Source organism: Leucoraja erinacea, chromosome 3 (assembly GCF_028641065.1).
Source record: "Leucoraja erinacea ecotype New England chromosome 3, Leri_hhj_1, whole genome shotgun sequence".
NCBI classification, from domain to species: domain Eukaryota; kingdom Metazoa; phylum Chordata; class Chondrichthyes; order Rajiformes; family Rajidae; genus Leucoraja; species Leucoraja erinaceus.
This window is the reverse complement of record NC_073379.1, coordinates 39,713,058-39,785,146: the sequence shown is the minus strand read 5'-3', so window position 1 is coordinate 39,785,146 and position 72,089 is coordinate 39,713,058. Positions and strand designations below refer to the sequence as shown.

General features: G+C 44.7%; 1 protein-coding gene across 1 annotated transcript; it reads left to right on the top strand.

Annotated features, from left to right (window-relative positions):
- Positions 1–29,804: 29,804 nt before the first annotated feature.
- si:dkey-238d18.4 (TBC1 domain family member 17) lies at positions 29,805–70,299 on the top strand. Its single transcript, XM_055632481.1, has 10 exons — positions 29,805–30,090; positions 39,369–39,554; positions 42,438–42,562; positions 47,867–47,970; positions 48,133–48,200; positions 51,325–51,471; positions 59,990–60,080; positions 64,205–64,353; positions 68,278–68,419; positions 69,278–70,299. Exons 1-10 carry the CDS (start codon positions 29,820–29,822, stop codon positions 69,435–69,437), a joined length of 1,443 nt encoding a protein of 480 aa, XP_055488456.1. The 5' UTR covers positions 29,805–29,819; the 3' UTR covers positions 69,438–70,299.
- Positions 70,300–72,089: the final 1,790 nt, after the last annotated feature.

The window sequence follows — 72,089 nt, the reverse complement described above, 5'->3', positions numbered from 1 at the left end:
ACAAACCAGAGGTTGTGATTTGATCTCATCTGGGCGTAGAGTCCAGTGCACATCAGAGTGACTAGAGGAGCATATCCCTTTTTTTTAATCTTCTGAAAATGGCAAGAACCATTTTTTATTTGATTTGAGTGCAGCAAAGATGACCTCTCTTGGTCAAATGTGCTAAAATTCTGATTGCAACCCATGGAGACTAATGAACACTTTTGCCATTTCATTTAAACTGTCCAAAAGTATCAGATCAACCTGATAATCAGTGAACAATTTCCCTGAGACAGAAAAGTACCAGTTATCAACAAGCACCAGCCTCACTGATTGATGTATGTTTGTTACACTGAAACAAAATTGCTCAGTATATCTAATATGCAATCTGAGAAATTTGCAGAGAAGCAGCCAATAAACAACACAGCAAAGATCAGTTCATACAGCAGTCAAATCCAAATAATGAATTTGTTTGGAAGCATTGCCTTGACTCTACAAGAATGAAGAACATTTTTAGAAAAACAAACTTACCAGGGCTTCTTACATTTCCTTCTGTGTTTTGCCAGTAATTCTTGATTGTCATGAAGCGAGACCTTTGAACTGAGATCACTGAATATTCATTGGTGTCCTGGCATCCTCAGCATTGCTTCATGCTTAAGATCAGTAGCAAGCATGTGCGTGTGTGTATGTGCGTGTGTGTATGCGTGTGTGTGTTGTTATGGGGTGCAGGGGAAGGTGGCATGAGAAAGCATGAAATGAGGAAGACTTTGCTAGCAGCACAACATAAAATGGCTGACTTTGACCGTGTTTCTGACAGTGCCTTCCCGCCGTGTTTGGACTGTGCATGTGATGGCACACCGCTGTTAGCCCTTAAGCTGGCTCCAGAGGTTTACCAGTTCCCTGCCGCAAGAATATCGTTTGTCCTAAAATGCAGTCGCTATCTTTTCCTGGAGGTCTACCAGGATTTGATTTTAACGTTAACATTTAACATTACCCAGGTGTGCTTATCCAACCTAACTGTGACATTACACTCCAGCTAGAAGATACATAAAAGCAAGGATGGTTTCTTCGATTATTGTGCCTTATGATTTAATTTGTTACCATCATTTACTATTAATGGACCATGTGTGAATTGTTCATAAAACATTTTGCTCTCTTGTGGGAATATTTCTTGATCCCCTGCATGTTCCTTGGGCTTATGAAGAGGGCTATCTTTGGGGCCACTGGTGTTAAATAAGAAATAAATGTACAGCAGGCTGGTGGGTGGTGAGTTAATGACTAACCTGAAACAACTTTAATCAGCATGATGATGGGCTTGTGTAGGCAGGCTGAGCAAGTGTCAGGAAGAAGCTTTGCAGGTGTTGCCTGCCGATATCACACTGCGTCTCTGGATTCTGTCGCTGGCAACATGCAATACTCCCTGCAATTCCCTCTCCTTTCACACATCCTGTTGACTGTTCCTAAATACCTTGATACACCTCTCGGTAATGGATGATGGTGTAAATTAAACTGACAGCCTAAACCAGACAAATTTCCCTTTCTTGATATTTTGCTCACGAGCTGTATGAAATGAGAAAACCCCTCCAATACTACACCGTCTGTACACTTCATAGGGGACAAAAGAAATAGTGCACGGTTGTTTGGAGGGAGTGCTGCAAAGGTGTACCTCTAAAATCTCAGTTGAGACCATTGCTCTTTTGAACATTGACCATTGCTTGAGGACCTAGGTTACTCAGCCAATTGTAAAAATATACCAACATTTGCAAACAGTAAGTGTGATGGTTGCAGACTCAAGGAGAACATAAATGGAGCATTGAAAATGGGGAGACCTATGGCAAATGCTATTTAATGCAGAAAACAGTATGAAGTGATGCAGATTGTTGAGAAGAACATGGAGATGCAACAAGAATGAAATGTAGAGTCTCTAAACGAGGTGCTGAAATAACGGTGTGCGTGGGTGTATGGAAATCTCTGAAGGTGGCAGAACAAGTTAAGAAACTTTTGGAATCTAAATGCTACCAGCAGAAGGATAGAGTGCCGAAACCAAGGATACATTACCATTCCTTTAAACATCACTTACTCCTGAATAATAATATTGGATCAAATCTGAACTCCACATTCTATGATGGAGAGAAGATGGTCATCACCACAATGGTACTGGGCATGAGGGACTGGTCATTGAAAATTATCATCGGGCATTGAATGATCAACCATTGAAAATAACTTATCTTTTCTAATCCCTTGCAAAGTTGAACTCCACCAAGTTAATTGGACCAATCTGAGGGTCAAATTTATATCACATCATTACTGTGAATGGCTGCTTGATTTCAGCAACTGTCACCTATGCCCACCTATCAATCCCGCACATCAACATGCTGTACTCCAGTATTTTGTGTCTACCTTCAATGTAAACCAGCATTTGCAGTTCCTTCCTCCATCTATCACTTGCCAGGCTTTGACTCAATCCCACTTTTTTCCAACTTTCTCTCCCCTTCTACAATCAGTCTGAAGAAAGGACCCAACCCCAAAATGGCATCTATCCATTCCCTCCACGGATTTGTCTGATCCACTGAGTTTCTCCAGCGCTTTGTGTTTTGTTCATGTAAAGGCCTATGTTGATTCCATAGAGCTCCTATTGCAGTTGAATTGTTAAACCATGACCCAGTCAGCTGAGTTTAAAGATCCCACACCTGCGTGATGGAAAGCAGAGTGTTCTCTCCAGTTTCCTAGCCAATTGGGGCAGTGCAGTGATGCAGCGGTAGAGTTGCTGCCTTACAGCTTTAGAGACCCAGGTTCAATCCTGACCATGGGTGTTGTTTGTACGGAGTTTGTATGTTCTCCCCATGACTGCATGGACTTTCTCCAGGTGTTCTAGTTTCTTCTCACGCTCCAAAGACGTACAGGTTTGAAGGTTAATTGGCTTCAATAAAAATTGGAAATTGTCCCTAGTGTATCGGTCAGTATGGACCCGGTGGGCCGAAGGGCCTGTTTCCGTGCTGTATCTCTAAACTAAACAAAAACTAAAAGGACAGTCTGAAGAAGGGTCTTGACCTGAGAAGGCCCATTCCTTCTCTCCAGAGATGCTGCCTGTCCCGCTGAGTTACTCCAGCATTTTGACCAGCATCTGCAGTTCTTTCTTACACATAAAACTAAAAGGAGATTGAGTTTGCATTCCTTTCACCAGATTTCTCAATGTCTCAGCTAAAAGTGGCCGAGTAAAGGAGGATTAACTGGTTGTATCTCCACGAGATAGATTCAATTGTACTTTTTGAAAAGAAACCAGATAATATTTGAAAATGAAAAATTTGCAGGAGTCTGGAGAATAATCAGGAAAAGTACTTTTAAAGGGCCAGCACAGGCATGATGGGCCAAATGGCTTATTTGCAGGTGTAACTCAACCACTTGCTTTGTATCCATTGTGTTTGTATTGGTTCTTTGGTAGTGATATTTGAGTAACTTTCAGCCCTTTCCTCATATCACCGAGATTCTTTTCGAACAAAATTTAACAATGTGCAAAGGGAGAATTGCTGCCTTACAATACTAGTGACCCAGGTTCAATCCTGAATACGGGTGCTGTCTGTACGGAGCTTATACGTTGTCTCTGTGACTCTGTGGGTTTTCTCTGGGTGCTCCAATTTCCTTGCACATCCCAAAAATGTGCAGGTCTGTACATTAATTATCTTCTGTAAATTGTCCATAGTGGGTAGGATAGATTAAAGCTTCTCACGATTTTCATAAAATCATAGACTAGTTCAGCATTAGACCATTCTGCCCAACTCATCTACACCAACCAGTGGGCATCCTTCTATACTAATCCCATCTCCAAACACTTAGTCCATAGCATTCTTTGCCTATGCAATTCAAGTGCTGGTCCATAGCCCTCTATTCCCAAACAATTTGGGACAAACAATTGGGAGCAAGAAATGTGTTTGGTTGGCACTCCCTCCACCACATTAGATATTCAATACAAAATACATTGCAGCAACTCATGTAAACTTCCTCCGTGGCACCTGCCAAATCTCTCATCTCTTTCACCCGGTAAAACAAGAGGAGAAGGTTCATGCAATCACTGCCAGTTGAAGATGCCTCTCTATATCACCCTGAATTGGAAATATATTCTCACTGGGTCTAATTCCTAAAATGGTTAATGTGACTGCACTGTGGGCGTATATTCACCACGTGGACTGCTGCAATTCATGAGAAGACTCACCACCACTTTCTGACAACTTTCCAGCGAAGCACCGAGCGATGTTATACTACAACAGAGTGCTATGTAAATCCAAGTTGTTGTCGTTGCCAGAGTTCAGTTCCCCCCAAATTTAATTTGTGATCTATAAAAATGTTCAAAATGACAGAAATGGCATATCTGCACTGTCTACTGAAAATGTACAATAAGTTGCTGAGCTTATTGATTTTAATACATCACTTCACATGAGACATGTCTATTCAACTATCACAGAAAATAGAAATGATTGCGATTCAGATGATGGCCATAATTAAGAGGTTCTACTGCTGCATGAACAATTTTTGAATGTGCCTGAGCTCCAGCTGTTTAAAATTGGTTTTATGGACCATAATTACCTTACTTTATCATATTATAGTGGGGGGGAACAAGGGGCACGCGGTTACCATTTCCACACTGCTGTGGACTTAGCCACGAACTGTAGTAATACTCCCATTTAAAAGCCACCCAGAAAGTATATCACCACCATTTCATTTATCACCTCTATTAAAACCGTTCCTGCATGACAAGGTTTGGATAAATGTTAGCATTGTGAATGTTGTTATATCAGGCTTGTTCTACCAGTTCCCATAACAACTTTAATAGGTACAACCTGTGTTGTTCAACCCTGGCAATACGACATGGGTTAACTAAAAAGCAAAAGTTTGGATGAACTCAGCAGGTCAAGCAGCATCTGTGGAGGGAAACAGACAGACAGGGATGACAGTGGAACAACAATGGCATGAATTTCTGGGAACAATACAGAAGGTGCAGGATCAGTTCATTCCAAAGAGGAAAAAAGATTCCAAGGAGAGTAAGGGGCGACCGTGGCTGACAAGGGACATCAGGGACAGTATAAAAATAAAAGAGAAGAAGTACAACATAGCAAAGATGAGCGGGAAGCCAGTGGATTTGGTAACGTTTAAAAAGCAACACAAGATAACTAAAAAGGCAATAATGGGAGAAAAGGTAATAATAGGAGATGAGGTACGAAGGTAAGCTAGCCAATATAAAGGAGCATAGTAAAAGCTTCTTTAGGTATGTGAAGAGGAAAAAATTAGTTAAGACTAAAGTTGGACCTTTGAAGACTGAAAAGGGTGAATTTATTATGGGGAACAAGGAAATGGAAGATGAGTTGACCAGGTACTTTGGATCCGTCTTCATTAAGGAGGACACAAACAATTTTCCTGATATATTAGTGGCCAGAGGATCTGGGGTGACGGAGGAACGGAAGGAAATCCACATTAAGCAGGAAATGGTGTTGGATAGACTGATGGGACTGAAGGCTGATAAATCCCCAGGTCCTGATGGTCTTCTTCCCAGGGTACTTAAGGGTGGCTCTAGAAATCGTGGATGCATTGGTGATAATTTTCCAATGTTCTATAGATTCAGGGTCAGTTCCTGTGGATTGGACGGTAGCTAATGTTATCCCACTTTTTAAGAAAGACGGGAGTGAGAAAACAGGGAATTATACACCAGTTAACCTGACATCGATGGTGGGGAAGATGATGGAGTCAATCATAAAAGATGAAATAGTGACACATTCGGATAGCAGTAACAGGATCGGTCTGAGTCAGCATAGATTTAAGAAGGGGAAATCATGTTTGACAAATCATCTGGAATTTTTTGAGGATGGAACTAGGAAAATGGACAAGGGAGAGCCAATGGATGTAGTGTACCTGGACTTTCAGAAAGCATTTGATAAGGTCCCACAAAGGAGATTAGTGGGCAAAATTAGGGCACATAGTATTGGGGGTAGAGTGCTGACATGAATAGAAAATTGGTTGGCAGACAGGAAACAAAGTGTAGGGATTAACGGGTCCCTGTCAGAATGGCAGGCAATGACTAGTGGGGTACCGCAAGGCTCGGTGCTGGGACCACAGCTATTTACAATACATATTAATGATTTAGATGAAGGGATTACAAGTAACATTAGCTGATTTGCAGATGACAAAGTTGGGTGGCAGTGTGAACTGTGTGGAGGATGCTATGAGAATGCAGGGTGATTTGAACAGGTTGGGTGAGTGGGCATATGCATGGCAGATGCAGTTTAATGTGGATAAATGTGAGGTTATCCACTTTGGTAGCAAAAACAGGAAGACGGATTATTATCTAAATGGTGTCAAGTTGAGAAAAGGGGAAGTACAACGGGATCTGGGGGTCCTTGTTCATCAATCAATGAAAGTAAGCATGCAGGTACAGCAGGCATTGAAGAAAGCGAATGGCATGTTGGCCATAACAAAAGGAGTTGAGTATAGGAGCAGAGAGGTTCTTCTGCAGTTGTACAGGGCCGTAGTAAGACTACACCTGGAGTATTGTGTGCAGTTTTGGTCTACAAATTTGAGGAAAGACATCCTTGCTATCGAGGGAGTGCAGCGTAGGTTCACAAGGTTAAATCCCGGATTGGCGGGACTGTCATATGCTGAGCGAATGGAGCGCCTGGGCTTGTATACTCTGGAATTTAGAAGGATGAGAGGGGTTCTTATTAAAACATATAAGATTATTAAGGGTTTGGATTCGCTAGAGGCAGGAACCATGTTCCCAATGTTGGGGGAGTCCAGAACCAGGGGCCACAGTTTAAGAATAACGGGTAAGCCATTTAGAACGGAGACGAGGAAACACTTTTTCACACAGAGAGTTGTTTTTGGTGGAATTCTCTGCCTCAGAGGGCAGTGGAGGCCAGTTTGCTGGATACTTTCAAGAGAGCTAGATAGGGCTCTTAAAGATAGCGGAGTCAGGGGATATGGGGAGAAGGTGCGAACGGGGTACTGAATGTGGATGATCAGCCATGATCACATTGAATGGCGGTGCTGCCTCGAAGGGCTGAATGGCCTACTCCTGCACCTATTGTCTATTGACAACATTTTGAGTGAGAACCCATCTTCAGACGGGTGGAGTCGAGGGGAGATATCTGGTAGGGAAAGGGTCGGGGTAAGAGCTGGCATGTGATAGGTGGAACCAGGTATGGAGGGGCTAATTGGCAGGAGTCAGATGGGAGAGAGAAGAGTAGAGATGATACCCAAGGCTGGGGGTGATAAATGGAGAAGGCAAAGGGGAACAAATGGTTGAATCTGATAAGCAAGGTAGGGAGTACAATGTAGAACCAGTGGGAGATGTAAGGGAGCAGAGGATTTTTTTGCTCAAGATTACAGCATCTGCAGTCTCTTGTGTTGCCATGTCAGTTAACTTATCTGACCCCCACATACTATGCCTGCAGTTGCATTTGGAAAATCCTAAGAGTGGGTGCTAGGCCCTATAATGAAAGAACCTGATAAGATCTGGTCATTAGACGCTGGTGACATTGGTCAGAGGGGAGATGTGCTTCGCTAAGCCACTTGTTCCCCCCACTATAATGTGATAAGGATGACCAAAGTCACTGGAAATGCGTTGCTGCAGACTAGATTTGGAGGAAGACAAAGAAAGTATGGTTGGAATGAATACATTAAGCAGTGGTCTGAAGCCACAGTATCCAAGCTACTCCACGTCCCAGGGCCAAACCTATATACAGAGGTATATGATGAGGCACCCTGATGATTGAATTGTATTGGTGCCAGCCTTTTAAAAATGTTAGAAAACCATTCCATAAAGTTTGAAGTATACTGCAAATAGTAAATTATAAATTGTAGTTTTGCCTAGAGGTGATGCTCTGTTAGATTAGTATATGGGCACAACCTGTATCCAGCGAATGTGTGCCTTTTGTTCTGTTCCACCATAAAAGGGAGTGATGGGCATGTGAAATGGAACAAAATAATGGGGAATAGGACTGTTAGGAATACACTGAGAGCTACTATTGATTTGATGGGCCAAATGGTAAATTTTCAATGTCATAGTGAAATATAAAATAGGATCATGACTGCTTTGTATTCTAACTCCCTTCACTAATTTGGCTCTGTAGTTCTGAATATCTCTTGTTTAACAAAAATCTATTAGACTTTAGACTTCACAAATACAGTGTGGAAACAGGCCCTTTGGCCCACCAAGTCTGCGCCGACCAGCGATCACCCCACATACTAACACTATTTTACACACTAGGAACAATGTACAATTTTAGCTAGGCCAGATAACTTTCAAACCTGTACGTCATTGGGGAGGGGGGTCCTGTACGGGTATGGCTGCCCAGCCTACAGCTGTCCGTTTTTTCATCTTTTTTTTAAATTTTAGTTAGTTGAGTTTTTGTTTTCAGAGTTCTAGCCTTTTTTATGTGGGGGGTGAGGGGGGAAAGGGGGAAACTGCTTTTCAGGGTCCCTAACTGGTCGGAGAGGCGGCTTTTCTTCGGGCTGCACCTTCGAACCATCCTCGCGACCTACCAGCGGGCCTGGAGCAGCATTACCTGAGGGGACCGCCCAGAACCTCGGCTTCGGCGGCGGCACAGTGCTGGAGCACTATCGCGGAGCGGAGCGGGCGATGCCTTGCCCAGGTCGCCGCGCTGGAGCTACGGAATGTTGAGACCGCAGGTGAACATCGCGGAGCTGCGGGACTGTGGAGCGGCCAGCCGCGGGCGGCGGCGCTGAACTTTGCATCGGGTGCTTGGGATCTCTCGCCGAGATCACCAGTGGAGCTCCAGCCGCGGTCTCCAGTCAGGAAGCGGCCGTTCCAGGCATCCCAAGCCGCTGAGGGTTCTCCCGACGCCGGAGCACCATCACCCGGCGAAGAAGGGCCTGTAACATCGGCCCCGTAGCAGCGACGGCGGAGGCCTCAATAGGCCCGACTATGGGTGGACATGCGGATGGGGACTGGACGTTGTGCCTTCCCTCACAGTGGGAACCATTGTGGGGGGATGTTTTTATGTTTTATTGTTAAATTCTTTAATGGTGTGTCTTATCTTTATCTGTGTGCTGCATGGCAAGTCAAATTTCACTACACCAATTGGTGTATGTGATAATAAATGTCCTTTGTCCTTTGTCATTGGAGTGTGGGAGGAAACTGGAGCACCCGGAGAAAACCCATGCGGTCACAGGGAGAATGTACAAACTCTGTACAGACTGCCCAATCTATTATTGTAGGGGTTTTTTAAACAGTTGTCCGCCTATTAAAATGTAAGTATTTCTTTCTTTACATAATTTACAGAAAATTTACAGAGGAGAAATTAAGATGACAATTTCTTTTAGACAGTGATTTATTCTGATGGGAATATTCTGCCTAAAAGACCAATGGAAGAAGACAAAAGTGTTGTTTTCAGGTGAGAGACAGATATTTACCAGACATAGGAAAATATTGCACGGCTCAGGAGAAAGACCAAAAGCAGTGAGAGAGAGCCAGGAGAGACTCAGTGGGCCATATAGACCTTCGTGCACAAAATTATTTGAATCCACACAGCCAGACTCCTCGTTTATTTTATCCTAATCGGTTTGAATCCATTCTTTCTTTTATGAGATCAAATCATGGATTTTATTTTGGCAAAAAAAGATATTTAGCTTCTTCCTAATTACACAATCATCATGCACAATATATGTTGTAATTACATTCAGAACATTTTCATTGCATGATTCCAGTTAAGAGGAGAGTTTAATCAGAATCTGAATTTAGATTGGTTTTCTTACAGTAGCAGTGTTAATCTTAATCATTATAATCGAGCTGACATTCAGACTGACTATCGAACAATTCTGTTGCACTTTAGAAATAAATATTTTACATTTCACGGACTCATTTCACAATCTTGTGAAACCTCAAACAAGTGCTTTGAAATGCAATCACTGTCAATGTGCAGGGAAGGCCGCTGCCGTTTGTGATCTTTACAAGAAGCAACCTATGCAAGAATATATAATCTGTTTTTGTGGCAGTGTTTGAGGGATAGAATCACACAATGAGGCAGACCAAAAGGCCATCCCATCTGTTGTTCCTTTTTTTAGCTCCATCTTCCTGCAGCTGAGTTTTAGAGATCCAGTATAAAAACAGACCCTTCAGCCCATCGAGTCCTTGTCAATCAACAATCATCCAGTACACTTGTTCTATCCTACACACTAGGGACAATTTACAGAAGCCAATTGACCTTCAAACTACACATCTTTGGAATGTGGGAGGAAACCAGAGCACCCAGAGAAAATCACATAGTCACAGGGAGAACGTACAAACTCCGTACAGACAGCACCCTTAGTCGGGATCGAACCCAGGACTCTAGCTTTGCAAGCTCTGTAAGCAAACAACTCTACCACTGCGGTACCATATCAGAATCTGGCACAACTTTACAATTCAATTCAATTCAATTCAACTTTATTGTCATTGCACAAATACGAGTATAGGTACAACAAAATGCAGTTTAGCGTCTGGTCATAGTGCAAGATAGTAGAAGTAAAAATAAAAATACAAAATAAGCATACAATAAAAATAATAAATATTGGTTAACAATGTGTGGATTGTGGATGAATTAAAACTGGTACATAGACAAATAACTGCATACAAATGGGAGAGTCTAAAGATAGCTAGCGACGAGACTCTGAGTTCAGCGGTGTAATGGTGTTGTTGAAAAAGCTGTTCCTCAGCCTGCTTGTGCGAGACCTGAGGCTCCTGTACCGCCTCCCCGATGGGAGGAGGGCAAACAGTCCATGGTTAGGGTGAGAGGGGTCCTTGATGATTTTCCCGGCCCGTCTCAGGCACCCTTTTCGGTGGAGGGCATCCATGGCAGGGAGCGGGGCAACGATGATGTGCTGAGCGGTTTTCACCACCCGTTGCAGTGCCTTCCTGTCAGCTGCGGTGCAGCTGCTGTACCATACCGTGAAGCAGGTGGTCAGGATGCTTTCGATGGTACAGCGGTAGATGTTGGACAGGATCTGGGGGGACAGGTGAGCTTTCTTGAGCCTCCTCAGAAAGTAAAGGCGCTGCTGCGCCTTTTTGATCAATTTGGTGGTATTGAGGGACCAGGACAGATCCTCTGAGATGTGTACCCCGAGGAATTTGTAGTTGGAGACGCGCTCCACCTCAGTCCCGTTTATGTGGATGGGGGTATGTCTGCCACCTCTGGTCTTCCTGAAGTCAACAATGATTTCCTTCGTCTTCTTGGAGTTGAGGACGAGGTTATTGTTGGCACACCAGGCTGCCAGGTTCTGGACCTCCTCCCTATAGGCTGATTCGTTGTTGTCACTGATCAGTCCTACCACCGTGGTGTCATCGGCAAATTTTATGATGGCGTTGGAGCCATACTTAGGGATGCAGTCATGGGTGAAGAGGGAGTAGAGGAGAGGGCTGAGCACACAGCCCTGTGGCACGCCGGTGTTCAGTGTTAGAGTGGAGGAGGTGAGGTTGTTGATCCTAACAGACTGTGGTCTGCACTTGAGGTGACATCAGGTATGGTCCAATATTGATTTGAGCCATTTGAGTAGGGAATCAGTCAAAACATTTATGATTTAAATGGAAATAAATTAATATACTCATTGAACTTATGGCAGCGTTAGCTGGGGTCTCATGAGTTGTGCTTTTTCCCTAAGTGAGAAGGTGGTGCCAGTGCAGAATCTAGGCCAACATTTCAGTGCTGAATGTACATTCTCCCCGTGACCTCATGGGTTTCCTCCGAGATTCTCGGTTCCCTCCCTCACTCAATGGCATACAGGTTTGTAGGTTAATTGGCTTGGTATGTGTAAATTGCCCCTAGTGTGTGTAGGGTGTTAATGTGCAGCGATTGCTGGTCGGTGAGGACTCGGTGGGCCGAAGGGCCTGTTTCCACGCTGTATCTCTAAACTAAACTAAACAAAATTCCATTCCTATCAAGTGTCATGCAATTTAACTGCAGTAAAAGTGCAGGTACCTGCACATAGTTCCCCAAAGGTGGTGTCAGATGTCGATGGGGTGATCAAGAAGGCTTTCAGTACATTGGCCTTCATCAGTCAGGGTACTGAGTATAGAAGCCTGTGGATAGGTAGTTTTCGTGTGGTGTGTTCCTTCTGGTCTTTGCATACTACTTTGTTGTGCTCCTATTTCACAAACGCTAGGTTCTCAATATCATCGCAAATATTATCTCCACTTTGAAAAGTCATGGCTCAGCAATTGACAAAAATCAATTGAGATGCTGCATTTTCCCAGGAGGTTTTGAGACTTTCTTGAATCTTTTCCGCTGCATACCTGGTAATCTCTTCCTATGTTAGGGCTCAGAATACAATATTTCAGCGATCTGGTGCCATGGCTTCAACAAGAGAGCTGAATGAGTGTCATTATTGCCCCAATAGTGTGGATGGGAGAGGGCAATGATGCTGGCTCACTTAGATGTCGAGTAAACTTGAAGGATGTTCCAGAGACAACATTGATGGAAACTTTCAAGTGCTAGCTGGCTACAGAAGGATAAAGAAGGGCAGGGATCATTACTACCCAGTTAATGATGTGCTTTCTGCAAGGCCTGAGATCTGAGGTCTTGATCTTCACACCACTCAATAGATTAAAGGTTGTACTGAACCAATGGTAAACTTGGAGATATGGGTAATCGTGGTTCTAAAGCGAAGATTAATTCCTCTCTTGCAGGTGGTTTGTGAAATGCTGGCTTCCGTCCGCAATGTGCTCCAACAAAGTAGGGATATGGAGCAACTTTTTTTGACACAAATCTTCACTGAGATTGATCAGTATAGGCCCATTCGTTAGGATCATGGCTTCAATGCTAATGTGAAGCATGACAAATGGTGATGGTCTTCTGTGGGCAGTCAAATTTGAGGAGGGTGTTCCACGATTCCTCATGATTGATGGAGTCAAAGATTTTAACGAGGTTACAGAAGGCAATGCATAGCGGTTGTGCATCTCCTTGCAGTTTTCTTGCAGTTGTTACATGGCAAAGATCATGTCCAGTCTGGATCTCTGGATGGACAACATTTACCGAGAAATTCAAAGAGGAGTCCTTTGGTTTCCGGGAGGAGTGTTTTGAAGCAGACCTTGGCAATAAGGTTCACTGTGGCAGACAGCAGTGAAATCCCTTCTGGCACCACTTATTTGCCTTCTTTAAGGCAATGATGATTAAGGTATTTTTGAAGTTCCCGGATGTGGAGAATGGGATTGTAGATTTAGTAATGAGTTTTAAAGATCAGCGGGAATACTGTCAAGGAATATTTTCTATTCCTTAGTTGAGATATGGGCTTTTTCATATCTTTTCAGTCAAGTTGCTATGGGATGGAGTCAAAGGCACTCATTTCATGGACAGGGTCCCAATTGAAGAGATTTTCAAACGGTTCCTTCAAATGGACACTGACTGCCTCTCTGTCCCTTACAAGTTCACCCCATTCTTGGCACCTAGTTAGATGATCATGGCATTGCTGAAGAACCAGACATGTCATAGAACATAGAAAATAAGTGCTGGAGGAGGCCATTTGGCCCTTTGAGCCAGCGCCACCATTCATTGTGATCATGGCTGATCATCCAAAATCAGTAACCCGTGCCTGCCTTCTCCCCATACCCTTTGATTCTGCTAGCCCCTAGAGCTCTATCTAACATTCTTAAATTCATCCAGTGAATTGGCCTCAACTGCCTTATGTGGCAGAGAATTCCACACATTCACAACTCTCTTAGTGAAAATGTTTTTCCTCATCTCAGTTTTAAATGGCCTCCCCTTTATTCTTAGACTGTGGCCCCTGGTTCTGGACTCCCACAACATTGGGGCCATGTTTCCTGCATCTAGCTTGTCCAGTCCTTTTATCATTTTATATGTTTCTATAAGATCCCCTCTCATCATTCTAAATTCCAGTGAATACAAGCCGAGTATGACAGTCCCGCCATCCTGGGGATTAATGTGAACCTATGCTGCACTGCCTTACTAGCAAGGATATCCTTCCTCAAATGTGGAGACCAAAATTGCACATAATAATCCAGATGTGGTCTCACCAGGGCCCTGTATAACTGCAGAAGAACCTCTTTACTCCTATACTCAAATGCTCTTGTTATGAAGACCAACATGCCATTAGCTTTCTTCAGTGCCTGCTGTGTCTTCATGTTTACTTTCTGTGACTGGTGTAAAAGGACTCCCAGGAGTTGTTGCACCCATCTGACCCATTTCCTAATCTGACACCATTAAGATAATTATCTGCCTCCTTGTTCCTGCCACCAAAGTGCATAACTTCACATTTATCTACATTATACTGCATTATACACACTAGGTGGGCGCTGAATTGAAGGCGCCTCTGCCTACAGCCTGTCCATTTTTTCTATCTTTTTTAAATTTTAGTTTGACTGAATAGTTTTGTTTGGGGATTCTTTAGTTTTTCTATGTGTGGGAGGAGGAGGGTTAAGTGGGAAACCGCTTCCCAGTCGCTTCCTGGTGAGGATGCGACTATTTCTCTGAGTCGCATCCTCGACCCCCCCACCTGGCGGCCTACCAGTTAGATCGGAGCGGCCTTTCCTACCAGAGACCGGGGACCGGACCAGAACTTCGGCAGCAGCGGCGCGGCGCTGGATTCACCGTGGAGCGTGCAATGCCTTCCTGGATCGCCATTTGAAGCTCCGGAGCATTAGGCTCGCTGCTCCAACATTGCAGAGCTGTGGTTCACGGAGCTCCCAGCGCGTGCGGCGCTGACCGACATCGTGGAGTCCCAGGGGCCCTTTGCCAAGGGCCGCCAGTGTGAATCTCCGTCCAGCACGGCCTGGGGACTTCGGGAGCTGCAGACTCCGGTGGGAAGTGGCCAATTTGGAGGTCCAAGCCATGAGGTTGGCCTCCCATTCCGACGTCGGTGTGCCAACATCCCAGCAAGCGGGCCTGAGCGGCGGGCTGCCCGTAGCAGTGACTGCAAAGGGCTTGGGAGGACCCGACCATGGGTGAACATCAGAGGAAGATGACGGACTTTGGTGCCTTCCCTCACAGTGGGAAACATTTGATTCTGCTGTGTGGGGATGTTTTACGTTGAACTCTATCGTGTGTTGTGTTCTTTATTGTATGGCTGTATGGTGATCACATATCACTGTGCCAACTGGTACATGTGACAAATAAATGTATCTTGTACCTGCCATGCATCCGCCCACTCACTCACTCAACCTGTCCAAGTCACCCTGCAACCTCCTAGCATCCTCTTCACAGTTCACACTACCACCCAACTTTGTGTCATCTGCAAATTTGCTAGTGTTACTTTTAATTCCATCATCTAAATCATTTATATTGTAAATAGTTGTGGCCCCAGTGCCGAGCCTTGCAGCACTCCACTTGCCACTGCTAGCTATTCTGACAGGGACCCGTTTATTCCTACTCTTTGTTTCTTCTCTGCCTACCAATTCTCTATCCATGTCAATACCCTACCATCAATACCATGTGCTCTAATTTTGTCCACTAATCTCCTGTGTGGGATCTTATCACAGGCTTTCTGAAAGTTCAGATACACCACATCCACTGGCTCTATTTCATCCATTTTATTTGTTACATCCTCAAAAAATTACAGAAGATTAGTCAAGCAGAATTCCCCTTCATAAATCCATGCTGACTTGGACCAATCCTTTTACTGCTATCCAAATGCTCCATGATTACTTCTTTAATAATTGACTCCAGCATCTTCCCCACCACCGATGTCAGGTTAACTGGTCTATAATTATCCGTTTTCCCTCTCACACCTGTCTCTAAAAGTGGGATAACATTAGCTACCTTCCAATCCACAGGAACTGATCCTGAAACTATAGAACACTGGAAAATGATCATCTACGCGACCACGATTTCGAGAGCCGCCTCCTCGAGTACCCTGGGATGTGGACCATCAGGCCCTGGAGATTTATCAGCCTTCAGTCCCATCAGTCTACCCAATACTATTTCTCACCTATTGCAAATTTCTTTCAATTCTTCTGTCTCCTGCAATCCTCTGTCCTCTAGTATGTTTGTGAGATTGTTTGTATCTTCCTTAGTGAAGACAGAACCAAAGTTGGGATCAGACTTGGGAGTGTTCTAGGATTCTGTAAAGGTTAATTTGCAGGTTGTGTCGGCAGTAAGGAAGGCAAATGCAATTCATTTTGAGGGTCTAGAATATAAAAGCAAGGATAAAATGCTGAGGCTTTATAAGGCTCTGGTGAGGCCACATTTGGAATATTGTGTGCAGTTTGGGACCCTATATCTGAGGATGTGCTGCTGCTGGAGAGGGTCCAGATGAGGTTTATAAAAAACAAGATGAGAGTTTTAGTAATAGTATAGATGATCCCAGGGCTGATTGGGTTGGCGTATGTGTAGCATTGGTTGGCTCTGGGCCTGTACTTGCTGGGGTTTCGAAGGATGAGGGGGAATCTCACTGAAACCTACTGAATAATGTAAGGCACAGATATAATGGACATGGAAAGGATGTTTCCAGTAATGTGAGAGTCTGGAACCAGAGGGCACATCCTCAGAAAAAAAGGATGTACCGTTAAAATGATGATGAGGAGGATTATTTTAGCCATCAGGTGGTGAATTTGTGGAATTCATTGCTACCGATGGCTGTGGCGTGCAAGTCATTGGGTATTTTTAAAAGCGGAAAATTATAGTTCTTTATTGGTATGAACATCAAAAGTTACAGGGAGAAGAAAATAGATCAGCCATGATTGAATGGCAGAGTAGACTGGATGGACTGAATGACCTTTATATCTTACAGACATTGCTTGGACTAGTTCTTACTGGAGTTTCTGACTCCTACCGGTGAATTTCTTGTTGTGGAATGGATGCATGTCTTATTTCAACATTTTATTCAATCACATGTTCAACCTCTGTTTTTAAATCAAGACCATCGATTGATGAGTATTTGCTATCATTCCCATTCTTTCCTGGTCTAGTTTTTCTGAAGTGTGATACTTTTCATTGAGTAGACCAGTCCATAGTTTGCTTCATATGCTTGGTATGGATCATCTGTATGTGGCTGAGATTGGTCTTTGGTTCTCTACATTTTCTATCCTTTCCATGACAGATTTTGCTCCTTGACCAACATTTTTTAAATGGAATTTAGAATTCATGTCATAGAAACATAGAAAATAGGTGCAGGAGTAGGCGATTCGGCCCTCCGAGCCAGCACCACTATTCAATATGATCATGGCTGATCATCCAGAATCAATCCAGAATCAGTACCCCGTTCCTGCTTTCTCCCCCTGTCACTAGAAAAACGATGAAGGCCAATCAAATAATTGGTTTCATTGCCACTTTTTTTGTTCTGGACCAAGAAACTTCATGCTCATGTCTTCCTGAAAATTTGGTATCAATGGGACTTTGCAAAGTCTCTTTAATATATTTGATAAGCCATTGATTGAAACTTGCAACTCTTTGTTTGTCATTCCTCTTTGCATACACATTACCTTTCAAAACCACTCTAAAAAAGTTTTCAACTTTTTGCTCCCACTCCAATCAGTCTGAAAAGCTAAATAGTTTCTTTAGCAGCAAGTTTATTAAAGCAATTTGGAAACCCATTTTGATTAATGTTGTTGCTGGTGAACTTAAGTGATGGAGCAGCACTCAACCTCAGAGCTCTGTTTCTATTTCAATGTTGTTTCAGCAGCTTTCCCACTTTCAGATTCAACGTCCACGACGCCTTGAGTTCCTGAACCACCAAACGAGGTAAGAATTAACATACTAATACCTGTAGCATCAAGAGAAATTTCTTTGGGATTATGCCATGTCTGTACAGATGGTTCTTGTCAATGTTCTGCAATGCCTTTTCCTTCTATTAGCTGGATTGCATCCCTAACAATGTGTGTTATCAATTTTCTCTGCCTCTCCAAGCACTTTTTCCCATTGAATCCTTTCTGTCATTCTGCAGTTTCAAAGTCTGCCTAACCAACCTTCTGAGATTCAATCCAAATATGAAGAACATATTTCTGAATATGTCTGAAGAAGGGTCTCGACATAAAACATCACCCCTTCCTTCTCTTCAGGGATACTGCCTGTCCCGCTGAGTTACTGCAGCTGTTTGTGTCTATCTTATGAAGAACACACAGTTCTTTATCATATAAATACTCACTGGATTCTTCAGTGCCTCTGAGTTCAAGAAGTAGTGAAAAGACTTAATTACTAGGTTTCTTTCTTTTAGAAATTTTGGAAAAAGCAGGAAATACAGAGTCAGGCTGGCAGCATATGTGGAGAGAAAAACAGACTCAAGGTTATTGCTATTTCTCTCTCTCAACAGATGCTGTATTACCTGTTCAGTATTCTCATTGTTTTCTATCTTAGTTCCACATATCTAACATCTGCAGTTGTTTGCTTTTCAATTGGTCCTTTGGTGCCTTTCTCTGTGTCTATGTTGTCAGCCTTTCTTAAGCTCATGCCCTCTCCTAATGTCAGGTCCTGATTTCTTTTTTTTAAGTTCTCTCCATTTCAATGTACTCTGGTTCACTTAGACACCAGTCTCACTTTCCTCTACTTCACAGTGCCAAATCACTGATGGAGTCAGTTTATCTGGAGAAAAAGGAGACCTGTCTGTATACTTCTCATTTTCTGCCCCTCAACCATGAAGTTTTAAAAAAAGGAGGCGAGCTCCAAATGGTCTAACACAGTCCCCAGCCAATATTGCCAGTTTCCATGGGTGGCCGACCCCAATTATATCCAGCTTGGGCAGCTTACAACCCAGCGGTATGACTTTGATTTCTCTAACTTCAAGTAACCCTTGCATCCCCTCTCTCTCTCTGTCCCTCCCCCACCCCAATCAACAAACTAGTTTAACTGTGTCCTGTTGAATTCCACTGTCTGTATAACTCTTTATCACCTATCGCACAGCCAACAATGGACCATTGTGGGCTCTACATTTCCTTGATTATCGTTGCTTTTTGGATATCCATTCATTTGTCCTAAGTACTTTCTATCTCTCTCATTCCCCTTTCCCCTGATTTGGTCTGAGGAAGGGTCTCGACCCGAAACATTACCTATTTCTTTTCTCGAGAGATGCTGCCTGACCTGCTGAGTTACTCCAGATGTTTTGTGTCTTTCTTCGTTTTAAACCCACATCTGCAGTTCCTCCCTACCAATTATATACACAACTTGATCTCCTTGTCATTCTGACTAACAGTGCAATTCGGTTCTTACAATGTTAGCACATCTCCAGACTATGTGTGTAATAGGACACAGATTTTATTGAAGTGCACCAACTCAATCCTTTGGGCTCTACTACAGTGTCAATGTTCCTCACATTGATTATCCAGATGGAAGTTTAACTTCACTCTATTCCTAAAACCATCATCTGTGGTACAAATATCATTTAACATGCATTAGTTTTTTTGTTATTTAAGACAGCTGGATGCACACATTAGGCATATTTTCTTACTTCCAAAAAAGTTATAACCTACAATTCTCCATGCCTTCATGCTCTGTTTCTTTCTGCAAGCCCATGCAAGGTGTCCTGTTTTCATGCATTTTCAAGCAAAGGGATATTTTAGATGAGCAAAGGAAGATGCTTGGCTTCCCTAGCATCAATAGCTCTCGACTTTTGTGATCTCATGGCCTGCGGTTTTCCATCTTTTATACAACACTATTCAGACGGGTTTCGGCTGTAATGCCCTATCTCTTAGATCCAAATTGAAAAGGCACACCTGGTGTCACCATCACATACCTTGACACTGCCACATTTCTACATTGTGAGCTAACCAAAACTCAAAATGTTCAGTGTTATTTACAATACAGTTGCAATTCTAACTAACCTTTTCATAGTCACATAACGTGGAACAGGCCCTTCAGCCCAACTAGCTCACGTCAAACAACATGCCCCAACTACACTACTTCCACCTGCCTGCGTTTGGCCAAATAGTCCTCTAAACCTATCCAATCATTGTACCTGTCCAAATGTCTCTTAAATGTTATGATAGTAACTGCCTTAACTACCACCTCTGACAGCTCAGTCCATATACACACGACCCTTTGTGAAAAAATATTACCCTTCGGATTCTCCAGGTTTGCGGATGACACGAAGCTGGGGGGCAGTGTTAGCTGTGAGGAGGATGCTAGGAGGCTGCAAGGTGACTTGGATAGGTTGGGTGAGTGGGCAAATGCATGGCAGATTCAGTATAATGTGGATAAATGTGAGGTTATCCACTTTGGTGGCAAAAACAGAAAAGTAGACTATTATCTGAATGGTGGCCATTTGGATAAGGGGAGATGCAACAAGACCTGGGTGTCATGGTACACCAGTCATTGAAAGCAGGAATGCAGGTGCAGCAGGCAGTGAAGAAAGCAAATGGTATGTTAGCATTCATAGCAAAGGGATTTGAGTATAAGAGCAGCGAGGTTCTACTGCAGTTGTACAGGGTCTTGGTGAGACCACACCTGGAGTATTGCGTACAGATTTGGTCTCCTTATCTGAAGAAAGACATTCTTGCCAAAGAGGGAGTACAGAGAAGGTTCACCAGACTGATTCCTGGGATGGCAGTATTTTCATATGAAGAAAGACTGGATAGACTTGGCTTGTACACGCTAGAATTTAGAAGATTGAGGGGGGGATCTTATAGAAACTTACAAAATTCTTAAGGGGCTGGACAGGCTAGATGCAGGAAGATTATTCCCGATGTTGGGGAAGTCCAGAACTAGGGGTCACAGTTTAAGGATAAGAGGGAAGTCTTTTACGATCGAGATGAGAAAATCATTTTTTACACAGAGAGTGGTGAATCTGTGGAATTCTCTGCCACAGAAGGTAGTTGAGGCCATTTCATTGGCTATATTTAAAAGGGAGTTAGATGTGGCCTTTGTGGCTAAAGGGATCAGGGGGTATGGAGAGGGCAGGTACAGGATACCGAATTGGATGATCAGCCATGATCATATTGAATGGCGGTGCAGGCTTGAAGGGCCGAATGGCCTACTCCTGTACCTATTTTCTATGTTTCTATGTTCCTATTATATCTTTCCCTCCTCATGTTAAACCGGTGTCCTCTGGTTCTCAATTCCCCCTACTCTGGGCAAAAGGCTGTGTACTTACCCGATCTATTCCTCGTGTGATTTTGTACACCTTTATGAGCTCACCCCGCAACCTCCTGTGCTCCAAGGAATAAAGTCCTGGCCCGTTCAGCCTCTCCCTGTAGCTCAGGCTCTCGAGTCCTGGCAACATCCTTGTAAATCTTCTCTGCACCATTTCCAGCTTGACAACATCTTTCCTATAACATGGTGACCAAAACAGTAGGTTTGGAGTACTAACGACCTGCATTCACTCATTAGCTAAGGAACACTAACTAATCTCAGTGTTCAGTCCAGGAATAGTCCAAAATTGCTTGGTCTCATCAGGTCTCAAACAGTGGCAAGCCTAACTCACCTTTTCATAGAGTCAACAAATCCTATTCTTAGGAAATCCTATTATTAGGAAATCCTATTCGACAAATCCTTCTGGTATCTGATTATGTGCACCAAAATTGAAACTTTGAAATACTTCAAATGCTACTGGGTTAAAGTGTGACTATAATTTTTCAACCACTTCATTAGAGAGGACATTGATTCCACTATGTCATGTCAAAAGGCCAGCTCGTGTCATGTAGGTGTCCAAGCCCAGTTTTGGTAACAACTTTCTTCTGTTTATGGATCACTGCCTTTTGTTCTTTGGAATAATCACTTGTTAAATCTACTTGTTAAATCCAAATACTGACTCTCACATGAGGAGTCTCATTCTCATTGCCAATATTGCATCTAATTGAGAATTACCATAACTCACTTAATATTCCTGGACTGAACACTGAGATTTGTGTGTGTTAGTTAATGAGGCATCAAGACAATCCAACACTTTACTTTGGCAGTCTGAACCGAACTGAAGCTGTAGCAAGGAGCGAAAACATATATTCAAAATATGGTAATTGAAATAGTATATTCAAAAAGCATTCCACGTTTAGCAAACCAGCACTTTAATGGAGCATTTGCACCTGGTAGGAATCAGACCTAACATTACAGAATACACTGTCGCATTCTGTTATGATATTTTATGTTTAGTTTGGGACAATGAATAATCAGTATATTCTCGAGGTCAATACTATGGCAGTTACAAACCAGGGTCCAAGAGTGACCAATCAAGGTCTACGATCTCCCACCAATGCAATCGATTTGTGTAACAAGAACTTGGGGCACCTCATGATTCAAAAGATACTTGTTCATCCTCCTTTCCCATCTATGCATTGATTCTCTTATTACTTGTTAGTATGTAAAGGCAATTGGCTTTTCTTGACCTTTGTCCAAGATTCAAGATTCAATTTAATTGTCATTTGGACCCCTTGAGGTCCAAACGAAATGCCGTTTCTGCAGCCATACATTACAAACAAATAGACTCAAGACACAACATAATTTACATAAACATCCATCACATCGCTGTGATGGAAGGCCAAAAAAACTTATCTCTCCACTGCACTCTCCCCCCCCCCCCCCCCCCCCATGTCAGAGTCAAAGTCAAAGCCCCCGGCTGGCGATGGCGATTGTCCCGCGGCCATTAAAGCCACGCCGGGTGGTGCGAGGTCGCACACCGGGTCTTGATGTTGGAGCCCCCGGCGTGCGCTCGCAGAGTCCCGCGGCCATTCCAAGCCGCGCAGGGCGGTGATGTCAGGCCCCGCTCCAGGAGCTCTTCGACCCCGCAACTCGGGCGGGAGAAGTCGCCGTTGCGAGAGCCCTGAAAAGCGGTCTCCCTCCAGGGACCCGTGGGCTCCCGGTGCCGCCGTCCGCCAGACCCGCAGTTGCAGCCTCCGAATGTCCGGAGGTCGGGCCAGCAGCAGCAGCAGCGCTCCACCACCGCTCCACCCGCTCTGGACTCGGCCAGCTCCGCGACGGTGAGGTGAGTCGTCGGCACCAGAGTCCCCGGTCTTCTCCTGTTGGAGGCCGCTCCTCGTTGCAGCCCCAACGACAACGGAGTCCCGACAAGAAAAGGTCGGGTCTCCCGTGCAGGGAGCGATTTAAAAGTTAGCCCCTCCCTCCCATCCCACCCCCACCCCTCCACACACACACCCCAACAAAAAATAACAAAAACTACATAGAAACATAGACAAAAAATAATAAAAACGCGGACGGGCTGCAGAGGCCGCTGCTGACGAGAGTCGCGCCGCCTACCGGTCCATCATGTGGCTCAACTCTATAACTGCAATCTTTAGAGTGCAAGTGCTGGTGTCATGTAATACGGGGGATTCACCACCAACACCTTTGTTAAAAAATTAGTTGAATGCCTTCTGTTTTATCTCATTTACCTCACTGTACATCTTTCTTCTGCAGTCAACGCAGCACTGTCAGTGCCATTGTGAAGTCCAGGAGAAGCCCGACAAAATGTTGGACATTGTGGCAACATCTAGTGGTCACCCTCGTCAGGAGAGCTGGGACTATCACGTGACAGAGTTTTGGCATGAGTTGGTGATGAATCAGTCGTCAGTCAACTGGTGTGCCCTATAACAATGGCAGGAACTTTACTCAAGTCTTTAGCAAAACGTGCGTGTGTGCAAAACTGTATTTGTTAATAAAGCCACTGTTTTGTTCAAAATATTTGGATCTCTACAGTGGTGACCCCGCCAATCCAAAACGGTTTTTATTCGATTTTTATCATGGACGCAGCCGACAACCCAACCCAGCAGAATGCAATTTCCATTAAACTGCCCGTTTTCTGGACATCACAGCCCCACGTGCATTCGAGCAGGCTGAAGCCCAGTTCCACATTCGGCACATTACGGCCGACACGACTAAATATTACTACGTGGTTGGTGCGCTGGACCAGGACACTGCCGGTCGCCTCATCCATTACCTTCGCCAGCTGCCGGCAAGTACGATGGCCTCAAAGCACTCCTCTTGCGCACCTTCGGGCTCAGCAGCTGCAGCCGGGCCGCTAGGCTCCTACACATGGATGGTCTCGGCGATTGCAAGCCATCCGTGCTGACGAGTGAGATGCTTACCTTGATAGAGGGCCATCAGCCCTGCCTCCTGTTCGAGCAGGCTTTCCTGGAGCAGATGCCCGATGAGATCCGCCTGCTACTCGCGGGTGACAATTTCGCTGACCCCCAGCAGCTGGCTGATCGTGCGGATGAGCTGTGGCAGCAGGGTGGAGCCTCTATCGGTCGGGTGTCAGCGGTGCCTTGGTGGGTCCAGCGGCCGGTTCCAGCCTAAACCGAGGACACAGCAGTGAAGCCGGCCACGAGCGACGATGGTAAAGGTACGTGGTGTTACTACCACCAGCGCTGGGGTTCGAGGCCTATCGATGCCGACCACCCTGCACGCATCCGGGAAACGCCTCGGCTGGCCCCCAGTTGTTGCTGCCGCAGCCAGCCAGAAGCATCGCCTCTACATCTCGGACCATCATTCGGGGCGACGTTTTCTCATCGACATGGGAGCGGGGGTCAGCATTTTTCCCCCATCGGGAGTCGACACTAGTTCTGGTAAGCGGGGGCCTTCTCTGACCGCTGTCAACGGCAGCTCCATCAGGACGTACGGTGTGTCCCTCTCATTTTTGACTCCTGTCATTTCACCTAGACTTTCACCATTGCCGACGTCTCCCAGCCGCTACAGGGTGCCGATTTCCTCCGGGCACACTCCCTGCTGGTCGATGTGAAGGGACAGTGTCTCGTCCCCAGTTTCAATCGGCCAGCCCCAAACATGAAGTGATGTACCATATTCCCACCACTGGACCGTCACTCCACGCACGTGCACGCTGGCTCCCCCCCCCATAAGCTCCAACTTACCACTTGACGAGTTCCGCCAGATGGAGGAAATGGGTATTGTGCGTCGCTCCGATAGCCCGTGGGCATCTCCACGTCACATGGTCCACAAAGTGTCTAGGGACTGGAGGCCCTGTGGCGACTACCGCCATCTCAATAATGCCACGTCGGCCGACCGGTACCCTGTTCCTCACATCCAGCACTTCACGGCCTATCTGGACGGCGCCAAGTTTTTTTTCTAAGATCGACCTGTTTCGTGGCTACCACCAAATTCCGGCCCATCCGGACGACGTACCCAAGACAGCTATCATCATCCGCTTTGGGCTGTTCGAGTTCCGCCTGATGCCTTTTGGCCTCAAGAACGAGCGTGTGTGCAAAACTGTATTTGTTAATAAAGACACTGTTTTGTACACGATCTCTACAACTGTGCTAAAGAGTGGTCAATGGTCACTGGCATTCTAAGATTTTATCACCTTGATAATACTCTAAACTTTCCCTTGACGGGTCAATGGTATTCACCTTTGATATCAATTAAGGGTCAGAAAGGCACAGTTACTCTTTAGACTTTAGAGATGCAGCGTGGAACCAGACCTTTCAGCCCACCGAGTCCAAGTCGACCAGCAATCACTATCATTAGTACACAATTTACACATATTCTGAAGCTAGTTAACCTACAAACCTGTACGTCTTTGGAGTGTGGGAGGAAACCGGAGCGCTCAAAGAAAACCCATGCAGTCACGGGGTGAACGTACAAACTTCATACCAACAGCACCCAAAGTCTGGATCGTACCCGGGTTCTGACACTGTAAGGATACAAAGGATACAAAGGACATTTATTATCACATACACCAATTGGTGTAGTGAAATTTGACTTGCCATTGCAGCACACAAATAAAGATAAGACACAACATTAAAGAATTTAACAATAAATATAAAAACATCCCCCCACAATGGTTCCCACTGTGAGGGAAGACACAAAGTCCAGTCCCCATCCCTTTGTCCACCCATAGTCGGGCCTATTGAGGCCTCCGCAGTCACCGCAGGCGGGCCGATGTTTCAAACCATTCTCGCCGGGTGAAGGTGCTCCGGCGTCGGGAGAACCCTCTCAGCAGCTTGGGATGCCCGGAACGGCCGCTTCCTTGCTGGAGACCGCAGCTTCCAAAGCCGACAGGCCGCGCTGGACTGAGCTCCACCATTGTCGATCTCGTTATGTATAACTTCCCCATGCATATTGATTGTTATTGATTGCTTGTTTACTTGCTTCATCTTAAATGATGCACTTATCCAGCACAGGTCCGAACATTCAGCATGCAGATCCTGTGGTATGGGCAAAGGGTTCTAGTCACCATCCATTGGTCAGTTAAGTTTAGCCTGAAATAGTGGAAAGTATTGGCTGCTTTGAGCACCGCTACAATGACCATCACCTATGCATATTCAACCATCATATCAGGTTACAGTGCTGAGTTCATTCAAACATTCTCTACTTGAGCCCTGAGCATGCCCTGTACAAGTCTGAAGAAGGGTTTCGGCCCGAAACGTTGCCCATTTCCTTCGCTCCATAGATGCTGCCTCACCTGGTGAGTTTCTCCAGCATTTTTAATACCTTCGATTTTCCAGCATCTGCAGTTCTTTCTTAAATAAATGCATGGTACCAGTCTAGGTATGCAGTGATTGGTAAGCAGTGATGGTACGGTACTTTATTTGTCACATGTACCGAGGTACAGTGAAATTCATTTTTTTATACGGTTCAGTACAAGTACATAAGCACTTGGATACATATTAGATAAGCATCTCAGATACAGTTCAGATATATAGCAGTAGTACACTAATACAGTATACAGCATCACCAGTTTGGCTCCATTTTCAAGTCGCATTTGTTGTAAGTGCAGGGATCTTGGTCTGACTATGAAGGTTCGTTGTCCTGGTGGTGTTGCAGGGTAGACCTGACCAAGCTTAGTTGTTGATGTCCTGCCCCGCTGCTGTAGGCCGCGGGCGGTCCACATGCTCAACCTCTTGGAGCGGCGCCTGGACCAGCCGAGCCGCAGGCTGCTGCAGGGCATCCAACCGTCGAGGCCATGCGTTCCCTCCCGCAGCCGGTCTAATTACCGGCCTTCCAGGTGGGTTCCCGTGGGTCTTCGATCCGAGGTGTGTGAGCTGGGCCTTGCGAACGGGTTTCGGTCCGCGGAATGTCCGTCCATGGTGGGAGAGTCCCCAGTCTCCGGCAGGCGAGCCAGGTTTACAGGGCGGGTTCTGGTCTGTGGGTCTTCGGCAGGTGAGTCGGGCCCACCGGGCGGGCAAGTCCTCAGTCACCAGGGGGAAAGCTGGACCCGCCGCGGGTCCCCAGTCTATGGGCCGCGGCTCTCCGGGATACTTCCGCCTCCATGCGGTTCCAACCCCAACCTGCAAGGAGTGGTGGACACAGTCCATCCATCACACCTTGTCATTTCCTTCCATCCATTCCATCTTCATAGTGTGCAACATCAGGTTGGTCTGTATTGCCAAGGATACCTGCCACTTTGGCCATATCCTGTTCTCTCTTCCACCTTCTGGAAGATACTTGAAAGCTTGGATATCCAGAGTTATGGACAGCTTCTTCCCCACTGCTCGTCGACTTCTGAACCAATCATCTCTTTCACACATTGATCTGACCATGAAGGTCCGTTGCCCTGGTGGTGTTGCAGGGTAGACCTGACCAAGCTTAGTTGTTGATGTCCTGCTCCGCTGCTGTAGGCCGCGGGCGGTCCACATGCTCGACCTCTTGGAGCGGCGCCTGGACCAGCTGAGCCCCAGGCTGCTGCAGGGCATCCAACCGTCGAGGCCATGCGTTCCCTCCCGCAGCCGGTCTGATTACAGGCCTTCCAGGTGGTTCCCGTGGGTCTTCGATCCGAGGTGTGTGAGCTGGGCCTTGCGATCGGGTTTCGGTCCACGGGATGTCGCGGTGGGTGGATGGTCAGTGGGGCGGTGGACCCAGTGAGGCGACGATGTTCGGTGGACCCAGTGAGGCGGCGGGGTGAATAGGCCCCAGTGAGGCAGCGGGGTTCGGCGGGACCCAGTGCGGCGGCGAGGGTCGTCAGGCCCAGCGAGGCGGTGATGTTCGATGGACCCAGTGCGGCGGCGATATTTGATGGCCCCGGTGCGGCGGCGAGGTTCAGCGCGCCCAGTGAGGCGGTGTGGTAAGTAGGCTCCTGTGCAGCGGCGAGGTTCGGCATGCCCAGTGAGGCGGCGTGTTAAGTAGGCTCCTGTGCAGTGGCGAGGTTCGTCGGGGAAAAAGCCTCCGGAATCACACGCACAGCGCCACTGATGGTAGGTTTTGTAACAACGCCACTATGTCAAAAGTTTTATACACCTTGGTGGAGCGGGCCGAGGCCCCCCTAGATCTCGAGGCCCTAAGATTGTTTGTGAAGCTTATATGTAAATCCGGCCCTGGGTATACGGTAGAGCACACTTCCTCATTGCATCATGGCCTAATTCTGCAGCTCAAATGCCTAGGAATGAAGGAGACCAGTCCCTCACAAGTACTAACTTTCTCATCATCAAAGGGATCGATGTGCTCAAAATGGCAGCCAATATCATCAAAGATGCACCACCCTGGCCATGTTCTCATTTCTCTTACCATCAGGAAGAAGGTACTGGAGCCTGAAAACCGTGACCACCGTTAAGAACAGCTTCCTTGCCATAACCACCAGGCTCCTGAACACTACCTTTAAGGGGCATGAAAGGAAAGATACAGAGATGATTTTTCCCGTCTGTCTGACTGTAACATGGACTCAATCTCAAAATAAAAAAATAGTAATTCAAAATAGAAATGAGAGGAAATCTCAACATCCAAAGGGAAGTGAATATTTGGAATTATCTAATAAAGCTGTGGAATTACTAAGAAATTGCTGAGAGGCTGAGAAAATGGCTGGGTATATTAAATACTCAGATGAATAAAGATTTCAATATCAAGGGTCATGGAGAAGAGCCATTAAGTTCTACTGAACAGAATATCTCTTCCCTGCACATGTCCATACCCATCTACAATAATTCTATTTGTCCACATTAGTAAAGTAACCATCTATGCCATGACCATTTAAATGCGCATTTGAATAGTTTTTAACTGTATGAATTGTACCTAATCCCACTACTTTCTCTGGCAATGTGCTCCAAATATCAACCACTCACCTAAAAAACATACAACTCAATTTCCTTTTAAACCCCTTCCTCTCCCCTTAAACCTGTGCACTCTTACTTTTCATTCAAGATTTTGTCTATTTATTCCATCTACAACGCATATAATTTTATGTACTTGGATCTGGTCAGCCCACAGCTCGTTCAATTCAGGCGAAACAAACCCAGACTCTCCAATCTCTCCCCATAACTAAAGCCCTCAAATACACACCTCACCCAGGTCTGGTCCAGTGTATTATAATTTGCACAAGTAACAAAATCAAGAGATATGGGGCGAAAACAGGAACAGAGTACTGACTTAGGATGATCAGCCATGATCATACTGAATGGCGGTGCTGGCTCAAAGGGCCGAGAGAGAAAGAGAGAGGAAGAGGGGGAGAGAGAGAGAGAGAGGAAGAAGGGGGAGAGAGGAAGAGGGGGAGAGAGGAAGAGGGGAACTAGGCCAAGAACCAGGCTTTTCAGGCCGGAAATTCAAGACACGGAGCATCGAGCCCAGAGGGAGTAGAGAGAGGAGGAAAGGGGGAGAGAGAGGGGGAGGGGGGGAAGGGGGGGGAGAGAGAGAGAGAGAGAAGAGGGGGAGAGAGAGGAAGAGGGAGAGAGAGAAAGGGGGGGGAGAGAGAGGGGGCGAGAGGAGGGGAGGGGGAGGGGGGGGGAGAGAGGAGAGGGGGAGAGAGGGAGAGGGAGAGAGAGGGAGAGGAGGGAGAGAGGAGAGAGAGGAAGGGAGGAGAGAGGAAGGGGGGGAGAGAGGAAGAGGGGAGAGAGGGAGAGGGGGAGAGAGGAAGAGAAGACGAGGGACAGTGAGCGGTAGAGGGAGGGAGAGAGAGAAAGAGGGAGAGAGAAAGAGCAGCAGCCGGATAGAGTGCACGGAGTAGGAGAGGAAGCAGCGACCAGAGGGGAGGGAGGTACTCAGTGCCGGATTAGCGAGCGGGCTCCAAGCCGGATCTCGGCGGGGAGACTCAGGCCCTGGGATGAGCTGATGGATCGGGGCGGGGGCGGGAGTGACAGTGGGAGCGGGGCGGAGGCTGCAGGCGGCCGGGGGCCCGGGGAGGAGGGCGGCGAGGCGGAGGGCCGGCCGGGGGCCGCTGGCGAGGAGCGGGGAGGCGGCAGCGGCCCGGGGGAGGGGGCAGGGCCGTCAGTGTCGCCGCCACCGCCACCGCGGCTCAACGCCCACACCTTCCAGCAGCTGTTGGACGCGGACGGGAGGCTGGTGGGGGAATCGCAGCTCCGCAAACTCGTCTTCAGGGGCGGTGAGTCCTCTCCGGGGGGGTAGGGGTGGGGGAGAGAGATGGGTGGGGGGTGGGAGAGACTGGGTGGGGCTGGTCTGGGGGTAGGTGGTGGAGCGAGGGGTGGACGGTGTCTTGGGGACTGAGGGGTGGGAGTGGGCATCTGGGTGGGAGGAGAGGGTTTGAGGGGGACAGGTGGAGTTGGTGGTGGGGGACAGTGCGATGGGGAATAAGGTCATGAGGAATAATAGTAGAATTAGGCCATTCGGCCCATCAGGTCTACGCCATTCAATCATGGCTAAACTATTGATCCCTCTCAACCCCATTCTTCTCCTGCCTTCTCCCCATAGCCTCTGACACCTGTACTAATCAAGCATCTATCTATCTCTGCCTTAAAAATATCTGCTGACGGCCTTCTGTGGCAATTCCTTCTCATTACCTTCCAAAAAGAACGTCCTTTAATTCTGAGGCAATGGCCTCTAGTCCCAGACTCACCCACTACAATAGGTGGGTGTGGGGTTGAGGAGGACAGTGGGAGGGATCTGGGTAGGAGGTTCTAGGCGAGGGGGGGCAAGGTGGGATGTGGACAGGGAAGGGGATTAAATAAGGGGGGGAATGGTGGGAGGGGGACTAGGTGGGGAGCGCTGGATGGGAGGGGGAAACTGGGTGGGAGGAAGGTGAGAAGGGGGCGATGGCACTGGGAGGGGGATGGTCAGGTGGAAGGAGGGGAGGGGAGTTGGCAGGGAATGAGGGGAAAGTGGAGAAGGGAGTGAGTGATGGGGAAGTGAAGCGTGAGTAGATGGAATGAGGGGGGAGACATGGGTGGGGAGAGAGGGGGGGAGGATGGGGAGGAAGAAGTGGGAGGCTTGACAGGGTGGAAGGGGAAGTGGTGAGTGAGGAGGGTGGCAGGGGAGGGGGTGGAGTTGAGTCAAATAGAGGGGGTGGAATGGAGTGGTGGAGTAGAAAAAAATGAAGAGTGGAAGGAGAGGAGGAAGGGGAGATAAGGGACTGGAGAGGAAGTTGAGGAGGGGAAGCAGAGGATGAAGGGGTCAAAGAAAGAGGGTGCTACAAGTGTGTATTGGTTGCTGTAAATTGCCCATGGTATACAAATAGTATATTGTTGGGTGGGCTGTGACCTTGTTGAGCAATGCAGGATGGAATAGATTAACCATGGGTGGGCACTAAGCACCGAGGAGGGGCAGGTGGGAGGGAGTGAACAGACAACTGGATTGCAGACCTCCAAGGAGTGGTGAGTGAGTGGGGGACGAGGGGGAGAAGAAGGTGGGGAGGTGAGATTACATAGCACAGTGGAGTCCCACAGCAAAGCAGTGTCCACCCCACTTTCGAGAAGGTGACCAGTAATACTTTACAGAAGAGAGTATGAGATTCCCTTTTCTAGGGATTGAAGATCACTGTCCTCCAGTCAAGAGAGTGAAAGTGACAGAGTAATGCACGCCAGTGGAGATGTACCCCTCCCCTACCAACACCAAATTCCCTCCCCTTCCTAAGATGGTTAAAGCACAGAGCAAGAGAAAATAGAAATATAAAATCTTTCACAGTTAGGTGTAATAAATGATGAGTTAATAGAGCAATATTATTTGTTCTCAAGGGATGGCAGGTGTTAAAACAGCCAGGGTGCTTATAATTATGCATGACATTGCAGTATGTGCTGCTGTGATTCTGATAGGAAAGGTGCAAACTGATAGAGATCTCCTTTTAGTAGCTACATGTAAAGGTTAAGCTGCCTTCATTTTACGTGATTGAATTGTTGCACTTTCCAATTTTCTCATGTGAACCTGCCTGTGGTGTGTTTAAGTGTTGAACTGCTGGTGGTTAGAATATGTAAAAAATGCATTCACTGGGTGTACAGCGTAATGAGCTTTTATAAGCCAATAGTTTACATCTCTTCACAAAATTAGTTCATATGCCTAATTAGATAATTTTGCAGCTTATGATCAAAAACATGATCAACGAGCTAGGCTTGAAGAGGTGTCTTAAAAGTAGGAAAGATAGCTTTGAGGGGGAGATCTACCACTTAGATCCAGTGAAGACCCAGTGGGCAAAGGTGCAATCTTAGTCTATTGCAGTATGTTGAGGTCATGAAAGGATTTGAAAGTCAGTCATCTAGCTTGAGAAGGTGGCAAGGTAGGACATGTGAGGCATAGTACTGGATATCTTTGTGTTTATGTGGAGTGGTACAAGGAAAGCTTGCTGGTAGTGCACCACAAAACTAAGTCTGTTAGAGACAAAAACATTCACGGGTTCAGCATCACATGAACTAAAGCAAGAACTGAAGCCTCCATTGTTACAGAGCTGGAGTTCGGTAGCCTTACAAATATACGTCTCTCTCATACATTCTGGTTGTAAAAGAAAGTCCCTTTGTGAAAGATGTGACGGAATAATTAGTTGTTTTTCTTTAATTAAGAGCTACGTGTGCACTGCCATATGCTACTTGTGATGGCACGTGCTTAAGTGCTGTGAGATTATGGAGAAATATTACAGCTATGGTATAAAATACAAAAATAACGTTGCATTTATAAAGTGCTTTCAATAACCATGCTTAAAGAAGTTTACAGCAGGGCTCTCACTTAACTTTCTTCCTCTGTTGTCAGCCGGGCAACCTTGGCAACTTTTTAGGTTGCCAAATGACAGTTTAGGTGGTCATTTAAGACAGCTTGCATGACGCGTGCGATAATGTGCTCGGACGAAGTGCGTAGTTACCAGTCGGAATTATGGTCAATGAAGCATTCACATATTATTTCTGCTTCAAATATAGTCACAAACTAAACATATTCACCAATCAAGACATGATATATACCACAATGACATGTAGCAACATTACAATACAGTATCTCATCTCTTTTTACTCGTTGCAATGAATGCAATTTCTATTATCTCTTTGCACTTCCAAAGAAAAATGTGGTTGGATTATTTAGCGTATGATCAACCTCGGTGAGACCAAGCGCAGGCTTGGCGATCGCTTCGCACAACACCACTCAGTTCGTAATAACCAACCTGATAGCCCGGTGGCTCAGCACTTCAACTACCCCTCCCATTCCGAATCTGACCTTTCTGTCCTGGGCCAGAGTGAGGCCCATTGCAAATTGGAGGAACAGCACCTCATATTTTGCTTGGGTAGTTTACACCCCAGCGGTATGAACATTGGCCTCTCCAATTTTAGGTAGACCTTGCTTTCCCCCTCCTTCCCTTCCCATTCCCAGCTTTCCCACAGCCTACTGTCTCCGCCTCTTCCTTTCTTTTTCCCGCCCCCCACCCCTCCCGACATCAGTCTGAAGAAGGGTCTCGACCCGAAACGTAGCCTATTCCTTCGCTCCATAGATGCTGCCTCATCCGCTGATTTTCTCCAGCTTTGTCTACCAATGGGATCCCACCACTGGTCATATCTTCCCATCTCCTCCCCTGTCGGCTTTCTGCAGAGACCGCTCCCTCCGTAACTCCCTGGTCAATTCGTCCCTTCCCACCCAAACCACCCCCTCTCCAGGCACTTTCCGTTGCAACTGCAGAAAATGCTACACTTGTCGCTTTACCTCCCCCCTTGACTCCATTCAAGGACCTAAGCTGTCTTTCTAGGTGCGGCAGAGGTTCACCTGCACCTCCTCCAACCTTATCTATTGCATCCGCTGCTCTAGGTGTCATATTTTGCTTGGGTAGTTTACACCCCAGCGGTATGAACATTGGCCTCTCCAATTTTAGGTAGACCTTGCTTTCCCCCTCCTTCCCTTCCCATTCCCAGCTTTCCCACAGCCTACTGTCTCCGCCTCTTCCTTTCTTTTTCCCGCCCCCCACCCCTCCCGACATCAGTCTGAAGAAGGGTCTCGACCCGAAACGTAGCCTATTCCTTCGCTCCATAGATGCTACCTCACCTGCTGAGGTTCTCCAGCATTTTTGTCTACCCATTCACACAAGTTCTGTTATCCCACTTTCCTCACGCACTCCCTACTCATTAGGGGCAATTTCACTTACAAAGCCAATGCGGCTTTGGGCTGTGGGAGGAAACCCACACGCTTGCAGGGAGAATGTGCAAATTCAACACAGACAGTGCCCGAGAACAGGATCGAACACGAATCTCTGGCATGTGAGGCAGCAAGTCCACCAGCTGTGCAACTATATTTTATTTTCCAACACACAAAAAAATTATACGTTGATAACTTTGGTTACTAAAAAAAAAGAAACTATCCATTTTCAGTCTTAAATCTCTAAGTGAAGCTATGTCCCGCTTTACAGTTACTGCATGTTTTAATTCAGTTCAAGACTATGGGGCAGTACATTGGCCATAAAGTTGCTGCCTAAAATTGCCAGAGACCTGGAATTGATCCTGAATATGGGTGCTGTCTGTATGGAGTTTTGTTTTCTCGTTTATAACATTGTTTACAGAGTACTATGTTTACAAATTCTGTTGCGCTGCTGCCAGTAAGGATTTCATTGTTCTAACTGGGACGTGAGAGAATAAAACACTCTTGACTCTTGACTTACGTCGCTAATGTGTGGGACAGAACTAGTGTACGGGTGATCGGTGGTCGGCGTGGACTCGGTGGGCCGAAGGGCCTGTTTCCACGCTGTATCTTTAAATTAAACTAAAAACACTAAAACCAGAGGAAATCTAAAGAACGGCCTCTACTCGAAACCCAATTTCTACCCAATTTCTTCTATCCAGAGATGCTGGCTGCTCCATGGAGTTCCTCTGCACAATTAAAGCATGGAATAGTCTTCACCCTACCAAAGGTACCCAACCAGATGCAACTAAATTTAAGGTAGCTATTTTTTTCCCAAGAACCCTTTTTTGCTTAAGTCCAAGTCAAGAGTCAAGAGAGTTTTATTGTTATGTATCCCAGATAGGGCAATGAAATTCTTGCTTGCTGCAGCACAACAGAATATGTAAACATAATACAGAACAGGAGATAAAAGTTCAGTGTGTCTGTATAACATAGACCATATATATATATACACAATAAATAAACAGTTAAAATCCAATAGGCTGTTATTTTTCGTAGATTACCACGATATTGATTTTTTTTTAGGTCCTTTAAACTCGGCAGAGGTTTTGAATTAAGTCGTGAAAGTGGGACAGGCCCTTTACCTGCATTTTTCTACAGCTTAACACTATATTCTGCACTGTTTCCTTTCCCTTTTTGCTCTGCCTGTTGTATTTGCCTACGGCTTGGCATCCCAACCATTTTTTTACTCGTGGACATTTTTTATCGGGCTCAAAAAAACGTTCCGACTTACCTGATGCCACGAGTACCTAAGGCTAGCATAACGAGCCGCTACGATATATCTACGAACTCCTACGACTTCCTACGGACTCGTTACGAACATTCTGCGAGCTTGAATCAAGGGGAAAACTCTGGAAAATTTGTGAATAACTCGTGAAAGTGGGACAGGCCCTTAAAAAAGCGTACAAGGCTGCAATGAGAGAGATTGTGACTACGTCCTTAGCTTATTACTATCCATTCAATAGTATAATAACGGGGGGGGGCGAGACTGTTCCTGAAACTGGTGGTGCGTGCTTTCAAGCTTTTGCATCTTCTGCCTGATGATAGAGGGCTGAAGAGGAAATGACAAGTGTAAGTGGTCCTTGAATATTTTGGTTGCTTTCCTGAGATAGCATGTGGTCTAGATGGGGGGTTTCTGGAGGAGTGGAGTGGTGGGGGGGGGGGAGGAGGGGTGGTTTGCATAATAGACTGGACTTCATCCACAATTCTCTGCAATTTCTTGTGGTCCTGGCAGAGCAGTAACCAAACTAAGGTGGTGGTGCAGCCCAACAGGATGCTTTCTATGGTCCATCTGTAGAAATTGGACCATATTTCACAATTTCAAGATGAAAAATATGCGAAAGCTCCGTACCAATGGGAGGGGGGACACACCACCCCCCTCTCCCCCCCCCCCTCCCTCCTCCCCCCTCCCCCCCCCCCCATCCACCCCTCCCCCCCCCCCCCCCCCCTCCCCCCCCCCCCCCCCCCCCCCGGTCGCTAGGTCCCTCTGGCTTGGTCTCACAATTTCTCACTCCCAACTCTCACCAAATGTTGGCAGCCCTGTAAATTTAAATTGCAGGCCGATTCTTGCATATAAATCTTGTATCCTGTTGGGGGCAAAGGTTAGTTAAAACAATGGGTAAATGCCTTTGTGGATCGGTACGCTTTGTTTTAGGAGTTAATTCGGCCTTCCAAGTTGGGGTGGGTGGTGTGGTGGTGCAGGCTGGGTGGTAGTGAATAGGGAGACCATTCACTCACTTTGTCTTTAAGCAGCAGGCTAACCTACCAGATTTTCAGCCCACGGAGTCCCTGTGAGATCTGAGCTCAAAATAAAATTGCCACCTGTTCTGCCCAGAAGAATGCCAAGACAAATAATATTAACTCTGGCTTATTATTATGTGTAGTAATATTTAATTGTCTTTCAACAAAGCCAAGTGTTCACAGTCTGTTTCCTCAATTCTATAGTGCAAACACATTTTCCACATTGATGCTATTCAGGTGTGACATCTTAGGTAAAAGCAAAACTACTTTTTGAACTAATAGGCATTAAAGATTTCTGATGGAGAGAGTTTAACTTATTTTTAAATATTTGCATGAAGTACACTACACCAATTCAGCTTTGCATTTTTATTGTATTTATAATGCATGTCTACATTTTTTTAAGTTAATTTTTAAACTTATCAGCTGCTTTCTGCATATAAATCCTCTGTTCTGTTTTGGGTAAAGTTAGTTAAGTCAATTTGATTAAAAAAAAAAACATCTATTGATGCTCCTGAACACATCATCAGTGATGTAACCTGGGATCAGTGGGTGTTTCTGGTCTTTCAACATCAGACACCCTCGCCCAGGCGACCCAGCCGTGGTTGATCAAACCACGACGTGTTCAGGTGGCATTCGCTCCTCCCCATGGACCTCCTCTCCTGACCCAGAGCCATCTCAAGGCCTTCTCCGCTGCCTCTGCGGTTTTCTTGATGGCTCTTCTCCTCGCCACTCCGTTGATGCCCAGTGCACTCAAGGCTTTGTAGAGCGATTGCTCTGCAAAACCTTTGCAGCTAACCTCGATGGGCATACACCTTGCCTTCCAGCCCTGCTTACGGCAGTCTATGACCAGCTCTTCATACTTGGTGATCTTTCTCTCGTGGGCCTCCTCCAGACGGTCCTCCCACGGCACTGTCAGTTCCAACAAGACGATGTTTTTGGTTGCCTCTGAGACCAGGAGGATGTCTGGCCTCAGGGTGGTCATGGCAACGTGCTGTGGGAACTTCAGCTGTTTCACCAGGTCTACAGAAAGCTGCCTGGCGGATTCCTGACGGATTCCTGGCTGCTGTGGTTCTTGGCAGCTGCACTCCAGCCTTCACGAAGGTGATCATCTGGGTGGTGGGGCGTGCTCGTCTGCAGCTGCTGAATCCTATATGTGTAGTAATTCTAGCCTGTAAAGTATAATCCCGAGCTGATTTTTCTATTTCAAAGGAAACATTAGGTGGGTACTATCTGCAGTGCAGATGGACTCTGTTGCCTATCAGAATACTGAAACAATTAATTGTATGGCACATTTTACAAATTAATATCTTCCATGAAAGGAGAATGATTTAGTTTGCATGTATTTTTCTCTGGGAACTGAATTTTCTATGCACTCTTACATAGTTAGGAAATGTCTGATTAGCTGTGACGAGGGAGAAGTGATGAGGAGGTACTCAGTTTCATCAAAAGTTGAGGCTGCATAAAGGGGCTTTGTTGCCCTTTGATATTCTCAGCTTTTGTTGGTTGTGTATTAGTCTCACTTTCAAATCAAAACATGTTCTAACTTCAAACCTTGCACTTGAGAGTGAAGCTCCTGATTCCCCGCAGCAGCATGACTGAGGAGGTGCAGCACAACTGTTGGTGCCATTTTTTTCAAAAGAGGAATAAAGAGACTCACTCCAACCTCACTTGGTTATAAAAGATCCCATGACACCATTCCTTTTGGAAGTACTTTGTTGGCTGTAAAGTCCTTTGGGACCTGCTGAGGTTGGGAATGGTGCTACAGGAATGCAAAGTATTTTATTTGTGTGTAAGCTGCATCAGGGATTTACATTTCAAATACGAAATCTTCAATGCATGGAATAGAAATCAATTGAAAAATAGCATTTAGCATTTGCAGCATATGTGTACTTTGGTAACGAAGAAGGCGCTGTGCCGCATTAAAACACTTTTTGTAAGAATGCTGAAAAGGCACACACCTGAAAGAATTCACTGGCGTGGCAGAATATCACAGTTTCCCCTTCCCACTGTAAACTGTCTGTCAGCTTCATGGGTGCAAATCCATCAGCAGAGTTCTAGTGGTTTTTGTTTAATTAACAGCAGTGTGCAAGCAAATATCTTGTCAATAACAATAACATCCCTATTTTTTCCCAATCTTCTTCCAGGGCAGAGAAATCAAGAACTATAGGCCATAGGTTTAAGGTGAGGGGAAAGATTTAATAGGAACTCGAAGAGCGACTTCACACAGAGGCTGGTGGGTACATGGAAAGAGCTGGCAGAGGAGGTAGTTGAGGCAGGTACAATAACAAAATCTAAATAATATTTGGACGGGTACATGGATAGGAAGGGATGAGATGGATATGGGCCAAACATGGGTAAATGGGACTAGTTTAGATGGGGCATCTTGGTTGGCATGGATGAGTTGGGCCAAAGGGCCTGTTTCATGCTGTATGACTCTATATTGCGCAATTTGAATATTGTGCATTGTGAGGAACATAAGTTTGATTTCAGTCTTGGCAATGGAAAGAAGGAGGAGTTTTTGTATATTTAGAAATTTAACAATCATTGTGCAATGGTAAGCATTCTATTCTATGATTGTATACACACCTAGTTTAGAGATTATCAAGAGGAAATCTAACTGTTGGACTGGGCTTAAAGCACAATAATAGTTACTCAGCACAATTTGGCCATGACGACGACATTTATTTTTTCTCATTCTGCTGTTGTATCCACTTCCTTCTTTCTTTCTCTCTCTTTCTCTCTCACACACTCTATACGCTCTCTCTCTCACTCTGGCTCTCTCCCTCCCTCCACTTCCTTCCCCCTCTCTCTTATGTTTATGTGGTATCTCCCTTAGTTGCCCACATTATTTACCTCAACTTCCCTTTGCTCACTAGATATGTAAGTCTCTCCTGAATTACTTAAACATATGCTGGTGGCAATTTCAGACGATGCCATCTTCGTGAGAATCGGACAAGATGCAAGTTGTGAGTCAGGTATTCTCGGCCAAGACAAACACATGTGGTTTGAAGAAGTGTATAAGCTTAATGCATGTGTTATCGGGTTCAGGTGGTGTGGATCCCAGCATTCGTAAGGATGTGTGGAAATTTCTGTTTGGGATGTATCCTTACACCTCTACTACTCGAGAACGCAAAGTGCTGGCGTTGGAACACCACGTCCGCTACAAGATGATGAAACACAGATGGTTGGACTTGATACCGAGCAGCATGAAGATGAGGGTGGATGAGACTGACAGTAAGTGATGCCACCAGTTAAATGCCCACATTCCAATACGAGATCAGAGTCTATCCAAAGTTCTGCTTTTATGTTGTACCCAGGAATAATTAAACATACTTTCATAGGAGCAGGAATGGGCCAGTTGACAACTCAAGCCTTCTGCACCGTTATTGATTGATTGATTGATTGATTGAAAGATATAGCATGGAAATAGGCCCTTTGGCCCATTGAATCCACGCCAACCATTGATCATCTGTTTACACTGCAGTTCTATGTTATCGCACTTTCTCATCCACTCCCTACACACTTGGGGCAATTCACAGAGGCCAATTTAACTACAAACCTCCACACCTTTGGAATGTGGGAGGAAAAGGGAGCACCTGGAGAAAACCCACATGATCACAGGGAGAATATATAAACTCCACACAGATAGCAGTCAGGTCAGGATCATACGTAGGTTTTGTCCCTGTGAGACAGTAACTCTACCAGCTGTGCCACAAGGCAGCATTTCTTCCAAAGTGCCACATGCTTACCTGAACCCTATGTTCTTGAGTCCTTCGGTGCTTTTGCTTAAGCTGTTCATTGGTTAAAACATTGGCAGTGTGGAAACATTGGCAGTTGGGGTAGGTTCTGTTCACAGAAAGCAGGATAAATCCAATGTGTTTAATTACCATCCAGTCAGCCTTCTCTCAGCCATTAACGAAGTGATAGATGGTGTCAAGTCAAGTTTATTCGTCACATACACATACGAGATGTGCAGTGAAATGAAAACTGGCAATGCTCGTTGAAAGTGAAATAAACTTGCCAACATCTGCTCACTGATACCATTTTTGCCAGGCCACTTGACTTCAGACCATATCATAACCTTGGTTCCATCACCGCCATTGACTGAATCAAGAGCTCTTCAAAGCTGATGTTAATGGGCATCATGGGCAAATGTATCAATGATTGGAATTATGCCTTGCATAAAGGAAGATGGCTGCGATTGTGACTGTCAATTGCCCAATCCCAGAGTTGGGGTTTCTCAGGCCAGTGTTCATGGCCCAAGCGTTCTCACCTATGACCTTCTCCAACATGAGTCTAGCCACCTATCCTTGACGTTCAATGGCATTACCATGGTCGAGTTGGTTACCACAATTATCACAATTGCAGGAACATCACCATCGATCAGAAACTCAACAATGCTCAGATACAAAGAATAATAATTCAAACAAAATGTCCAAAGAATATCACCCCTGAAGATAATCACTGTTAAGTTTCCACTAGCATCTAGGGCTGAGAATTCCAAAGATTCAATATTTTTGAGTGAATAAATTCCTCCTGATCTCTGTCCTTAAGGGTTTGGTCCTTTATTCTGAGACCACGACCCAAAAATGTTGATGATAAAAATTGAATTGGGGCATCCAGCAGAAAGCTCTGTAAGTTTGAACTTTCTTTTTACATTTTTCTTTTGCCATTCTTGTAAAAAAAAGTTTTTGTGTCCCCATTTACTAGAAATATAACGTGATAATGGCCGTGATGAAAAAGAAGTATCTGATACCAAGAGATGTAATTCAACCCAATCGGGACCATGCCAATGTCTCCCATGCATTCAAAGGACTGACACTGAATAGCAATCCACCTATTACTTGCGAGGCTTTGTGCCGTCCACACCACTTTTGTCAGCTTTCTGTCCCCACTACAATCAGTCTGAAAAGTCCCGACCAAAACGTCACCTATCCATTCCCTCCATAGATGCTGCCTGACCTGCTATGTTTCTTCACCGCTCTGTGTTTTGTTCGAGATTCCAGCTTCGGCCGTTCTGTCTCCAGTATACCATATCTTTACTGGATGTCAATGTGGAAAATTGTCCATGTATGTCCCATTAGCAAAAAGCTGGACAAAACCCAATCTCTTTAATTACAACCGAATTAGCATACCTTCGATCACCATCAGAAGTGCAATAAAGTGATGCTTACCACTCACCTGCTCACCAATGCTCAATCGGACATTAGTCAGGATCACGCAAACCAGGTTTGGTCACCGCCTTGACCCATCGAGCTGAATTCCAGACGTAAGGTGAGGCTGACTGCCATTGATATGCTACCTCGAAGTCATTGGTAATGCCCGTCATCTGATAGCATGGGCATACATTGTACAGAATGTTCATCTCGGGTTTAATTTGATTAAGTTTATATTGAAACCGTATAAATATGTAAACAGGATAAAAAGGAATCTGCTTTCATAAATAGACACAAAATGCTGGAGTAACTCGCTGGAGAAAAGGAATAAACTACATTTCGGGTCGGAACCCTTCTTCAGACATGCTTTCATAGGTTGTCTCCAGACATCATACCGACTATGGTACAGCAGCTCTGGCTGGACAAACAGTGTGTGTGTAATTTGGGCAGCACGGTGGTGCAGCGGTAGAGTTGCTGCCTTACAGTGCCAGAGACCCGGGTCGATCCTGACTACGGATGCTGACTGTACAGTGTTTGTATGTTCTCCCCGAGATTGTGTGGGTTTTCTCTAGGATCTCCGGTTTCCAAAGACGTACAGGTTTGTAGGTTAATTGACGGTATAAATGTAAATTGTCCCCAGTGAGTAGAAGAGTGCTAGTGTACGGGGATCGCTGGTGGCCGAGGACGCAGTGGGTTAAAATGCCCGTTTCCGCGCTGTATTTCTAAACTAAACCAAATTAAATTTGTCCAGATGCCAATCCTATTTAGATAGTGGGTTGATTGGTGATCCCTCTGGAGGCAGAGCTGGTGCTGATGGAGTAACTGAGGGAGTTCCATCTCATTCTTGGTGGTTAACAGTAGCACCTCCATGTAATGATATCCATAGATGTAAATCTAACCAGGGAAATAGATGATGCATGCTGGCTGATATATGCCTTTCTTGTTTATTTTTACTCTACAGAAGAGCTGTATGAAGTGGCACTTGCTTATCAACAGACTAGCGATGCCTGCAATCTTAAAGGAGAGGAAGTGGACCTGTCAGAGAAGAGGTGCGAGCAGATAGCCTTCTTAGAGCTGCAAGCAAAGGTCTGTTTCCTCAGTGGTAAAAACCTTGCTGAAACTGTAACTATATTTGGTTCCCATGCAGTAGTAACAATGCAAAATACATAATTTCGAAAAATTATCCATCTGCAACATGTATCAGGAGTAGGCACTCAGTCCCTCAACCTTATTGTGCCATCCACGTTAAAAGCTGTGAAGACAGAAGTGAGAGATCATTAGTGGCTGATTGGTGAGTTGATCATCTAAAACTAAAGGTCATATATATAACATAATCCATTGTGGACAAAGCTAGCTTTCTAATTCTAGGTAAACATCAGATGCTCTGTAAAAACAAAGTTTCTTGATTTGAATTGAAAAGCATGGGGTTAGAGTATTATTACAGGAGAACTGGAAATGTAGATGAATGGGAATGGTTAATACCTTCCATCAGACAGTTGCCCCAGACCAGTGAAGCAAGAGATGTTCTTGCACACTGTAAAATTCTTAAGAGTTCTTAAGAATTCTTAAATTATGTAATGATGATCAAGGGGGAACATTAGAAGCCTGCAATATGAATCATCTTTTCTGTAGGTGATATGGATCAATTTCTAGTGCATTAAACTACCTGAGATCACTAGCCAAAACGTTTTGATGAATTTCAAGTATTTTCATGCATGAAACATTTTTTATTTTTTCTTCTGCCGAGCCACGAGCTGGGGATTTTGCTGGTGCCTCTCCATTTCCAGGCACTGGAAAACCAACTGGAACATCTCATGGCTGTAGATTCCACAGGATTATTGTTCCCATGAAAGTTACGGCTGAAGTAAACAGCTCTCTTTAATCTGGCCTTGAAAATCAAACATACAGTACCCCACTTCTTTTTCATGTATGATTTCTCTTGCTTTCTTTCACAGTTAATTAGTAAAGCTGTCACAGGACATTTTAAACAGAATAGATACTGTTAATGTTGGCAGTGTGAAATATGAACAAAAAAATGCAGTCAGTATCAGCAGATCAACTTCCACTGGTGGTGAGCAAAACAGAATTAATAGTTTCAGCTGGGAGATCCTTCACGGGAATCTTTGTGACACTCCGAAAAAGGATTAATGAACTGAAATGTTAAAGATAGCTACAAAATGCTGGAGTAACTCAGCGGGTCAGGCAGCATCTCTGGAGAAAATGAATAGTTGACATTTTGCGTAGGGACCCTTCTTCAGACTGATTGGTTTCAATCAGAAATGCTGCCTGATTTATCAAGCATTTATTTCAAAGTCAAGTACCCTTATTGAGAACTTACTTGTCCAGGCCAATTTATTGTAGTTTAATGCTAGTTCTGACTTGATAGTAGTGAGTCATACAGCACAGAAACAGGCCCTTTGGCCCAACTTGTCCATGCTGACTAAGATGTCCCATCTAAGCCAGACCCATTTGTCCACATTTGGCTCCTGTCCCTCTAAATCTTTCCTATCCATGTATCTGTCCAAGTATCTGTCCAATCTAGAGACAGCCATCAAGGCTGTGCTACCTGCCGATCACCAACCCCTCACACTCACCCCCTACGACGTGTACGTGGCACTGAGTAGGACTAATGCACGTAAGGCTGCTGGCCCTGACGGCATCCCCGGGCGCGTGCTCAGTGCCTGTGCTGCGCAGCTGACAGACGTCTGGACTGACATCTTCAACCTGTCACTTGCCCAAGCAGTTGTCCCCACTTGCCTTAAAGCCACCTCCATCGTGCCAGTGCCAAAACACTCCACTGCGGCAAGCCTCAACGACTTCCGCCCAGTTGCACTTACCCCCATCATCACCAAGTGCTTCGAGAGGCTGGTCCTGGCCTACCCCCCACACTGGATCCCTATCAGTTTGCCTACCGCAAGAACAGGAGTACGGAGGATGCCATCTCAACGGCACTTCACTCCGCCCTCTCCCACCTTGACAACAGAGACACTTATGTAAGAATGCTGTTCATCGATTACAGCTCAGCATTCAACACCATTATTCCATCAAAACTGATCACCAAACTCGGTAACCTGGGCATCGACCCCTCCCTCTGCAACTGGATACTGGACCTTCTAACCAACAGACCCCAGTCTGTGAGGTTAGACAAGCACACCTCTTCAACCCTCACCCTGAACACCAGCGTTCCTCAGGGCTGTGTGCTGAGCCCCCTCCTCTACTCCCTCTTCACCTATGACTGCACACCTGTACATGGTACTAACACCATCATCAAGTATGCAGATGATACAACGGTGATTGGCCTCATCAGCAACAACGATGAGCTGGCCTACAGGGAGGAGGTCCAGCACTTAGCAGCATGGTGCGCTGACAACAACCTGGCCCTTAACTCCAAGAAGACCAAGGAGCTCATTGTAGACTTCAGGAAGTCCAGAGGCGGCACGCACACCCCCATCCACATTAACGGGACGGAGGTGGAACGTGTTTCTAGCTTCAGGTTCCTGGGAGTCAACATCTCCGATGACCTCTCTTGGACCCACAATACCTCTACTCTGATCAAGAAGGCTCATCAGCGTCTCTTCTTCCTGAGGAGACTGAAGAAGGTCCATCTGTCTCCTCAGATCCTGGTGAACTTCTACCGCTGCACCATCGAGAGCATCCTTACCAACTGCATCACAGTATGGTATGGCAACTGCTCTGTCTCCGACCGGAAGGCGTTGCAGAGGGTGGTGAAAATTGCCCAACGCATCACCGGTTCCACGCTCCCCTCCATTGAGTCTGTCCAAAGCAAGCGCTGTCTGCGGAGGGCGCTCAGCATCGCCAAGGACTGCTCTCACCCCAACCATGGACTGTTTACCCTCCTACCATCCGGGAGGCGCTACAGGTCTCTCCGTTGCCGAACCAGCAGGTCGAGGAACAGCTTCTTTCCGGCCGCTGTCACTCTACTAAACAACGTACCTCGGTGACTGCCAATCACCCCCCCCCCCCGGACACTTATTATTATTATTTTTTTTATTCAAATCGTTTGCTATGTCGCTCTTCAAGGGAGATGCTAAATGCATTTCGTTGTCTCTGTACTGTACACTGACAATGACAATTAAAATTGAATCTGAATCTGAATCTGAATCTGAAGTGTCTATTAAATATTGTTGTAGTTCTTGCATCAACCACCTCTTCTTGCAACTCATTCCATATACTGAGTGAAAAGGTTGCTCCTTGGGTCTCTTTTAAATCTTTCCTCTCTTACCTTAAACCTATGTCCTTTGGATCTTGATTACCCTACCCTGGGTAAAAGACATCATTGTCCCCATCCTCACTAACATGCACTGGCTCTCATTCTAGTAACATCACAATTTTAAGTTCATCTGATCTTTTTTATAGACTTGTCTTTTCAACACCTCCTCCCTCTCCATACACTAATATCTTGATGACTCTCCAAAGCTCTACTCTCTAATTCAGCCATAAATGCAATCCTGATTATTACTTCTCCACCATAGGTAGCTGTGCTTTTGGTTGCCAGCTTGGAATGATCTCTCTGAACCTCTCTGTCTCTCCTCTGAGTCACTCCTTTAAAACTGAGCACGATTTGATCAACAATGCTGAACTCTCCTTCACATAAGTGAGCTGTTTTTACTTTATAACAGGGGCTATAACCTTGTAGATGTTGATTTGTAAAGGAATTTGACAATTAAAATTGTCAAATTAAAATTAATTTCTTCTGTCTTTTTAAGTCGCTGTAGCTAGCTTAACTGTTGGATGTATCTTTTCTGTCTGTATAAGTAATTCCTGCTTCTGCTTCTTACATTCCTTTCAGTAAGGGGATCAAGTAATATGGAGATCAGAGTTAAAAGCAAAGATCCTATAGCAAGCAAGATAGACCACTCCTGCTAAATGCAATGGGCTGACAATGGAACAGAACGTGGGCCTTTTTTACATCCATTTGACCCGACCCGACTCACAGTGTAATCAACGTTGCGGGGGAACAGTTTGTGTTAATAAATTAAAATTCTGAAAATGAGGAGAAGATTTTTACCAAATAACTTTTATTTTTACGAGGATGTTTCCGTAACTGGCTTCCATCACCACACCATTACCCTATGGGAGCTTTGGTGCAGAGACGGAAGCCGGTTACGGAAATGGGGCCTTAAATTACCCATGAATCTGCCCATGACCGTACTACGTCTTTTTCGTCGAGTGGACTGTCTTGCTCGCTATAGGATCTTTGGTTAAAAGTGGAGTAGAGGCACAGGTTTGGCAGGCTCCACGGACTTTACGGCTTAATCGTTCCATTTCTTAATTTCTTTGTTGTTCTGCCTTGCAAAGCATACACTTGACAGTGTAGATACAACACAGAGAAAACATCTGAATCCCACAGTTGTTTGAAAGATTGGGTCACGTTCTCACAATTCACATTCTCAGATTTCATAGAAACTTAAACATGGGATTCTCCACATTTAATTTTTCCTTGCAAAAGTTCAAGCATTAACGTAAACTTTTGCCATCTACCTGAAGACAAGTTTTTAAAATAAAAATCCCAAGTTGCAAAAACAATAGGCAATTGTACAGTGGTAAAATGGATGCACTGACAAGGTGTAGCATGTTTCTGATATACCCTACAGATGCCATTGAAAAGCAAATAACTGCTGATGATAGAAATTTGAAATAAAAATCCTAGAAATACGCAGCAGGTCAGGCAACATCTGTGAAGAAGGAAGAAGAGATACTCCCTCAGATTTCCAACCTCATTTCATCAGAACTGGTTGGATGGATTGCAGCTAAGATGATGATAAGTCTTAACACCATGAAATTGATTACATTTTATGGAAAAGTTATTGACCTTTGATCTTAAAGGCGCAGATGAATATCTACTGAACATTTACTGCTTTTATTACCGTTGTCATTATTAACCTTGTCTAATCAAACTCCGGCTTACAAATCGTAGAATCAATGAATTACGTGACATTATTGAAGTCATTCAGTCCATTAGGTTTGTTACTCTAAAAGTGCTATTCAAAGCTTCTCAGCTCTTTCTCACAGCCCTGAAAAATGTTCTATCCTTCAATTATTGATATAATTCCCTTCAATGTTACTGTTAAATGCACTTTCATTAAGTTCCATACCAACTTTCTACATCACATCATTCATTGCGCCTGACACTTTTGGCATTCCTGCTCTGTGGTGACAGCTTTTCCTTATTTACACCATGAAAACCCTTTGTGATTTTAAATGCCTCAATGAAATCTCCTTTTTACTTTTCTTCTCCCGGTATCATTATTCTTTCCATGTAATGTCGTCTTTTGATCTGGTTTGGCAGGGGAGACGTATTTAATGCCAAACAGCAGCAAACTTCATGGTCTGACATAAAGTTAGATGTTTTTGTAAAATATTCCCCAGGTTTATGCGGACCGTCAAAGAATCAACGTGCATGAGTTGCACGAGGCGATTAGGATCATAGACAAAGATGTGCCGAGAACTGAACGAGTCATAGCTTACTACCAGTAAGTGTGCACTTAATTTGCAAACTGTTATAATGAAGTTGTATGCAGAAGAATTGATCTGTTATCAAACTTTATCTCTTGGGCAGTTTCCCACCAATTGAATTGTTGATCACAACCGCCTAGTGTGAATATTTACTTATTTATGATACTTGTTCTCTTTAGGAATGAAGGTGTGATAAACCTAATGGTATTAAGAGACATACTCATCACCTTTGCTGCATTCCATCCAGGTAACACTGTTGGTACATTTAGTCCTGTTTGTAGTTAAATTGTTTTGTTTATTTTAAAAAACGCATTGATTTCCATGGTGCCGTTCTTGAAAACAAGTGGGTTACCATCGTTGCTGCTGTTATGTAAAAAGTGGGCAAACTCTACAAACAAGGATAATGACCAGATAATCTGTTCTAATAATATCAATTGAGAGGTGAATATTGGGTCCTAGATGCTTGGAGGTGGGGGGTACATGAATATTCCATGTATCAGAATTTCCTGCAGGCTTCCCCCATTAGTTTAAAAAAGCTACATTTTCTTCTTTAAATGGTGGTCTTGGATGCATGGACCCAAGAAATCTGATGGACCATCTTTCAGCAGTGCACCAGCTTAGATTTTCTGCTTGAATCTTTAATGTGAGACTTGAATCCTCAGTCTGACTCTGTGGAATAAGGGCTGTCACAAATGGATGGCTTAATCAAAAATTTTAAAATGTTGCTGCCACATAGTTGTAGATCAGGAAATTGTTCCTTTTCCTATCCTATTTCCTATGCTCACAACACTACTGCAATTATCATTCTTTGATATTTCCTTTGTGTGCATTGTAGTTTTCATATTATCCCACAGGGTCACCAAAAATTCGTCTGGACATTTTTTTGAGGATGTAACAAGTAGAATGGATAAGGGAAAGCCAGTGGATGTGCATCCGGACTTTAAAAAATCCTTTGACAAGGTCCCACACAAGAGATCAGTGTGCAAAATTAGAGCACATGGTGTTGCGGTAGGCGGCGCGACTCTTGTCAGCAGCGGCCTCTGCAGCCTGTCCGCGTTTTTATTATTTTTTGTCTATGTTTATATGTAGTTTTTGTTTTTTTTTGTTGGGGTGGGTGTGGGGGGGGGGGGGGTGGAAGGGAGGGGGAAATTTTTAAATCTCTCCCTGCACTGGAGACCTGACCTTTTCTTGTCGGGTCTCAGTTGTCGTTGGGGCTGCTGAGGAGCGGCCTCCAACAGAAGAAGCCGGGGACTCTGGTGCCGACGACTCACCTCACCGTCGCGGAGCTGGCCGAGTCCAGAGCGGGTGGAGCGGTGGTGGAGCGCTGCTGCTGCTGATGCGGAGGCTGCAACTGCGGGTCTGCGGACGGCGGCACCGGGAGCCCACGGGTCCCTGGAGGGAGACCGCCTTTCTGGGCCCCTGCAACGGCGACTTCTCCCGCCCGAGTGGCGGGGTCGAAGAGCTCCTGGAGTGGGGCCTGACATCACTGCCCCGCGCGGCTTGGAATGGCCGCGGGACTGCGAGCGCACGCCGGGGGTTCCAACATCAAGACCCGGTGTGAGACCTCGCACCACCCGGCGTGGCTTTAATGGCCGCGGGACAATCGCCATCGCCAGCCGGGGGCTTTGACTTTGACTCTGTCATCGGGGGGGGGAGAGTGCAGTGGAGAGATAAGTTTTTTTTGGCCTTCCATCACAGCAATGTGATGGATGTTTATGTAAAATGTAAATTATGTTGTGTCTGGGGTCTATTTGTTTGTAATGTATGGCTGCAGAAACGGCATTTCGTTTGGACCTCCAGGGATCCAAATGACAATTAAATTGACTATTGACTATTGATATTGGGGGTAGGGTATTGATATAGATAGGGAAGTGGTTGGCAGACAGGAAACAAAGCATAGGAATTAACGGGTCCTTTTCAGAATGGAGGGCAGTGACTAGTGGGGTGCCTGCCACAAGGCTCGGTGCTGGGACCCCAGTTATTTACAATATATATTAACGATTTAGACAAGGGAATTAAATGTGACAACTCCAAGTTTGCGGACGACACAAAGCTGGGTGGCAATGTGAGTTGCGATGAGGATGCTGTGAGGCTGCAGGGTGATTTGGATAGGTTGGGTGAGTGGGCGGATGCATGGCAGATGCACAGCAGATGCAGTATAATTTGGATAAATGTGAGGTTATCCACTTTGGTGGCAAGAACAGGAAGGCAGATTATTATCTAAATGGTGTCAGATTAGGAAAAGGGGAGATGCAACGATACCTGGGTGTGCTTGTACATCAGTCACTGAAAGTAAGCATGCAGGTACAGTAGGCAGTGAAGAAAGCTAATGGCATGCTGGCCCATTGCGAGAGGATTTGAGTTTAGGAGCAAGGATGTCCTACTGCAGTTGTACAGGTCCCTGGTGAGACAGCACCTGGAGTATTGTGTGAAATTTTGGTCTCCTAATTTGAGGAAGGACATTATTGCTGTTGAGGGAGTGCAGCGTAAGTTCACCAGGTTAATTCCCGGGATGGCAGGACTGACATATGATGAAAGAATGGGTCGACTGGGCTTGTATTCACGGGAATTTAGAAGGATGGGAGGGATCTTATAGAGACATATAAAATTCTTAGAAGATTGGACAGGCTAGATGCAGGAAAAATGTTCCCGATGTTGGGGGAGTCCAGAACCAGGGGTCACAGTTTAAGAATAAACGGTAGGCCATTACAAGCTCACCCAGGTCCACACACACCACACACCCAGTGTGCACAAGCACAGGCCTTGTTGCACCTTCCCTTTTCCTAATCTGACACATTCATTCATTCATTCATTTACGACTGAGATGAGGAAATATTTTTTCACTCAGAGAGTTGTGTATCTGAGGAATTCTCTGCCACGGAAGGCAGTGGAGGCCAATTCACTGGATGTTTTCAAGAGAGAGTTAGATTTAGCTCTTAGGGCAAAAGGAATCAAGGGATATGGGGAATAAGCAGGAACAGTTTACTGATTTTAGATGATCAGCCATGATCATATTGAATGGCGGTGCTGGCTCGAAGTGCTGAATGGCCTACTCCTGCACCTGTTTTTCTATGTTTCTAAAAGGGAATATTACTTTAAATGGACAAGAAATTGTGTATGAGAACAAGCAATATTTGTCCTTTATCAAGCAAAAAACTGCAGATGCTTGAAATGTGAAATATAAACAGAAACCGCAAGAGGCAACATCTGTGAAAAGAGAAATGAAATTAATGTTTTGGGTCACCGTCAAATCAGTTGTTGGTTTACAAAATTAGGATGAACACCTCACATTTTGATCCAACAATGATGCATTTAAAACAAGATGTAGGCTTATTTCTATTATGTGTTTTATTTTCTCCTCTATCTTTCAGATGTTAGTTATGCTCAAGGCATGAATGACTTAGTTAGTCGCTTCTTGGAGGTTTTAGACTCCGAAGTGGATGCTTACTGGTGCTGCAGTTTCTACTTTGAGAAAATTGCTTCTGACTTCAAAGAAGAAGGGTTGATAAGGAAAATCAGTAAGTCTATGAAGCGATCAGCCATGGGTCAAATATTGAAACACGACATTGGTGGGGTGGGATTGGGGTGAGGGGGTGCTTTGGAATGGTAATACAAGATCTCTGTTTAACGGTTCATCTAAATGATGTTGCCTTCTGCAACATCAGCCAAGACTTTTGTGCTGAAGCCTTCGAAGTGGGATTTAAACCCAAAATCTTCTGACTCCGGCCACTGACCCGTGGTTATGCTCTCATGCCTGCCCAAATTTCACCTCCTTGGCACCATATTTTCTTTATCAGTCCCTTGATTTAGTATACATGAACATGATAATAATATGGGGGTGGGTGGGCTTTGCTGGAGTTGTAGATTTGGACACCGTGCTGCCATCTTCTGACCAACACCCACTTTTTGAAGGTTCCGGACCCGAAACGTCACCTATCCATGTTCCCCAGAGATGCTACCTGCCCTGCTGAGTCATTCCAGCACTTTTTTTGCCAACCTTGCCTGATAGGGGACAATGTCGGCTATTAGGCAAGGGCCCTGTTCACAAGATACAAGATACATTTATTTGTCACATGTGCCAGATGGCACAGTGAAATGTGATTACCATACAGCCATACAATAAAAATAAAGAACACAACACACACGATAGAGTTCAACATAAAAACATCCCCACACAGCAGAATCAAAGTTTCCCACTGTGAGGGAAGGCACCAAAGTCAGTCATCTTCCTCTAATGTTCCCCAATGTTCACCCATGGTCAGGGCCTCCCCAAGCCCTCCGCAGTCTCCACTATGGGCGGCTCGATGTTCAGGCCTGCTCGCCAGGGTGATGTAAGTCGGACGTCGGGGGGACATTCTCTACCAGAGTCCGCGGCTCCCAAAGTCCGCAGGCCGCGCTGAGCTGAGATGCAACACTGGCAGCCCTCGGCAAAGGGCCCCAGGACTCCACGATGATGGTCAGTGCCGCCCGCGTTGGAAGCTCTCCCAAACCGCAGCTCCACAATGTTGGAGCAGCGGCCCAACGCTCCGTAGCTCCAAATGGCGATCCAGATAGGCATTGTCCGCTCTGCGGTGAATTCAGCGCTGCGCCGCCGCTGTTGTAGTTCTGGTCCGGCAATATACACGGGCAGATATAAGTGCCGCTCCTAACGAAGCCTGATTGGGGCTGATCTCGTTTGTTGTTTCCATTGTATTTTGTTAGTTACTTTATCGTCATTTACTCCAGGCAGCTAAGAAATGCCCTGTTCATGTGAAGCTCACACAGTACACAGTATACATGATAATGATAGATACAACAATAAGAATTCATAGTAGCAGAATGATGCAAGGATTGTTCTGCAGTCTGAAGTAGTCCAAAAATTGTTTTAAATGCAATAAGAGAATAACCAAGTGAGGTAGAGTTTAGAGTACATGGCAGCACCTCTGGGAAAGGGATGTAAAACACTGTGAGGGTGGACTGGATGGAAGGAAGTGATGGACTAGGCTGAGTTTACCATTCTCTGGGGGATCAGCTGAACAAGAGTAGAGCATTGGCCATACCTGACTCGGATACATCCGTCAGAATACATTCTATCCGGTATCTGTAGCAGTTAAAGACAATCCTCATGGACATGCCCTGAGACGCCTAAGAAAATCAATATGCTGGAGCTCTATCTTGCTGATATATGTGTTGTTCTGACATTAAGACACAGCATTCTTGATTCTTTCCTGTACTTTATTGTTGATCTGACTGATAGTGGTATCATTGGCAAACTTAAAGATTGTGTTGGTGCTATCCAGATGTGGATCATTACCAATCTTTCAAAACACTTCATTATGGTTAATAGAGCTATTGTGTAATAGTCATTGAGACAGGTCACTTTACTTTTCCTGGGGACTGGAAGATGGAGGTTTCCTTGAAACAGATGGGGACAGGAAACTGTTGAAGAGAAAGGTTGAAGATGTGTGTTGAATGACTGTGGCCAGATAATTGTCAAGCAATTTCAGATCATTCAGGAATATGAAGTCTAGAGCATGGACTCTGCACTGGGGATAAATTAGCAGCAGAAAGTTTTGGTGCAAATGATTTGAAGCTGCATTGTCAAAGAAAGACACAATACTTTTTTTTAAATTATCTGGGTCAGGGACTGTTGAACAAATTGTTCAGCCCATTCCCTGTGCCCACTCCCTCTCACAAATGTGGGGTTATTGGATCACAAGAAGGTGCAGAAATGTTCCATTATATCCCAGCTACATTTAAGAGAGGCTCTTTCCATTGGCCTCACACACTCTGGTGGAGTCGACACTGGAGGGCAACTGAGCATAATCCTGGAAGAACACTTGGATGACCCAATTAATTTCCAACCATGGTTAAGCCTTGAGATATCTTGTTCTTGTTAATGCTATTTTGCCCAGCATTAATTGCCACCGGCAATCACATTGCATTTACCATTGAGAAAATTACCCATTCCAGTTAACCAAAGATGTATTTGCTTGAAATTGATTTGCAGGAAGTAAGAAATAAAAACGGGTGTAGGCCATTCAGTCCCTGCTCTATGATTCATATAAAATCATATTGTTACCTTGCTTACATTAACCTTGTATTTCCTGATTCCCATAATATCTAAACAATCAATTAATCTTTGTTTTAAATGTACATGGTCTGCATGGCTCCATAGCTCTTAGTCTGCATAGTTCCCTAGGGAGAAAATTCTGAAGATTCACCATCCTCCTCCAGGGGAATAAAAGTTTTAGCCTCAGTCGTGAAAGACTGACCCCTTATTTTGAGACCGTGACCCCCTAGTTCAGTTCAGGTTATTGTCCCGTGTACTGAAAAACAATACAGGATTATAATCGAGCCATTTACAGTGTTTACATACAGTGCCCTCCATGATATTTGGGATAAAGACCCATCATTTATTTATTTGCCTCTGTACTCCACAATTTGAGATTTGTACTAGAAAAAAAAATCAAATGTGATTAAAGTGGACATTGTCTGATTTTATTAAAGGCCATTTTTATACATTTTGGTTTCACCATGTAGAAATTACAACTGTGTTTATACATAGTCCCCCCCATTTCAGGGCACCATAATATTTGAGACACATGGCATCACAGGCGTTTGGAATTGCAGGTATAAGAGAGCTCTCAGCATCTAGTCTTTCCTCCAGTCTTTCCATCATCTTTGGAAACTTTTATTGCTGCTTATCAACATGAGGACCAAAGTTGTGCCCATGAAAGTCAAATCATTCATTATGAGACTGTGAAACAAGAATAAAACTGTTAGAGACATCAGCCAAACCTTAGGCTTACCAACATCAACTGTTTGGAACATCATTAAGAAGAAATATCCTGTGGTGACCTCCACAACTGATGACAGAAGAATTCTCTCTAATAAAGAAAAATCCCCAAACACCTGTCCGACAGATTAGAAACACTCTTCAGGAGTCAGGTGTGGCTTTGTCAACGACCACTGTCCGCAGAAGACTTCATGAATAGAAATACTGAGGTTACACTGCAAGAAGCAAACCACTGGTTAGCCGTAAAAATAGGATGGCCAGGTTACAGTTTGCCAAGAAGTACTTATAAAAGAGCAACCACAGTTCTGGAAAAAGGTCTTGTGGACAGATGAGATGAAGATTAACTTATATCAGAGTGATGGCAAGAGCAAAGTATGAAGGAGAGAAGGAACTGTTCAAGATCCAAAGAATACCACCCCATCTGTGAAACACGGTGGTGGGGGTGTTATGGCCTGAGCATGTATGGCTGCTGAAGGTTTTGGCTCACTTATCTTCATTGATGACTCTCTGCTGATGGTAGTAGCATAATGAATGCATTAGTAGCATAATGAATTCTAATGATTCTATATCCTACACATCCTATATGCTCAAGTGCAAACAAATGCCTCAAAACTCATTGGCCAGCGGTTCACTCTACAGCACGACAATGATCCCAAACATACTGCTAAAGCAACAAAGGAGTTTTTCAAAGCTATAAAAATGGTTAATTCTGTAGTGGCCAAGTTGATCACCCGATCTGAACCCAAATAAGCATGTCTTTTATATGCTGAAGAGAAAACTGGAGGGTACTAGCCCCCAAAACAAGCATAAGCTAAAGATGGCCGCAATACAGGCCTGGCAAAGCATCACCAGAGAAGACACCCAGCAACTGGTGATGTCCATGAATCGCAGACTTCAAGCAGACATTGCATGCAAAGAATATGCAATAAAATACTAAGTGTGACTACTTTCATTTACATGACATTGCTGTGTCCCAAATATTATGGTGCCCTGAAAAGGGGGGACTATGTATAAACATCGCTGTAATTTCTACATGGTGAAACCAAAATGTGTAAAAGTGGACTTTATTAAAATCTGACAATGTGCACTTTAACCACATGTGATTTTTTAATTACAAATCTCAAATTGTGGAGTACAGAGACAAGTAAATAAATGATGGGTCTTTATCCCAAACATTATGGAGGGCACGGTACATGATAAGAGATTAATGTTTAGTGCAAGGTAAAGCCAGTAAAGTCCAACCAGAGATAGTCCGAGGGTCACCAATGGGGTAGATAGTAGTTCGGCACTGCTCTCTGATTGTGGTAGGATAATTCAGTTGCCAGATAACAGCTGAGAAGTTTATAGACATCTCAGCCACACGAAATATCACCAGATTTACCCAGTCACACCCCTTAAGAATTTTGTGTAATTAGATCACCTCATTTCTGTAAATTCAAGAGTATACAGGCCCAAACAGTTTACTCTCTTTTCGTATGGCAAACCCACCTTCTGGTGATCTGGTATATACTACATCCAGCTGTGCAAATGTTTTTCCACTGTATCTTGCTACATGTGACAAAGTTAAACCCATACCAATATCAATAGCATACTGGCTTTCACACAGTCAACCATCCACCAATATGATGTTGTCAGATGAAACCTAGAAACTAGGCAGGAGAGGTAGGTTTTAAAGAGCATCTTAAGAGGAATTGGGAAGGACATGTCAGGGCTTGGGGTCTGTGCAAATTGAGGCTTGCCAGCAATGATGGAGTAATTAAAATCACAGATGTAGAAGATACTAGAATCCAGAGAATGCCCCTGCTGTGTACCACAAGTGCAACACTTTGCTGTATGTGTGTGGGTTTAGTGCTGAATATTCTCCCAATTTGTGATGATTTTGAAATGATTCATGTCCTTCTCCTATTAACAGCTAGGCTGGGACCTAATTAAATGTGTTGAATCGATGACAATGTGTTTTGCTCCTGGGGCTCCAAAGTCACAGCAATCTCCACTTTAATCAATGCTGTTAACCATTAAGACATTAGCTTAAATTGACTGAACGGTGGGTGACCCTATTAACAAACTATAACAAATTTCTTCAGAGAAAATAAATGGCAGGTCTTGTTCGAGAACAGGAGTTGAAAGTTAGATTTGGAGTTGTCTTCTCTCTGGATGAGGAGTAGTTTGTTGAAGAAAATAGGTGCAGGAGTAGGCCATTCGGTCCTTTGAGCCAGCACCACTCATCCAAAATCAGTACCGTGTTCCTACTTTCTCCCCATATCCCTTGATTCCGTTAGCCCTAAGAGCTATATCTAACTCTCTTGACCAAAATTAAAGAAAGAAGGATTGGTCATATATGTTGAACTGTATTGCCTTTTTCTCTTTTGTAAAAAAGAGATTGCTGGGTCAGCCTGATAAACATTTTTAACGTTGTTTAGTTTAATCAGATCTTTGGGGGAAATGTTACATTTGTGGGAAAGATCAGAACTAGAGACCATAGAAACAAGGTGGTCACTAATAAATCATATGGGGAATTCAGCAGAAATTAAATCATCCAAAAGGTGATGATAATGTAGCACTCTATTACAGCAAGTGGTGAATGAATGAATGAATGAATGAATGAATGAATGAATGAATGATGAGTACGTTTATCGGCCAAGTATATTCACATACAAGGAATTTGCCTTGGTGCTCCGCTCACAAGTGACAACATGACATACGGTGACTAGTTAGGAATGACACATAAAACATTAATATAAAACATTATCGAATAAACATGTGAATTAAAAAAAATACCAGAGACAAAAGGAGGCTACAGATTTTTGGTTATTGAGAGGGAAGTGATTCAAAAAGTTTGTGGTCAGGGTGAGAGGAGTCAGAGATCTTGCCCGCTCGCTTCCTGGCCCTTGCAATGTACAGTCGTCAATGGGGGGACGGTTGCAGCCAATAACCTTCTCAGTTGATTGGACGATTTGCTGCAGCGTCCAGATGTCATGCTTGGTGGGTGAGCCAAACCAGGCCATGCTGGAGAAGGTGACAGACTCTACGATGGCCGTATAGAATTGGACCATCATTGCCTGTGGCAGATTGTGCTCCTCAGCTGCCGCAGGAAGTATATCCTCTGTTGTGCCTTTTTGACTGTGGAGTCGATGGTGGCCTCCCCCCCCCATTTAAGGCCTTTGGAGATCATGGTTCCCAGGAACTTAAAAGACTCCACAGATGTGACTGTGGTGTTGTTGATGGAGAGTGGGGTGAGGGGAGGGGAACTCTCCTAAGATCTACAATCAATTCCACTGTCTTAAGAGCATTGAGCTTCAGGTTGTTGCGATGGCACCAGGACGTCAGCTGTGTCACTTCCTGTCTGTAGAAAGATTCCCCCCCATCCTGGATCAGGAAGGGTCCAGTCTTTGCAGACTGGGGTCAGGCTGTGAGTAGGTGTGAAGTGTTGGTTGGGGAGGGGGCAGGGGGTACCAGGGTTATGTTTCTGCTTGTCAAACCTGTCAAACTCATTCAGGTCGTTTAAGAAAGAACTGCAGATGCTGGAAAAATCGAAGGTTGACAAAAGTACTGGAGAAACTCAGCGGGTGAGGCATCACCTGTGGAGCGAAGGAATAGGTGACGTTTCGGGTCGAAACCCTTTTTCAGACTGATGCGGGGGTGGGGGGGGGGAGCGGGAAGAAGAAAGGAAGAGGCAGAGACAGTGGCTGTAGGAGAGCTGGGAAGGGGCGGGGAAGGAGGGAGAAAGCAAGGACTACCTGAAATTGGACAAGTCAATGTTCATACCGCTGTGGTGTAAACTATCCAAGCGAAATATGAGGAGCTGCTCCTCCAATTTGCGGTGGAACTCACTCTGGCCATGGAAGAGGCCCAGGACAGAAAGGTCGGATACAGAATAGGATGGGTAGTTGAACTGCTGAGCCACCAGGAGATCGGATTGGTTAATGCGGACTGTGCGGAGGTGTTGGGAGTAGTGAACGCCGAGCCTGCGCTTGGTCTCACCGATGTAGAGCAGTTGACACCTAGAGCAGCGGATGCAATAGATGAGGTTGGAGGAGGTGCAGGTGAACCTCTGCCTCACCTGGAAAGACAGCTTGGGTCCTTGGATGGAGTCAAGGGGGGTGGTAAAGCGACAAGTGTCGCATTTCGTTGGTCAGCTGACGATTGTCCAAAGAGCGGGGGGCTTTCCTCGTTTACCTGGTGATTTCTTGCAAGCCCCTCCAAACTGAAGAAGAGTCACTTGCTGAGAACTTGCTCCTCAACGTCTCAGAGTACCTTTCCTTGGCAACTCTGATTCCTCTTCTCAGCTTGTACTTGACCTGCCTGTAGAGGTCTGCATCCCCGCTCCTGTAGGCCTCCTCTTTAGACTGATGGAGCTGCCTGAGCAACAATGCGTATATAAAATGCTTTTTACAATCTTAAAACTTACAACTAAGGAAGGCAAATTCAATGCTAGCATTTATATAAAGAGGACTGGAATACAAAAACAGAGATGTAATGCTGAGGCTCTATAAGGCTCTGGTCAGGCCGCATTTGGAATACAGTGAGCAAATTTGGGCCCCATATCTGAGGAAGGATGTACTGGCTCTGGTCCAGAGGAGGTTTACAAGAATGAATCCAGGAATAAGTGGGTTAGAATATGATGAGCATTTGACAGTACTGGGCCTGTACTCGCTGGAGTTTAGAAAGGTTGGGGGGGGGGGGGGCGGTCCTCATTGAAACTTACAGAATAATGAAAGGCATAGATAGAATAGTTGTGGAGAAGATGTTTCCACTGGCGGGAGAGTCTAGGACCAGAGGTTATAGCCTCAGAATTAAAGGGCGTTCTTTCAGAAAGGAGATGAGGAGGAACTTCTTTAGTCAGAGGGTAGTTCATCAGAGGGCTGTGGAGGCCATCAGTGGATATTTTTAAGGCAGAGATAGACAAATTCTTGATTATAACAGGTGTCAAGGGTTATGGGGAGAAGGTAGGAAAATGGGATTGGGAGGCAGAGATCAGCCATGGTCAGTAGACCAAAAGCCTAACTCTACTACAACTTGCGAACTTGATAAAACACCTCACAGATAATGGAGTATTGTGTGTTGGAGAGACCCATAAACTTTGCTGCGTGATTGTATCTTGGGGGAAATGAATTGATTAATAGGGTTGAGGGGGTAAATGGCTGTTCTTGGGTAATGTGTAATGTGGCATGTCTCAACCATATGGTTCTGTGTACCAGCCTGATCATTTTAATTGTATTTGCTGTAATTGACCACCAATTTCTTCCAATTGTTACCAGGACTGGAGGAAGAGCTCCTGAAGGAACTGGACTCAGAGCTTCATGCACATCTCCTGAGAGATAACCTGAATGGCCTCACCTTCTGTCACAGGTAAGACAATAGGAGCACTGGGAGGAGATCTGCATGGTGACAGGGAGACCATGCAAACTCCCCACAGACAGCACTCATTGTCAGAATTGAATGCAGGTATCTACTATTGTGAGGCAGCTGCCTTGCTAGCTGTGCCACTGTGTCACCCGAGCTGGGCAGTTACAGTTATCTGAAAAGGTGATGCACTTTAGGAAAAAAAAAAGTGAGCATAACTATATTCAAGTTCAAGTTACATTTATTGTCCCATGCACCAATTGGTACAGTGCGATTTGAGTTGCCATACAGCCATACGAATAAAAAGAGCACAATACACGATAGAATTTAACATGAACATCCCCATACAGCGGAATCAACGTTTCCCACTGCGAGGGAAGGCAATAAAGTTCAGTGAGCTTCGTCTTTGTTCAAAGTCTTATTACCTTATGAAGTGATTTGTAGGATGGATATAGTGGATATGTGAGGGGAGGGGAATGAGAGCCAATACTAACAAGCCAGAGAAATTTACCCCAAAAGCATTGAGAGTATAGAACACTCCGTATATTCCCCCCCACGGGGAGCAAAGTAGAGGCATTCATAGAAAGGGTCTCATGGCAGAAGAGTGGCAAGAATCACAGAGGAGGTGAAGTGAGTGAGGGTCTACAAAACGTCACCTATCCATGTCCTCCTGAGATGCTGCCTGCCCTGCTGAGTTACTCCAGCACTTAGTTTTGTTTTTGACATTTAGAGAAAGTGAGTGAGAAAGAAAGAGCAGATGGAGCAGGACCTGGGGCAATGGATGTGGAGCACAAACACCTACGGAATTAGTTTTTTTGGATGAACTGTTTCCGTAGTGTAAAATTCAGTACATTAACACATCGTCTGTTTGGTCTTTGTGCCCAGTGTTATTGGGTCAGAGAAGGCAATTGATTCAGCAAGCTGGGGCTGAACCTTAGAACAGATACCACACTACTTGTATATTCCCCTTAATTATGGAACTTGTTTTTTCTCTTCTTTGAGCTGCTTCCATTACCACTATAATTTCCGTAAAGCTGAGGCACAAAAACTTATTGTTGTAAAGTGTAGAGGCTTCAAATAATATACTGGCCAGTAATAAATAACCCATTAGAGGACAGGTCCACTTTTAAAAATTGAGAGCAACCTTAAAAAACAGAATGAATATTTTTTATTTAAAGTTCAACAAGCTGTTCTGACAATGACTTCCCGATTTACCATTTCTAATTTCATGCATGAAGTGAAGAGACGTGTATTTTTTGAGTGCTTTTCTAACGTTTTGTAACTTCAGGATGTCCCAATGAAGAGCTTCTGAAATACATACATTATTATCACACATGTGAACTGTGAGGAGGATGCTATGCAAATGCAGGGTGACCTGGGCAGGTTGGGGGGAGTGGGCAGATGCATGGCAGATGAAGTTTAATGAGGATAAATGTGAGGTTATCCACTTTGGTAGCAAAAACAGGAAGGCAGATTACTATCTAAATGGTGTCAAGTTGGGAAAAGGGGAAGTACAATGGGATCTGGGGGGGTCCTTGTACATCAGTCTATGAAAGTAAGCATGCAGGTACATCAGGCAGTGAAGAAAGCGAATGGCATGTTGGCCTTTATAACAAGAGGAATCGAATATAGGAGCAAAGAGGTCCTTCTGCAGTTGTACAGAGCCCTAGTGAGAGCACACCTGAAGTATTGTGTGCAGTTTTGGTCTCCTAATTTGAGGAAGGACATTCTTGCTATTGAGGGAGTGCAAGGTTAATTCCCGGCAGGACTGTCATATGCTGAGAGAATGGAGCAGCTGGACTTGTACACTTTGAAGTTTAGAGGGATGAGAGGGTATCTCATTGAAACATATAAGATTGCTAAGGGTTTGGACACGCTAGAGGCAGGAAACATGTTCCCGATGTTGGGGGAGTCCAGAACCAGGGGCCACAGTTTAAGGATAAGGAGTAAGCCACTTAGAACGGAGACGAGGAAACATTTTTTCTCACAGAGAGTGGTGCGTCTGTGGAATTCTCTGCCTCAGAGGGCGGTGAAGGCGGGTTCTCTGGATGCTTTCAAGAGAGAGCTAGATAGGGCTCTTAAAAATAGCGGATTCAGGGGCTATGGGGAGAAGGCAGGAACGGGGTACTGTTTGGGGATGATCAGCCATGATCACATTGAATGGCGGTGCTGGCTCCAAGGGCCGAATGGCCTACTCCTGCACCTATTGTCTATTGTCCATACAGACAGCACCTGCAGTCAGGATTGAACCTGGGTCCCTGGCGCTGTAAGGCAACAACTCTACCATCGTGCCACCCAATTGACACTTTGAAAAAGGTTAATTTTAAGTTGCTCTCCCTCTGTGCTTCTCTTAAAGAACTACAGTATTTTCTATTTCAAATTTGTGCTTCGAAAATTTCTCGGGCATTTTGTTTCCACCACCCTTATAGGAAAATCTTTGCAGTGATCTCAATTATACGCCATTGAATTTTTATCCATCTCAGTAATTTGTAACAGAGAGTAATTTGAAAATGTGTATAGAAGCATAACTACTAATCTGTTATCCAAAAGAGCTAGGGTGAAAAAGTGCATTATTTGAAGATTAAACTCATGTGCACAAAACCAAAATACTTTATTTAAAAGAAAATTCCTGTAATAGGCAAACCACTTTTGCAAAAATGATACAGAGGAGGATACATCATTCATTTATCTTCTCTTTGCATACTTAAGTCATCTATGTCCATTTTTGACTTGTAAGTGTGCATTTGTCTGCTACATTGTACATCAACCAGTCCATTTGCTTTTTGTGCTCCAAGGGAAGTTAATAACAACCATCCATCAGGTCTAGGGCTGATCTTGAACATTGAATGGGCCAGAAAAAGACTAGTATTTTTTTCTTAACTAGGAAGAGGAATCCTTTGCTAAGAGAATAATTAGGACTTTGGGCAATTTGCTTTTGAATTTTCTCTCCATGCATAGGTTGTGCACTGACATTATTGCCATAAATATGAATGTTTTCTAGCTGTGAAACTAATTCAAATTAGCTGGAATGAAGGAGGAAACATTTTAAGACTGCACAGTTATCTTCCATCATTATTATTTCACAAATTTACTTTTATGCATTCTCCATCAATTTGCATCACTCTAATTATGTACTTCCTTTCTTTAGAGGTGAAGCATTTCTAAAAAAGGCGTTCCCCCACATCAATTTTTGGAAGAATATTTTGCTGCCTCTTGATGTTATGCTGCTTGAGGATTAAAACATCTCTATTATTATTAGTTAAACTGGAATCTTTCCATAAAAAGTGTTAAAACATTAATTTTGCATGCTTCCAGTTGATAATGATTGCCACAATAGCTGGAAAACCCATTTCAATTGTTGTTTAGAATATGTAGATAGGAACTGCAGATGCTGGTATATACCGAAGATAGACACAAAGTGCTGGAGTAACTCAGCGGGCCAGGCAGCATCTCTGGCGGAAAAGGATGGGTGATGTTTCGAGTCGGGAACCTTCTTCAGACTGAAAGTAGAGGGGTGAGAACAGGAGGTGGGAAAGGGCCAGAACAAAGCAGGGCTGGCCACAGATGACCCATAATTGCCCATTGTTGGCTGGGGAAGAGATACGAGGATGCGAACTGTGGAGGAGGCCCAGGACAGAGAGGTCGATATGGCAATGGGAAGGGGTGTCATCTCTTCTCATCCCTTTTCTCCAGAGATGCTGCCTGACCCACTGAGTTACTCCAGCACTTTGTTTCTCTCTTCAATTGTTGTTTAGTTTGTTTCTTCAAATCATTCTGTTTGCAAAAGAACTGCCATAAAATAGATGATTCTACCAGCAGGAAAGACCTGAGCTAGGAAGTGATAAATAACTTTGAAATATCCAGTAGGGAATTCAAAATAAACTTCTTCAGTGATCAAAATGTAGAATTTGCCCCCTCTGCGAGGAGAAACTGGAAAAACACATCAGGGCCAAAGGAATAGATTTGTTACACTGATAGGAAGCGATGAATGGGAGTGGAGGAGGCTCCTGACTATAAAATAACACATGTCTTTCTCCACAGTGTCTTCTTTGCCAATGATATTCTGTACAAAATGCTTTTGAATATAAGCTATTGCACCTCTCACACTGCCTTCCTTTCCCTGTCCACAGGTGGCTGTTCCTTGGATTTCAGCGGGAATTTGAACACAGCGAGGCGATTTGTCTGTTTGAGATCCTCAGCAGTCACCATCTTGAATTAAACTCACTTGAAGCAGAAAAGGCACGAGACTTGGAGAGGATGTCTCGCTTCCAAAGAGAAGGTGATTCCCCAGTGAAGTCCAGACTGTGTTAGTGATCTGCCACATAGTCTACACTGTGCTTGTGCCTGTTTGTCAACAGTTAAGAAATCCTCGGACCCCACATTGTCACACAGGGTATTACTAAGTTACACTTTTACCTAGCACTTGACTGTAATTTGCTTAGAGGCTGGGCAAAGAAAGACCAGCTTTATACTGTGGCCGTTGGCCCTTCATGACCAGGCAGCTCCTCACTCCACCCCTCACCTACCACCCCACTGTGATCCCAAGAGCGATGGAATCTCATGGAAGAAGCAAAGACAAGCTAGGGCCAGTAAGAGAATAAAGATTATACAGGTACACAACCTTTTATCCGAAAGCCTTGGGACCAGACACTTCTCGGATTTCGGAATTTTTCGGATTTCGGAATGGAAGATTTTTAGCGTAGATTAGGTAGGTAGCGCGGGCGGCTTGAAAAGTCTGGAGCGGCTGCCTCCTCCCCGGAGACCGGGGAATCATTGTAAATCATTGCTTAAGTGTTAGTCAGTTAGTTTGGAGGGATTTTATGTGGTGGGGTGGGGGTGAAGGGGGAAACTTTAATTCTTAGTCCCTTACCTGGTCGGAGAGGCGGGGAGCGGGCAATGCCTTACCGGGTCGCCGTGCGGTAAGCTCCGGAGCGCTGTGGCCGCCGACTCCCAACATCGCGGAGCTGGGGCTGCGGGCGTCCGGCCGCGGGCGGCGCTGGATTTGGAGCGCCGCGCAGCCAGGGGTAGAGTTGCCGGGGTTGGAGCTACAACTGGCGCCGGACGCCCGCAGCCCCAGCTCCGCGATGTTGGGAGTCGGCGGCCACAGCGCTCTGGAGCTTACCGCACGGCGACCCGGTAAGGCATTGCCCGCTCCCCGCCTCTCCGACCAGGTAGGGGACTAAGAGTTAAAGTTTCCCCCTTCACCCCCCCCCCCCCCCCCCCCCCACATAAAAGCCCTCCAAACTAACTGACTAAACATTTAAGCAATGATTTACAGATGTTTAAGCGTCTCCGGGGAGGAGGCAGCCGCTACAGTAGTACAGACCTGGGTTGACCGTGGGTCGTTTTCGGGTCAAGTTTGGCGCCAAACGCGAGCTTTGGTGTGCAGGCAACATCCTGGAAAAAATGTCCGGTTTTCGGAGCTTTTCGGTTTCCGGAACTCCGGATAAAAGGTTGTGCACCTGTACTACATTATACAACATTTGTCTTCAACTCTATGGCTGTAATCAGTCCAGGTGTACATGTTAAGTTACACATGGAGACACCAACAGACTGACATCCAATGACACAGACATGTAGAAGTCCTTACTTCAGACGTCCTAGAGAACCAGAGGAAACAAAATGAAGAAATGTTTTATACAAGTGATTAGAATCTGGATCACCTGATGGGAACACATTCAATAACTACCCTCCATAAGCAAATGGTAAATGAATAAGCAAATGTATCAGGGCTTGTGGAAAAGGGGTAGGATGCTGTCATTAAATAGATCGTCTGTAAAAGAGCTGGTACAACCTCAAACTAAACAGCGTCCTCTGCTGCACTCTACTGATTCTGTGAATTACATACAGTGCATTCAGAAAGTATTCAGACCCCTTCACTTTTTCCACATTTTGTTACGTTACAGCCTTATTCTAAAATGGATTACATTTATTTTTTTTATCAAAATTCTACACACAATACCCTATAATAAAAAAGTGAAAACAGGTGTTTAGCAATTTTTGCAAAGTAATTAAAAAGAAATAACTGAACTATCACATTTACATAAGTATTCAGACCCTTTACTCAGGCACCTTTGGCAGCGATTGCAGCCTCAAGTCTTCTTGGGTATGACACTACAAGCTTGGCACACCCGTGTTTGGGTAATTTCTCCCATTCTTCTCTGCAGTTCCCCTCAAGCTCTGTCAGGTTGGAGATGGGAAGCATCGATGCACAGCTATTTTCAGGTACCTCCAGAGATGTTCGATCGGGTTCAAGTCCTGGCTCTGGCTGGGCCACTCAAGGACATGTCACAAAGCCACTCCTGCATTGTCTTGGCTGTGTGCTTAGTAAGGTCGTTGTCCTGTTGGAAGGTGAACCTCCGTCCCAGTCTGAGGTCCTGAACGCTCTGGAGCAGGTTTTCATCAAGGATCTCTCTGTACTTTGCTCCGTTCATCTTTCCCTCAATCCTGACTAGTCTCCCAGTTCCTGCCGCTGAAAAACATCCCCACAGCATGATGCTGCCACCACCATGCTTCACCGTAGGTATGGTATTGGCCAAGTGATGAGCGGTGCCTGGTTTACTCCAGACGTGACGCTTGGCATTCAGGCCACAGAGTTCAATCTTGGTTTCATCAGAACAGAGAATCTTGTTTCTCGTGCCTTTTGGCAAATTCCAAGCGGGCTGTCATGTGCCGTTTACTGAGGAGTGGCTCCATCTGGCCATTCTACCATAAAACGCCTGAACCCATTTAAGTTATGACATCGGATGGAAGCTGCAAACCCAAATCTCATTGCACTTATGTGCAATGACAATAAAATATATTATTATTATTATTATTATTGGTGGAGTGCTGCAGATATAGTTGTCCTTCTGGAAGGTTCTCCCATCTCTACAAAGGAGCTCCGGTGATCTATCAGTGACCATCGGGTTCTTGGTCACCTCCCTGACCAAGGCCCTTCTCCCCCGATTGCTCAGTAAGGCCGGGTGGCCAGCTCTATGAAGAGTCCTGGTGATTCCAAAGTTCCATTTAAGAATGATGGAGGCCACTGTGCTCTTCGGGACCTGCAATGCTGCAGAAATTGTTTTATACCCTTCCCCAGATCTGTGTCTCGACACAATCCTGTCTCGGAGGTCTACGGACAATTCCTTCGTCTTCATGGCTTGCTTTTTGCTCTGACATGCACTGTCACCGTGGGACCTTATATATACAGGTGTGTGCCTTTCCAAATCATGTCCAATCAATTTAATTTACCACTGGTGGACTCCAATCAAGTTGTAGAAACAGCTCAAGGATAATCAATGGAAACAGGATGAACCTAAGTTCAATTTTGAGTGTCATAGCAAAGGGTCAGAATACATATGTAAATGTGATATTTCAGTTATTTATTTTTAATTACTTTGCAAAAATTTCTAAACACCTGTTTTTGCTTCTTCATTCTGGGGTATTGTGTGTAGATTGATGATAAAAAAAATGAATTTTATCCATTTTAAAATAAGGCTGTAACGTAACAAAATGTGGAAAAGATGACGGGGTCTGAATACTTTCTGAATGCACTGTATATAATAGTAAATTACAGGAGTACTGCTCTTTGAAAGTGCTTTCCAATTATCCCATCCCCTTGGTCCTTTCCTCTTTGCCTTAAATATTTTTATCTTCCTGATTATTCATCCACTTCTCAAGCAGTGCACTACAGTTCATAACAAATTATTTTTGAGTCTAATTCTATAATTCTGCAAGTGCATATAAAATTAAAAATACCGTGTTCAACTTTTTAAAAAGGATTAGGATGATGAACACAATTATGATTATATTGTAAATGGAGGCCATTTTACCCATTGTGTCAGTTGGCATTTTGCTGATGCTACTCAAATGAATGCTTTGTTTTCATAATCTTGTGTTTTCTTGAGGTTCAAATATTTATCGCTTAAAAGATGCTATGACTCCGCTGCACCTGTTCCATGCAACAAAACATTAACACAAACCATCTTACGAACTCTTCACTGTACAATGGATTAAAGCTATTCACAATCTAAAATAACTATTAAATCTTCTCTTCAAATTCTCTGTTCTGATGCAAAAAAAGTTTAGTTATAAATTTAATCTAAATATTGGCTTCATGTGACAGAAATATAAAAACAATTAAAATTGGACTATTTTAGAGATCGACTGACGTTTAATTTCACTTCCTGCTCATCTACAATCCTTCTTTCTGAAAATGCAGAAGGTAAAGTCAGGCCTGAGATGCCCTTGGCGAATGCCGATTACACCTTTGAACTCTTCATCTGTGCTGCAATCCTCCTGGAGAAGAGAGAAATGCTGCTGCGATGTACTGATGAAGTACAACTCATCCAGTTTACAAATAGGTAAAATTACAACATCCTCCCTCATTTTTCTCTTCCTCCCTCCCTCCTCAACCTTCTCTCTCTCCTCCCCCTCCCCATCTCAGTTCAGATTTCCCAGCAGCTAACCTTTGTTTAAAAAAAACAGTTGGTTTGAATCAAAGTCAGGTGGTTTCAAAATATTCAGCCATTGGTGTTCTCAACACTTGTCTGGGCCAGCGTTGGATCTCAACAGGATCAAGGAGGCCTGTCCCATGACACTCCCAGATGGCTGTAGAAGTGTACCACAAAAGTAGAGTGGTGCACCATCAGATGAAGACATGCCAGCCACCACAACTAGTGGATTTGCAATTGCAATGAAACTTGTAAGTTTCATATCCTCAAAGACATGTAGAGTGATAAACAGAGGAATTTGGGGGTACAAATCCATAGCTTCCTGAAAGTGATAATGTAAATGGATAAGATGGTAAAGAAGGTGTATGTTATGGTTTGACTTCATCAAGTGACTATAAAGTGATGTTGCAACCATATAAAATGTTGGTTTGGCCAAAGAACATGCTGGAGGGGAGGAGAAGAAAGGGTGCTAGGAGCAGATATGATAGCAATGTTTAAGAGGCATTTAAACAAACTCATGGACAGACAGAGAATAGAGGGAAGAGAATAGGCTGGGAATAATGTATGAACCATGACCAAGCAAATGGAATTAGTTTACTTTGCCATCAGGGTTGTTGTGGACATGATGGGATAATGGGCCAGTACCGGTGCTCTACTCTTCTATGTTTTGGATGATTTATAGGCCATTCTCGGACCAATCCCCTGCCTTGTATGATTTATAGTGTGCGTAATCATATTATTCTAATACAGCACACCATGTGATTTTAGCTTGCAGGGAGCACTGGACTTGAACATTGTCCTTCAAAGAGCAGAGCAAGCATTCTTCGGTTACTGTAACAAATCGGTGGTGGACTGTTTCAAGAAACTCTGTACCGAGCAGAAGAAAAAAAGCCTCTTTGGGTTGAATCTAACTGATTTGTTCTTCTAATTGATCAGGATCTCATTGATTGCATCTGGTTTACAATTAGCGAGAAGCATCTCCTGCCCATGTTTCAGGGGCTCCTCCAAGCTCGACAATCTCAGCACTAAATGTAAATTCTGATGTTTACATTGTACTTTTAAGGCCAATTGCTTGATTGGTCAGACTCATTATGGCAATTTCCCAGCCAAAGGAAGTCTTTGGTTTAAAAGTGATTATTTTAAAAAGCACAAGACCTTTCCCACTTTTGAAATGTGAGCTAATGGAGACCAGTTTGACCTCTCTCACAACAGGCCTTCTGTGACGGGTAAATCGGCACTGACTGAGTAATGCTGCCTCTGTCCAACAGCTTTGGCCTACTACTGACCTGTCACTGGACTCTTTATCAAGATGATTTTCCTCATGTGCCTTACTGTATTCCCTAGCCCAGGATGAATGTGATGTCATCATACATGTTGGTCTTACCAAGGCTTTGTAGTCGATACACATAAAGTACTGAAGAGAAGTCCACAGATGACTGAATGCCAGTCTGCAGATGTAACTGCTCAGTTATTTCCACCAAAGAGCTAACCAAGTCCAAATTGGCCTCTCACAACAGGGCTTGTGTGTCATTGGTATATCAGAACTGACTATTTAATGCTGCAACAGAGGCATAGGCTGGCAAACCCTGGCCAAGACCTCCTTACCACTTCATAGGCAGAGGGTTAGAACCACTTTTGCTAGACTAAATGCTTCATAATTCTACCCCAATGTGATAACTCACTTGACTACAAGAGCCAAAGATATGTATAAGAATTTCACTATACAAATTTAAATATAAACAGTTTAATGTATCTTTTATTAATGAACAATGTTAATTAAAATGTGAACTTGACATTGACTTGCTTCACTGAACTTCATGAAACTTAAGGCTCATGTGACCAAAACCAATGGTATACTAATATAATGAACAGTGTTACTCCTTATTTTGAGAACATCATTGAATCATTTGTTCGGTCTACCGGGTAATCTTGTGCCACAACAGAGTGCCTGTTGCTAGAGTCTGATCTTGGATGTGCAAAGTGTCCACTCAGTGCAACTAGGGCCCCAATGCTGGAATCCCCTATCCTACCAATGGATTTGGACAATTCTGTGAATACAACTTTAGCCATCTCAGAGTGCTTATATCTCTAGGTAGATCATGTATCTCAAAAATATGCAAGAGTACATAGATCACTGGTGCTCAATACATCACGAGTTCAATCAATCAATCAATCAATCAACCTTTATTGTCATCTTGCAAGCAACAAGTACAGTGCAAAATGAAAAGACCTTTCCCAGTGAATAGCGGAGCCTCGCACATGAAATTTAAATTGCATGTTGCATGAAAGGCCTGGATAGAGTGACTGTGGAGAGGACGTTTCCACTAGTGGGAGAGTCAAAGACCAGAGGCCATAGCCTCCGAATAAAAGAGGTCCTTTAGAAAGATGAAGTGGAATTTCTTTCAGTCAGAGGGTGAATCTGTGGAAATCATTTACCACAGAAGGCTGCAGAGGTCAAGTCAATGGTTATTTTTAAGGCAGAGATTTATAGATTCTTGATTAGTATGGGTTTCAGGGGTAATGGAATGCGGGAAAAATACGCGAAGCAGTACATATTTTCCAGTGACTTATTGCAGTTCTTAATTAACAAGAGGGTGCTGCTTTGCAGTGAAGGTGCATTTATTGTCTAAATGGTGGCCGATTGGGAAAGGGGGGGATGCAGCGAGACCTGGGTGTCATGGTACACCAGTCATTGAAGGTAGGCATGCAGGTGCAGCAGGCAGTAAAGAAAGCGAATGGTATGTTAGCTTTCATTGCAAAAGGATTTGAGTATAGGAGCAGAGAGGTTCTACTGCAGTTGTACAGGGTCTTGGTGAGACCACACCTGGAGTATTGCGTAGTTTTGGTCTCCAAATCTGAGGAAGGACATTATTGCCATAGAGGGAGTGCAGAGACGGTTCACCAGACTGATTCCTGGGATGTCAGGACTGTCTTATGAAGAAAGACTGGATAGACTCGGCTTGTACTCGCTAGAATTTAGAAGATTGAGAGGGGATCTTATAGAAACTTACAAAATTCTTAAGGGGTTGGACAGGCTAGATGCAGGAAGATTGTTCCCGATGTTGGGGAAGTCCAGGACCAGGGGTCACAGCTTAAGGATAAAGGGGAAATCCTTTAAAACCGAGATGAGAAGAACTTTTTTCACACAGAGAGTGGTGAATCTCTGGAACTCTCTGCCACATAGGGTAGTTGAGGCCAGTTCATTGGCTATATTTAAGAGGGAGTTAGATGTGGTACTTGTGGCTAAGGGGATCAGGGGGTATGGAGAGAAGGCAGGTACGGGATACTGAGTTGGATGATCAGCCATGATCATATTGAATGGCGGTGCAGGTTCGAAGGGCCGAATGGCCTACTCCTGCACCTAATTTCTATGTTTCTATGTTTCTATTGAGGACCTTTGTTTCGTGGAATGGTAAGACCAAAACACATTCTCTCACATGAACAAATCAACAATGATGAAGCACAGGTTGTGATTCTATTTGTCCTGTTAATTAGATTCACTCCATTGGGAGAGAAAGTGCACTGAGATTAGAAAAAATGGGCAACATGTTGGGGTGATGAAGAAGCCTTGTTTGACACC

Bases quoted from the DNA above. Each gene is read 5' to 3' on its own strand.
- si:dkey-238d18.4 (XM_055632481.1), top strand. From the start codon at position 29,820: ATGGATCGGGGCGGGGGCGGGAGTGACAGTGGGAGCGGGGCGGAGGCT. The intron at 39,555-42,437 runs GTAAGTGATGCC...TTTACTCTACAG, and splicing joins GAGGGTGGATGAGACTGACA to AAGAGCTGTATGAAGTGGCA. The intron at 42,563-47,866 runs GTCTGTTTCCTC...AATATTCCCCAG, and splicing joins TCTTAGAGCTGCAAGCAAAG to GTTTATGCGGACCGTCAAAG.